General features: G+C 43.9%; 1 protein-coding gene across 1 annotated transcript; it reads left to right on the forward strand.

Annotated features, from left to right (window-relative positions):
* Positions 1–4,256: 4,256 nt before the first annotated feature.
* LOC133351260 (mucin-like protein) lies at positions 4,257–60,421 on the forward strand. The gene is made up of 21 exons (XM_061566364.1): positions 4,257–4,272; positions 5,002–5,271; positions 6,318–6,455; positions 10,648–10,770; positions 11,167–11,292; positions 24,483–24,596; positions 25,210–25,335; positions 25,846–25,979; positions 28,254–28,415; positions 28,850–29,015; positions 49,942–50,058; positions 50,576–50,781; positions 51,107–51,173; positions 51,773–51,937; positions 52,179–52,295; positions 54,490–54,753; positions 54,861–55,007; positions 56,273–56,460; positions 58,080–58,260; positions 59,606–59,731; positions 60,147–60,421. The coding sequence occupies exons 1-21, from the start codon at positions 4,257–4,259 to the stop codon at positions 60,302–60,304; spliced, it is 3,111 nt and encodes a 1,036-aa protein (XP_061422348.1). The 3' UTR covers positions 60,305–60,421.
* The last annotated feature ends 527 nt before the right edge of the window (positions 60,422–60,948 follow it).

A 60,948-nucleotide genomic window follows, 5' to 3' on the forward strand; every position in this document is an offset into this window, starting at 1 on the left:
AACCGCACCTGCAACATCCACTTCAGAATTGACAACTACCACTCAGCAGGCAACCACAACAAAGCAAGTCACCACCCTATCAATTCAACAGCACAATCCACACAACTGCACCTACAACAGCACTACAGAATTGACATCTAGCACTCCGCAGGCAACCACAACAAAGGAAGTCACCACCCTATCAACTTCAACAGCACAATCCACCACAACTGCACCTACAACAGCCACTACAGAATTGACAAATCTACCACTCCGCAGGCAACCACAACAAGAAAGTCACCACCTATCGACTTCAACAGCACAATCCACCACAACTGCACCTATAACAGCCACTTCAGAATTGACAACTACAACTCCACAGGCAACTACAACAAGGAAGTCACCACCCTATCAACTTCAACAGCACAATCCACCACAACTGCACCTACACACAGCCACTACAGAATGACAACTACCACTCCGCAGGCAACTACAACAAAGGAAGTCACCACCCTATCGACTTCAACAGAACAATCTACCAGAATCACAGAAGCAATCACCCAAGCCCCTACCACAACTTCACAATCCACCGCAAATACACCGACAACAACAGAGACAACCACTGTAAAATTAACAACAACCACACCGCAAACTACCACGCCAACCACAACAAAAGAAACTCTCACCCAATCAACTTCACAAACAACCACAAATACACCGACAACAGACACAACCACCGTACATTTGACAACAACCACACCGCAGACAACCACAACACATCAAGCCACCACACTATCGACTTCATCAGAACAATCTACCAGAATCACAGAAGCAATCACCCAAGCCCCTACCACAACTTCACAAGCCACCACAAAAACGCCAACAACAACGGAGGCAACCACTGTACATTTGACAACAACCACACTGCAGACAACCACACCCACCACAACACTGCAAACTTCCACCCAATCAACTTCACAATCCACCACAAATATACCGACAACAGAGACAACCACTGTAAATTTGACAACAACCACACCGCAGAAAACCACACCAACTACAACATTGGATACTACCACCCAATCAACTTCACAATCCACCACAAATACACCGACAATAATCACAACAATATCTCCAACCACAATAGTGTCACAAACAACATATACCCCAACTACAACCACTTTTCCAACAACAGCTTCAACAATATCTTCAACAACATCTTCAACATCGCCAACCACAACAGCATCGCCATCTACAACATCTCCAGGTTAGTTATGTAAACATGACTTGGCCTCAGTCTGTCTGAGGCAAGGACCTATGTCTGACTATTCCACTAGCAGTGTTAAGATCTCGATTTAAAATGTGGATATCCACCTTTGTTAAACCAGGTTCTGAAATGTACAGGAGTCGGTTGATGGTCTCAATGTGAACACCAATTATTGTGCTGCATAAATTATCGTGTGAATTGTATATTATTGCATAATAACATTAATATCCCATAGGTATTCATATTCTTAGGTTTTTCGGTAAAGTCACGTAGGTAAAACATTAAAATTAATAAAAGTAAAATAAAATAAAAAATCACGACGTTTCGGAGGCAACACAAGCTTCTGTCTTCAGGTGGAACCGTCACAGCCACGACAGCTGTATCAAGTAAATGAGAGATTGCAGGAGCTACCACTCCGTTTATATAATGGTTGGAGAAGGGGGGGGTAAGGGCCACGTGCAGCACACTTTTTATTCATATGGTAAGGTGAGGCTTAAGAGGGTGAGCCTTTGTTATGGAGAGGTACGGTTTGTGACTCAAACTGTGACAAGGAGACAACCACTAAACATGGTAAACCTGTAATAGTTGTCTGTCAAATAAGATTGGCAAATAACTGTAGTTACTTGATACAGCTGTCGTGGCTGTGACGGTTCCACCTGAAGACGGAAGCTTGTGTTGCCTCCGAAACGTCGTGATTTTTATTTTATTTTACTTTTATTAATTTTAATGTTTTACCTACGTGACTTTACAGAAAAACCTAAGAATATGAATCCTTGCAGTCACGAAAGCTTCAATTTTAGAATCCCATAGGTAATTTTAAATGTGGCTAACCCTCTAGAGATAATGTGAGAGCTCGCCTATATCTACGTTCATTCCACAAGTTTATGATAAGACAATTGGGAAATTCATTGGCGATATGAAATATATATTAAGTGCTTAAAATGTATATATTACGTCATATATCCATGCAACTTCTACAATGAACAATACAGCACCATCTAAGATGGTTACCCATAATGTATGTTGTTTATTTACATGCAACTTTTCAGTACCAGGTTTGCCAAGAAATCTAACTCTTGCCAGTGGAGGAGTAACAAACACATCTCTGCAAGTCATTTGGCTGAGTGCTCTGGGAGATGTTGAACGATACACAGCATTAATCTCTCCTGGAGATTCACCCTCCATTGCTGTTAGCCCGAATGGTTCACTCAATGCCAAGTTTGCTGGGCTGAGACCCGGAGTCCTATACATCATCACTGTGAAAGCCATTGGGAAAGGAAATCTCTCTGGTGAAGGAGTGTCTGTGACTGCGAGGACAGGTATTTACACTCCAACTACATCGAAGCCATTTTAGCCGATTTGAGGGACATTTATTTAATGTCAATATTGTACACAAACAATATGTATTATGTTGAACTTCTGTGCTAATCAGAGGTGCGGGGAAGGGACAATAAACTAAATACAAAAAGCAGTTCCAAGGAAATTAGTTTTCAATCTAGATTAAAAAGTGCACAGCTGCAGTGGCTTCCTAATATCGCAAGAGCATTCCAGTCGGCCGCAGAAGTGCATCTGAAAGCGCGCAATGCAGTGATCGTCTTTGTTCGATGGTTAGAATATATAACTATTGTATAGTATGATACATAACTATTGTATAGTATTTGCAAAAAAAATGTATGCTCGAAGAATACGTATTTGAAAAATCAACGTAATGTGTATGATTTTTTTTTTTACTGTAGATCACAGTAGATCACTTACATGATGATCATCCTTCATATATAATACCATAAATGTTATATACTGTATTTCAATCATGAATTGTACAATGTTGCTTCTCAAGGCTATGAAAGAATTATATTCTTTACATAGCACCTAAGATATGTTTGTGAACGTGCTTAATAAAGGAAGTACTTCCTGTATTAACGATATTAGATGTTCTAACATAGGCATTATAAATACCAATGAAAATTACAAGAAACTTTCACTTGCAGAATGCCACAAGTTATACTCATAACAAACGTCAGGAAAACTCACATATACGTGTCCAAAACAAAATACAATTATTGGAGAGACAATTTAAAAGCAAATTTGTAAATTACTCGTCATTTACAGAGTTGAATTTATTGTTTTCTATGAGGTAATCGTATGGGTATCCCCAGAGTGTATAAGTGGGGACTGAATAGCCAACGAATGTGAGCTTTCCAGAAGTAGGCCTGCCAGCAATGAGCATTAATTAGGTTACTGTGTAATATTCTTCTGAGTCAATAATGACAAACTTGGTCTACCATTCTCTGTCTGTTGATTAGACAAATTAGCTCAACTTAATGCAAGATGGCCACATTGCAGTTCTTCAGGAACTGGCGGGTTTGCATAATGCTTAAGGCCCGAAGACATTTTGTATGCACAGTGCACGTTTTTGTGTTGTTTTGTGTTGTATATATCCAGGGTAATCATTACAAGTGGATCAGGATTAAAACGATGAATGAAAGACATCAGAATAGAGCAATTCTTGTGAATTTTAACTTGATAAATGGAGATATAGATGTATAACAAAAAAAAAGCGTTCCATGTGTTGCTGCTATCTTTGATGTATGGACGGGTAAGCATAGGGATATGTTCACAGACTGAAACCGTCACGGGAGGGCACATTTGGATGAGGGAACAAACACAAACCCGTTTAATACGTACACTTTCGCGACCAATATTATACATAAAACAAGTGTTTTGTGTTAGATCACGTAAATATCAATGGGGTTTACTCTCCAACACACCGATGTGCTGAAGTAGTAACTAATTGCCACGTTTTGTTTACGTGACAAACCTTACTAAATGGCTGTGTCGGGTGGTGTCGGTTAAACGACACATTTATATTTACGCGATCTAACCCAAAAAACACCTCCTAAAGGAAAACACAGCAGATTAACTGAAGATACACTCCTTTAAAAACTTATTTTTAAACAACGCTTTTATTAACAACTTCGTTTAACTCACGGTCGAGAAGTACAATACGTCAATGGCGCCTGCGTTTTGTGCGAGTAGATTCCACAGTTTAGGGACCGCGGCGTTTTTTTGACCTTCACAAAAATATATAATTAATTTGCCGTCCATACAAAAATTGTTATTGCTTGAAAGGAGACAATTCGTTGATGAATTCATGCCGATTTTCACATAGGCGTGCATTGTCACCGGAGCTGAGTACGTGTGCAAAATTTGGAATTGATTGGACAGCAGGAAGTAGACTAACTTTTGTTTACAAAATTTGACCACAACAAACACAAGTGAAGTTAAATAAAACCGTTGAATAAAGTGAGCATGCATGGCCGATTCACAAAACTAGTGACGGAGCGCCAGCCAAAAGAGAGCAATGCACACCACAAGGAAAAAACAGTGGAGATGGAGTGATGAAATCATTTCATGAACACGAGTGCTTATTCATTTACTGTATAAGGGTATATCATCTATTGTGATATTTCCCCCCTGTTGGAGTTAGTACAATTTAACACGTGTTGGTGCGTGTTAAAAACAACCACAACACGCAACAGCAACAAATTGAGGCAGTGACATTCCAGTTTTTAATGTATAGCTTCTACCAACGTGCACAACCGATTAACATGGTTGGCTACGTAGGGTGCGAAAGAAGTTCAACACACATCGGGACGTGTGTCTTATTATCAAACCGGATGCTGGTTTGAAGGGCACAAATGTTTGAATTTCCTGTCCATAGTTAACGCCATACTAAATCGTTTTGTACTCATCAGTTCCAGGGAATGCAAGGAATTTGACCTTCACCAGTCAAGGAGTGACCAACAAGTCCTTGGAAATTGTCTGGACGAGCGCTCAGGGCGACGTGGCACAATATGCGGTGCTCATCTCTCCGGCAAACGTTTCTGCCCTTTCCATCAGTCCAAATGGGTTACTCATCGCCAAGTTTGATAATTTGAGAGCAGGTGTCCTCTATGTCATCAACGTGAAAACCATCGATCATGGGAATAACTCCAATGATGGGGTATCTGTGACGCAAAGAACAGGTAACTTATCTCTGTAGCCTTTTAGTAGTAACTGAGGTTGCTTTCACAATGCTTACAGCAATTCGTTTGCACATATACAGCACAGCAGAAATCCAATAATTCGTGTTGATTTGAGAGGCTATGTCATAAATCATGTAATCAGCAGCACACCGCGCAGGTTTGACCAAACAATCCGTGCAATGTGTTCTTTTGCGCCCACGCGGTTTTGTGATGCAGATAAAAGGATGAAATATTCCATTAATCCGTGAAAAATGTGCTCATGACAGGGGAACAGTGCCTAAATTCATCCGCGAGTGGTTTCGTTTCTTCTCAAACCCAAATTGTGCAAATCCGTTATCAACGCGTATCGTTTTGTTACTCAACAAACCTCGACAGAGCAGTCCCCACGTTCGCCCCACCTGCTTGCACGGATTGTGATTTCCATTTTCGTGAAGCATTTTGAATCCACCGCGGTTTGCCGTGGAATTACCGGAGGGCATCGCGAACCAACAATTATAATTATCCACGAATTACAAGGATTCGTAGAATATTACATTTGGAATTATTGGTGTTCTGCTGCACTTGTTGATCATTTATACCCAAAAATGCCGTCAGTACACACACTTCTGTAGATTTACACTGTTTCATTAACATTTAGCGTGTCCTGTTATCAACATTACAGTCACGTATATGGAGTCAGATATCATCAGTTGGGTATCTATAAATGGATGACTGTGTTAATTAAAGTATAATTCGTATGATCTGTAACCCGATTATCCACGACTCTTATTATCCACAAGCTGTAGGATTTGTGGAAACCTATTATCCATGGCCCTATGGTTTCCTATTGTAAAATGTATACGTTAAGTAAATGTGTGGTTAATCGCAACCACAAAATTCAATCTCCCCAACAACATCACTGCAGATAAGAGGATATACTGTGTGCAGCTGTTTATATTTTTAGATATCCAGCGTGTGCCGAGATAGTTATATTTTTATGTATATACAATTGCGTTAATTTGTCCTTTTCAGCATCGTCTTAATTTCGCTTCTCGTTCACTTTATAGACGTTGACGAGTGCAGTGATGGGAACAACAAATGCGCTCAGGTATGCAATGAGCTGAACCTCTTTGAGAACAGCCAGGGCTACAACTGCAGCTGCTTCGGTGGCTTCAAGATGCAGCAAGATGGCATAAGTTGTCAGCGTGAGTAACGACACATAATTTTTTCTGCGGATAATGTGTCCAGGTTGTTTCACAGTGCACTTGATTGAGACACGCATCTTCTGGTGTAATCGGGACCCTATTTTCCATTGCCGTGGGTATTTTTACTGTATTTATTCTTGTTGGTGCTACCACAATGAGTACACTATACGATATGTTAAACATTTAGTACGCACATCAAACTGTAATGTTTAACATTTCTGTAGGATTGTGTTGCCTGTAACTTGCAAATCGCATAAAAGCAAAGCTAAATATTCTACGTGACAGTATTAAACATTTTAATGTAGTCTTCTTCCGCTCCAATAAATGTTAACGTAGAAAAATACAGTAAAGGGAAACATTTACATGTTTTGGAAGTAAAAGTAATGATGGTGTGTGTATACATGTAGTGCTGAACTCGACATGACAGCTTCTTGCATTTCTTCCTCACTTTATTCCGCTAATACCGATCAACATTCCTTCAGCGCGTTCTCCGCTCGCTCGCCGCCGCGTTCCGCCGGTCTCGCTCGCTCCGCGTCTCTCATTCTGTCGACTCTCCTCTCCACTCTCTCAGTCACAGTTCAGCCGCTCTTTATCAGCTTCGCCGTCACACTGCTACCCTATACTTTTCCACTGCTACCCTATACTTCTCCACTGCTACCCTATACTTCTCCACTGCTACCCTATACTTCTCCACTGCTACCCTATACTTCTCCACTGCTACCCTATACTTCTCCACTGCTTCTGGCTCCGCTGTTTCCGCTCCAACATTCTTCTTCTGCTCCCAGGCACGAACTCCCGTCTCCTTCAAAACCCGCTCTCTTTATGCCCAAGCCAATTATTCTCTAATTAATCAGGTGGCGTCCCCCGCGACGCCCCTCACCCCCAGCCCCCGCTGGCACCCGCCACGTGTTCCAGACAACGCGGCGCCACTTAGCGACGACAACAACCTCCCGGCCAATCAGCGCCCTGCATCCTTAATCGCCCTCTACCACCTGTTACTGTCCTCAGACAGCGTGGCGTCGCATTTAGACAATAACAAATCCCAGCCAATCAGCGTCCTGTGTCTTTAATTGCCCCCTACCCGTCTCTGGCCTCCTCCTTGCATCGAGACGACAAAAACAACCTCGACCTCGTATGCTCCCACTGTACTCTGCGCACACGTGCCCCCGACTCCCGCGCGTGGCGCATATTTCAGGCACTACATACATACAATGTGTAGAGTGGTGATTGGTTGCAATAGTGGCAAATGTCGATTTAAATTCCTGGCAATGCACGTCGACGGCTGGCGATATCCAAATTTGACCCAGGCCTCCCCAAAGTCAACGTAGCCTTTAAAATAAATATTTGTATAAAAATTAGTAGAGCCGGTCCAGCCCCTGTCCCCTCTCCTCCTGTACTCAATCGCCCAATAACGATCAGAAGAAACACCCCCCCCCCCCCCCCGCGTCGAAATATCGCAGTTCAATTTCTCATCACGAAATTCGCCCAAATCTCAATTGTGACAATAGCCGATGATATCTAGGAACATTTAACATACAAACATCTGCCCGAAACATTAATAATGTCCCTCATAAACGTCCGAGTTCATCATAATACTTACACGTTTCGTTTAACATCGAATTCTATGAACAACGTCAATGAGATAAATCATATCTAACTGACAAAACATCAAAATCAGTTATTGTTTCTCATATTAATCTCACCGCTGCCATAGCGCATGTTCTGCTCAGCCCCATTAGCTCGCTCAATGTTGAAACCAAGCTCTGATCAGCCATCGTGCGCCTTTCCAATGTACAGCTCTACATCGCAACAACACCACTACCACCAAGTGTTTGCAATTGCAAAAACGAATTCCGTTTTTCAAAACCAAAACGCACTCATCATCTTCCAACTCCGTTATAGCTATTGATTCGAGTTGTATTGCTCAAAGTAAACACGTTTATTAACACTCGTAATACTGATTAAATAACTCGCCGCGAAGCCGATTTTCCGCGCAAATACTAAGTGGTGGAAGGGGAGGAGTGGAGGAGATGGCTGACTGATGCTGCCCCCACGTGTGGTGGTTGTCAGTACTGCTTGCCGCTTGCTTGCTGCTGATGCTGCGGCACTTCGAGGCATCAAAGCCACTCAACTTTGCCTCTCGACTCGCGATCAGCTCCGCAAGGCGCGCTCCGTCTGCGTCGCGTCCCAAACGCGCTCGTTATTTCCATTCATAGTGCGCGCATGTACAACAAAAATAAGCGCTCGTTATTTCCATCATAATGCGCGCATGTACAACAAAAATAAGCGCTCGTTATTTCCATTCATAGTGCGCGCATGTACAACAAAAATAAGCGCTCGTTATTTCCATTCATAGTGCGCGCATGTACAACATAAATAAGCGCTCGTTATTTCCATTCATAGTGCGCGCATGTACAACAAAAATAAGCGCTCGTTATTTCCATTCATAGTGCGCGCATGTACAAAAAAAATAAGCGCTCGTTATTTCCATTCATAGTGCGCGCATGTACAAAAAAAATAAGCGCTCGTTATTTCCATTCATAGTGCGCGCATGTGCAACAAAAATAAGTGCTCGTTATTTCCATTCATAGTGCGCGCATGTACAAAAAAAATAAGCGCTCGTTATTTCCATTCATAGTGCGCGCATGTGCAACAAAAATAAGTGCGAGTTAATCGAACGCGCCATTTCAACCCCGCGTTACGTAAAACGCGAGGCGACTCCACCGAGCGCCTGTCAGTCGATTGACGCAAATTGAACAGTTAGACATTATTTCTAGATTTGAAGCTTTCGTGACTGCAATAATTTAGCATGTGCACCTCTAGCATGTGCACTTGTTGTTCTCTTTTAGCCCCGCCCCCCCAATACGTTCCATTCATTGGCTACCACACTCAGATAAGCCCCTCCCCCCTCCTCCCCCCTTAAATTGTATTTAAGAACTTATATCTTGGAATTTTTTGCCTCACTTGATACAGTAAATCTAGCTGTGACGGTCCTACCTGATGACGGAGACTTGTGTTGCTTCCGAAATGTCGTGATTTATTATTAATTTTATTAATTTTAATTTTATTATTTTTTACCTACGTGACTTTACCGAAAAAACCTAAGAGTAGTTAGACATTATTATTATTATTGGAGCTAATGTAACAACACACGGCTGAAAGGGCACTTAATCCACCCAAATCTAAACTGTGCACTTCGGGGGCTAGGGTCCCAATCCTTGATCACCACTGCATTAACTTAAACAATAATTTTAAAAACGCAACTGGTTACCCGTAGATATTAGCAGAGTGCTCAAATTATACGTGTCATACGTGTGATTAATCACAGGTGAGCACACACCAGCATCAGGGAGACAACGCTGGTGAGGTGTGATGCTGGCCACACTTCCTGTGTCCTAGACTGGTTCTTAATAAGTGTTTGCTGTGTGTTTAATTCAGATTTAATTTAATATAGAAATATTAACAAATACAAGAACGGCAATATATATTAATTCTGTACCTCAGAGATGCGAATACAAATGCTGCCATATATGCTGTGACTGACCCAAAGTCTTACATATAGCTCATATTTTCAACCTTTATGAGATTTAAAGTACATATTTGAATCGTAAATCTAGGCAATGGTCAGCAGTGCATAAGCAATTTGACCAATTGGATGCAACTGGGAGTGAAGTATTATATCATGGACAGAGCCAAATTGAAGAAGGCCATGATCGCCAAAGTCTTTGAGAAAGGACACGGCTCATACAGAATAGGAATTGGAAATGATAACTAAATATTTAGAAAATGACTTCACTGTATCATTTTAATCGTGTGAATAAAGGAAATCAATGTCATTATTTAGAGTACAATATAGTATTGCCCTGCATCAAAAATGTAATCTAAACATTAAATTTCACATTCATCTATTTTGGCCATCTCGTTACACCCAAACATCACATGTTAGCTGTTTAATACGTTTACTGAATGTATAAGCACGTACATACAAACATATATTATTTTTTTACAACATACTAAATATATTTACAGTCAAATATAAAAAAACATTAAATTTGCTTGTAAAAATATTGAGTCATTGTGTATGCATTTCTGTACTGTTTCATTACACACGTTACGATTTGAATTGTGAACAATTACACTGCAATACCGTATGGAGGTTAATGCGCTATATATGTTGTATGTTATTTTTCAGCTATTGTGAGCTGCACACTGGCCTGTACCAATGGAAGGTGCTTTATTGATCCCAACACAAAGAGACCAACCTGCTCCTGTAACATTGGTTACGTCCTTGATAAAAGCAAGCAAAACTGCTTAGGTAAAACTGGATTTGCACGATCAATCTGTTGTATTTTTATGCTTTCTCCCACCTAGTATCCATTCGTTAGAGGAGATGTCAGTAATACTGTGTTTATTTAAAGCATTTAAGATTAAACATTGTTTTAAAATATTATGTTTCTAATCTGTACGTACCCTCAAACATACCTCTAGACCTGCTGCTTAGCTAGTTATATAAGAATTATTATGATACATTGCCAATACTGTGTTGTTTAAGCTCAATTGCCTGATAACTACATGCAATGCTACTGAATGATACATATTTAAATGAATAGCTGTTAGTTGCAAGCAATGCAATAATTGTCATGATACATTGCCAATACTGTGTTAAGCTCAATTGCCTGATGACTGCATGCGGTGCTCTTGAACGATACAGATTTGAATGAATGTGAAGAACAGCCTAAACCGTGTGAGCAAGAATGCTCTAACACCATCGGAAGCTACAAGTGCTCCTGTTCTCCTGGGTTCACGCAGGATCTTGTTGTTGCTAACAGATGCATTGGTACGTGAAAACCGTCACTATGGAGATTTTTCCCAGTTCCACAGCCCTTGTGTTTTTTCTTTAAACAAACAAAGCATGATCGAGGGAAGAGTGATTGGGCTCACTGTCCCCCTACTCACGTAGGGGCAACGATCAGGAATTTTTACGGGAGCGAAAGAAGAGGGAAAGGAGGGGTGTACTCAAACAGAACCGCACAATAAAATAACATAGACACGAAATGAGTGAACTTGACGTTGTTAATTCCCCACATCATCTTGGTCATAGGTTTTTGTTTTACCATACTTCGTTAGTGCGGTTTGGGGGATGTGTTGTTAAGGATATTAATTGCATTGGTACAGCAAAATTGAGTTGAAAGAAATAAGTTGGACTGAGCCATTACATTTTACATGATACACATGTGTACCATTTTACTATTAATAATCGTAACATACCTGTTACAACTTAATGCTGGGCGATGGTTGCTTTGCACACCTGTAATCCAGGATGGTGGAGGTGAGAGTTGGTGGTACGCACAAATATTTTGAAGCTCCCTTCCCGTGGGCATTAAGGTGCCATACCCTAGGCTCGCCAGGAGAAGGAAGAACACCGAGTCCAATAATAGCTATCATACGTTTTGATTCCTTTCGGGGATAAGAGTCTTGCCCCCTTTACACGTGCGCTTTATCGCTGGGTGCTACAGTGGTTTGTTCTCCTACTTGTATAGACACTCAGTAATTGCCTGAAAACATCAGTTTTAAAAAAATCCCAATGGAGAACCTTCGTGGAAAAAAAGAGTTCTTAGGGGGGTTGGGGGGGGGCCTCGTGGATGAACGAGTAAATCATTATTAGAATGAGCTGTGTGCTACTCAAAGGCTTTACTTCATTTTTATGTTTTCTTTTGTTCCCCACAGATGTTGATGAGTGCCAGAGTAATCCTTGCACAAATTCTGGCACCTGTCAAAACATGGTAAATAAATTCTCCTGCCATTGTACCAGTGGGTGGACCGGTGTCTACTGTGATGAAGGTGAGTGGAACATTTTAATTACATCAATGTTTGTGGGATAAATGCTTCTGAGCATGTGGATGTAGTTTATGAACTTATAATGGAAACACCATACTTATAGAGGCAACAATAAGCTTGGTGATATTACTACTACATATTCAACGTGATGTCAGTTTGGGGAAAAACATGCTTACATGTACGCTATGTTAATTTAGTATAACACCATTTAGCAGAAATGTCTTAATCAAAATGTATTTTTGTAAAAAAAAGTTAACCGGACGTTTTACATCGATGGGTACATTTTCATGACCTTTCGTGTTTGTGTGTTTTTTGCAGATGTAAATGAATGTGCCTCTAGACCATGCTCCCATGGAGGAACCTGTGTCAACACACCGGGCTCCTTCTCTTGCAGATGTGCACCCGGTTGGAGTGGGACCCTCTGTACACTGCGTAAGCTGATACACATCCGTTGTCTAGTTTTGATAAATTACTCGCAAAATCACTGAATTGGGAATAACCAGATAGCAACGTTGGCCCCTACTGGCAGATGAAAGCCCACATGCAGGCCAGTGTTGCGTGCGCTGAGTGCCGCACAGGGACAGCTGCCACTGGGGAGAATCCTTAGCCAAACTGCAGCAGGGTATCAAAATGGTTGAGATGAGATACGATGGAGAGCACTTTGAGTGCCCTATAAATGCAAATACTTAAACGCATTCAAAAGTCCATGAATACTAACAAACATTTCTCTTTTTATTATTATTACACGCTTTTATTTAACTCACTCCGTCTGTTGTCGTAACCTCAAAAAATATTCTAACTCAATTTTACCCACTTCCCAATGTGATATCGACTGCAAACTTGGTATGCTTATGTCATACTGATGACAAGACTATATTCTATCATTAAAATTTTAAAATATATATTTTTTAACATTTTACACGCTTTTTTATTTAACTCACTCTGTCTGTTGTATCCTCAAATTTTGTAACTCAATTTCAACCGTCTTCCCAATGTCGTATCGACTGCAAACTTGGTATAGGTATGTCATACGGATGACAATAATATATTCTATCATTGAAATTTTAAAATATATATTTTAAACAATCTTTTTTACGGCTCTAATTGTCCACGCTCAACTCACGTTGCCTGTAAATCACCACAGTCCCTTACGTCACGGCAAGCCTCGGGGAGCCACGCCGAGGGGCGGGGGATGTGGAAGGAGGGGAGGGGCGATGGGGGCAGGGGAGGGGCAGCTCGGACAGTGCATTTTATTAAAGCGTGTTTTTTTAAAAAGTATTTTTAAATATTGTATTTCTTTGTGTACTCGGTTCACGATAGCAAAAACACATTTTCTATATGGGAAATGTAGATGTAGCACCAATGTCTGCACATTGATGCTTTAACACCTATAAACTTCACAAATAAAACGTATATATTAAACTAGCGGAAGTACCCGGCGTTGCCCGGGTGAAAAATATATTTCTTAAAAACTTTACATATATACACAGATACTAAGGTATTGTCAAAGCCCGGTGGGCTTTGACAATACTCACCACTCACGCTCACCACTCATCCTCACCACTCACCCTCACCACCACCACTCACCCTCACCATTCACGCTCACCACTCACGCTCACCACTCACCCTCTCCACTCACCATCACCACTTACCCTCACCACTCACCCTCACCACTCACCATCACCACAAACCCTAACCACTCACCCTCACCACTAACCCTCACCACTCACCCTTACCACTCACCCTCACCACTAACCCTCACCCTCACCACTCACCCTTACCACTCACCACTCAACCTCACCACTCGTCCTCACCACTCACCCTCACCACTCACCCTTACCACTCACCACTCACCCCTCACCACTCACCATCACCACTCACCCTCACCACTCACCCTCACCATTCACCACTCATGCTCACCACTCACCCTCACCACTCACCCTCACCACTCACCCTCACCACCACCACCACTCACCCTCACCACTCACCCCTCACCACTAACCCTCACCACTCACCCTCACCATTCACCACTCACGCTCACCACTCACCCCTCACCCTCACTAACCACCACCACCACTCACCCTCACCACTAACCCTCACCCCTGACCACTCACCCTCCCCACTCACCACTCACCCTCACCACTCACCATTCCTACTCACCACTCAACCTCATCATTGACCACTCACCACTCACCCTTACCCTCACCACTCACCCTCACCACTCACCCTCACTACTCACCCCTAACCACTCACCCTCACTACTCACCATCACCCCTTATGCTCACCACGCACCCTCACCACTAACCCTCACCACTCACCCTCAACATCAACACTCACCGTCACCACTCACCCTCACCACTCACCATCACCACAAATCCTAACCACTCACCCTCACCACTCACTCTCACCACACCCACAGCACTCACCCTCCCCACTCACCATCACCACACACCCTCACCACTCACGCTCACCACTCAACCTCACCACTCACCCGCACCACCCTCACCACTCACCCGCACCATCCTCACCACTCACCCTCACCACTAACCCTCACCCTCACCACTCACCCTTACTATTCACCACTCAACCTAACCACTCATCTTCACCACTCACCCTCACCACTCACCTTCAACACCAACACTCACCACTAACCACTCACTGGTGATGGTGGGACCTGCTATAACAGCAGTGCATGCCGACTGTGGTGGTACCTGCTATGACTACAGCAGTGCATATTGTGGTGGTACCTGGTATGATTACAGCAGTGCATATTGCTGTGGTGGTACCTGCAATGATAACAGCAGTGCATACTGACTGATGGTACCTGCTATAATGACAGAAGTGCATACCGACTGAGGTGGTACCTGCTATCACTACAACAGTGCATACTGACTGGTGGTACCTGCTATGATTACAGCAGTGCATACTGCTGTGTTGGTACCTGCTATGATTACAGCAGTGCATACTGCTGTGTTGGTACCTGTTATGATGACAGCAGTGCATATTGTGGTGGAACCTGCTATGATTACAGCAGTGCATACTGCTGTGGTGGTCAGTTTAACACGTAGGCTTTCGCGACCAATGTTATTCATAATCAACGATTTTTGGGTTTAGATCGCGTTTATTTATAAATGTGTCGTAACCCTCCACCACCCGACACGGCCAATCAGTAAAAATGTGTCACGTTGACAAAGACAAATAGTTCACTGCTTTGGGCTAAAGCAGTGAACTATTTGTCTTTGTCAACGTGACACATTTTTACTGATTGGCCGTGTCGGGTGGTGGAGGGTTACGACACATTTATAAATAAACGCGATCTAAACCCAAAAATCGTTGATTATGCTGTGGTGGTATCTGCTATGATGAGAGGAGTACATATTGTGGTGGTGGTACCTGGTATGAAAACAGCAGAACATACCGAGTGTGGTGGCACCTGCTATGACGACAGCAGTACATTCTGTGGTGGTACCTGCTATGATGACAGCAGTACATACTGTGGTGGTGGTGGTACCTTCTCTAATGAGAGCAGTACATATTGTGGTGGTGGTACCTGCTATGATTACAGCAGTGCATATTGACTGTACTCATCATTCACCCACACCATTCACCACTCACAACTCACCCTCACCACTCATCCTCACCACTCACCACTCTCACTCACTACTCACCCTCACCATTCACCCTCACAACTCACCACTCACCAATCTCCCTCACCAATCTCCCTCACCCTCACCAATCACACCCTCACCAATCACCACTTACCCTCACTGCTCACCAATCACCACACACCCTCACCACTCACTCTCACCACTAACCCTCACCACTCTCCCTCACCACTCTCCCTCACCACTCTCCCTCACCACTCACTCTCACCATTCACCCTCACCATTCAGCCTCACCACTCACCCTCACCACTCACCACTCACCGTCACAACCACCACTCACCCTCACCACTCACCCTCACCACTCACTCTCACCATTCACCCTCACCATTCAGCCTCACCACTCACCCTCACCACTCACCGTCACAACCACCACTCACCCTCCCCACTCACCCTCACCACTCAACCTTACCCTCACTACTCACCATTCATCCTGGCCAATCACCACTGACCAATCACCACTCACCACTCTCCACTAACCCTCACCACTCAACCTCACCACTCACCCTCACCACTCACTCTCAAAACTAACCGCTCTCTCACCACTCACCCTTACCACTCACCCTCACCACTCAGCACTCACCACTCACCCACACCACTCACCCTCACCACTCACGCTCACCACTCACCACTCACCCCTCACCGCTCACCACTCACCCATCACCACTGACAACCGCCACTCACCCTCACCACTCACCTTCACAACAACCACTAACCCTCACCGCTCACCACTCACCCTCACCACTCACCCTCACCACTCATCCTCACCAATCACACCCTCACCAATCACCACTTACCCTCACTGCTCACCCTCACCACTCACCACTCACGCTCACCCTCACCATTCACACCTCACTAACCACCACTCACAACTGCCACTGACCCTCACCACTCACCCTCACCACTCACCCTCACCACTCATCCTCACCACTCACCACTGACCTTCTCCCTCACCACTCACCCTCACTACTCCCCACTCTCCCTCACCACTCACTCTCACCATTCACCATTCAGCCTCACCACTCACCCTCACCACTCACCCTCACCACTCAACCTCACCCTCACTACTCACCACTCATCCTCACCAATCACTACTGACCAATCACCACTCACCACTCACCCTCACCACTCTCCACTAACTCTCACCACTCACCCTCACCACTCACCCTAACCACTAACCACTCTCTCACCACTCACCCTCACCACTCACCAGAGGTGGGACAAAGTCATTGTTATGCAAGTCCAAGTCGAGTCTGAAGTCATCAAATTCATGACTCGAGTCTGACTCGAGTCCAAGTCACATGACTCGAGTCCACACCTCTGCCACTCACCCTCACCACTCAGCACTCACCCTCACCACTCACCCTCACCACTCACGCTCACCACTCACCCCTCACCGCTCACCACTCACCCATCACCACTCACAACCGCCACTCACCCTCACCACTCACCCTCACCACTCATCCTCACAACAAACACTCACCCTCACCGCTCACCAATCACCCTCACCACTCACCCTGACCACTCACTACTCATCCTTACCAATCACACCCTCACCAATCACCACTCACCCTCACTGCTCACCGCTCACCACTCACCCTCACCACTCACCCTCACCACTCACCACTCACGCGCACCCTCACCACTCACCCCTCACTAATCACCACTCACAACCGAGGGAGAGTGGTGAGGGTGAGTAGTGAGAGTGAGTAGTGAGGGTGAGTTGGGAGGGTAAGTGGTGAGCGAGATTGGTGAGGGCGAGTGGTGCGCAAGAGTGGTGAGTGGTGAGGGTGAATGGTGAGGGTGAGTTGTGAGGAAGAGTGGTGAGGGTGAGTGGTGAGGGTGAGTGGTGAGGGTGAGTGGTGAGGCAGAGTGGTGAGTAGTGAGGATGATTGGTGAGGGTGAGTAGTGAGGGTCAGTGGTGAGCGTGAGTGGTCAGGGAGAGGGGTGAGTGGTGAGGGAGAGGGGTGAGCGTGAGTGGTGAGAGTGAGTGGGGAGTGGTGAGGGTGAGTGGTGAGGGTGAGTCGTGAGTAGTGAGGATGATTGGTGAGGGAGAGTGGTGAGGGTGAGTGGTGAGCGTGAGTGGTGAGGAAGAGTGGTGAGTAGTGAGGATGATTGGTGAGGGTGAGTGAGTGTGAGTGGTGATGGCGAGTGGCGGTTGTGAGTGGTGTTTAGTGAGGGGTGAGTGGTGACGGTGAGCGTGAGTGATGAGTGGTGAGGGTGAGTGGTGATGGTGAGTGGTGAGCGGTGAGGGTGAGCAGTGAGGGTGAGTGGTGATTGGTGAGGGTGAGTGGTGAGGGCGAGTGGCGGTTGTGAGTGGTGATTAGTGAGGGATGAGTGGTGAGGGTGAGCATGAGTGGTGAGTGGTGAAGGTGAGTGGTGAGGGTGAGTGGTGAGGTTGAGTGGTGAGTAGTGAGGATGATTGGTGAGGGTGAGTGGTGAGCGTGAGTGGTGAGGGAGAGGGGTGAGTGGTTAGGGTGATTGGTGAGGGAGAGGAGTGAGTGGTTAGGGTGAGTTGTGAGGGAGAAGGGTGAGTGGTGAGGGTGAGTGGTAAGGGTGAGTGGTGAGGGTGAATGATGAGCGGTGAGGGTGATTGGTGAGGGTGAGTGGTGAGGGTGAGTGGTGAGGGAGAGGGGTGAGTGGTGAGGGTGAGTGGTGAGGGGTGAGTGGTGAGTGGTGAGAGTGAGCGTGAGTGCTGAGGTTGAGTGGTGGTGGTGAGGGTGAGTGGTGAGGATGATTGGTGAGGGTGATTGGTGAGGGAGAGTGGTGAGGGTGATTGGTGAGGGTGAGTGGTGAGGGTGAGTGGTGAGGGTGAGTGGTGAGGGTGAGTGGTGACGGAGAGGGGTGAGGTTGAGTGGTGAGCGTGAGTGGTGAGAGTGAGTGGTGACTGTTGAGGGTGAGTGGTGAGGGTGAGTGTTGTGTAGTGAGGATGATTGGTGAGGGTGAGTGGTGAGGGTGAGTGGTGAGCGTGAGTGGTTAGGGAGAGGGGTGAGTGGTGATGGTGAGTGGTGAGGGAGAGGGGTGAGTGGTGAGGGTGAGTGGTGAGCGTGAGTGGTGAGGGAGAGGGGTGAGTGGTGAGGGAGAGGGGTGAGTGGTGAGGGTGAGTGGTGAGGGAGAGGGGTGAGTGGTGAGGGTGAGTGGTGAGCGTGAGTGGTGAGGGTGAGTGGTGAGTAGTGAGGGTGAGTGGTGAGGGAGAGGGGTGAGTGGTGAGGTGGTGAGTGTGAGTGGTGAGTGTGAGTGGTGAGGGTGAGTGGTGAGGGTGAGTGGTGAGGGTGAGTAGGAGGGTGAGAGTGAGTGGTGAGGGTGAGTGATGGTGAGTGGTGTGAGTGGTGAGGGAGAGTGGTGAGGGTGTATATATTTTTACCTATGATGACAGCAGTACATGCTGGCGTTTTGTATGTTAAATGTAAAAGCTAAAGTGTGAATGTGTGTGTCTGTTGGAAATGTCAAGCAAACTTGGCGACACGCAGATTTTAAAACAGGAATAGGACGATTTTAAAGTAATCTACCACCTTCGATGAGTCCTTGGCGCGATTCAAAGAATCGATTCCTGGCGTGTTGGGGGTTTACATTTTGAATGACAGAGTTTTATTTTCATTGGTATGTTATGTTTTAATCTTTTCAGGAGTTTTTAATTATATTTTTGCCCCGGTCAACGCCGGATATTTCCCGTTCGTAGCAATTCATATCGACTATAACCAACTTATAGTAAATGGGAATCGGCCGATTCTAAATGAGTCTACAACCTTCGATTCCTTTGCGCGATTCAGAGAATCGATTCTTGGCTCGGTCGGGTTTAAAATTTTAATTACACATTTGTATTTTCATTGGTATGTTATGTTTTAAAATTTTCAGAAGATTTTAAATGTATTTTTCCCCCGAGCAACGCTGGGTATATCGAGTTTATAGCACAAAGTCCTCGCCTGACAAGTGTGGGGTGTCGAGGCCTAGTAACGTGCAGAGCCTCCGGCCTCGCCGAGATTGCCCACCTGGGCGAGGCTGGAGGCTGGGCCGCTACCCCCCACCCCCCCGCGCTACAAAAATACTGTCTAATCGCTATAATTTTATTATCTATCGACCCTATAATAGTAAGTGCACACATTGGGGTGGGGGGGACGTGAAACTTTGATGAATTTATCTCAGCGTCGCGTGTTAATGCGTGTGCATATTTTTAACGGGAATTAAAAATGGCGTCCACCCCGCAGCGACGGCGTTGCTGCCCGTTGCCAGGGGCAACTGCCCTGGTCGGCATCTCGCGCATGCGCAACGGTGTGCTTCGTCACGTGCCGGCCAGCAATAGTAAATAAATAAATAAAGAGGCATTGCACTAAATCGATAAGCGAACCGATTTAAAGGCGACTGACGAAAAATCGGAAATGCCTATGTTCACCGCGGGGCACGGGACGTGCCTCCTGCCAAATCCCTCGCAAGCGAGCGTACGCAGACAGACAGATGGACAGACAGACAGACGGACAGACAGACAAAAAGTGACGTTTATAGGTAAGATACAATTCTACAACCTCACACTGCCTATTTAGATCTTTTCTTTTCAGCAGACATGAAACGGTGGTTAATACGAATGACATTTTGCGTCTCATTGTTGTTTATCTGGAGTGTGCAATGTGGCCCTGTGCCATCGTGTAGACTGCACAAGTTGTGTGTTCACACTGCCATTTGCTTCCCTTAGTTGTGGATGAATGTGCTTCCAACCCGTGCATCCACGGCACCTGTGTGGATCAGGTCAACGCCTTCTTCTGCAGATGTGACGAGGGGTGGTCGGGCAACACATGCACTACGAGTGAGTCCTGATCAAAGCTCGTCTTCACTGAAAAACTTTTAGATCGATCACATCTCAGATTCCCTCATATACATATGGAGCATAACAAAAAAAGTGTCTCGATTTAAAGCTTTCGTGACTGCAGGGATTCATCTTCTTGGTTCTTTCGGTAAAGTCATGTAGAAGGGAAGTAATAAAATAATATAAAAAAACATAATAAAATAATTCTCACGACGTTTCGGCCACAATGCAAGCAGCCGTCCTCAGGTGAAGAATGAAACACCACCAAGCTTGGAGCGTATATTTAAGCTGGGTTGGAGGGGGGGAGGTGGGCAGAAGAGCGCCTTGACAAAAGAATTTGCATATCAAGAGGAATTTAGCATATTTGTAATAAAAGACTCGGACGCTTCTCTCTGTCCTGTGTCCTTTATTTGGGTTCGATCTCTTTTCCCTCACGGCACTCCCCCTTACTCTTCGCTCTGCAGCCCCAGGCTGCTGTCGCTCACGTAGCCCACTTCCCTCCTTGCAGACCCGCTGCTGTCTCGTCATGCAGACCCCCGCTGCCCAACTCCACCCTTGCAGACCCGCTGCTCTCTCTGCAGTCTCCTCGCTGCTCCTCCAGCCCCGGGGTCGGTCACCGTTGGCCGACGGTGCCGATCCTCGGGGTCTGTGTGTGTGGCGATCTCGCCACTCTCTCTCTTCCCCACTCCGCCCTGCGTGGCCTCACACTTTCCCAGTCTCCGATCACTCCCCTACTGCTTCCGGTTTCTCCCCTTATAGACCTGAACCCTCTCCCCCACGTGACGTAACTCCTCCCCCCATGACGTCACCTCCGGAAGGTCGTCCACGCCCGCATTACATATTTATGGGAAATGCGTAGGAGGTGTGTGGGGGGTTTCAAAGTCATATTATGCCCGTGCATTATGCAGGATTAGCAGCATCAAAGGAAGGACGTAATAAACCATTTCGGAGCTTAACTGATTGTGTTCACGTTTACGGTGACTTTCAGACCACAGTCCACTCACTGGCATTGACTATATATCTTGTATTCTCCACATGGAATGGATTCTTTGCTCCGCTGCAAGTCTCCTTCCATCACTCTCCTGATGATGCTATGTAGTTTATACTTTAGTTTTTTACGTGGTTGTTAAGTAACTGCAGCTACATACTATTAACATTACTTCCCTTTGTTAATGCTACCCCCATCCCCCTCCCTTTGATGCTGCTAATCCTGCATAATGCACGGGCATAATATGACTTTGAAACCCCCCGCCCACCTCCTACGCATTTCCTATTGATATGCAAATTCTTTTGTCAAGGCGCTCTTCTGCCCACCTCCCCCCCTCCAACCCAGCTTAAATATACGCTCCAAGCTTGGTGGTGTTTCATTCTTCACCTGAGGACGGCTGCTTGCATTGTGGCCGAAACGTCGTGAGAATTATTTTATTATGTTTTTTTATATTATTTTATTACTTCCCTTCTACATGACTTTACCGAAAGAACCAAGAAGAAGAAAAAAAGTGTCTTTAGCTCAGTACGTGTGCTTCGTTCATAACAAGCTCCCAAACACCGTCCTGTGGTGTGAGCAGGCAGATGCACTACTACGATAACTGAATGGCAACCCAGGAATAGGTAGTTTACTTCTACCCCTTACTATTGATTGTCGTGCCACTTGAATGCCTTTAAGCTGAAGTTTAACGGGCACATTTTCAGCTTTGAAGCTTTCGTGACTGCAAGGATTCATATTCTTAGGTTTTTTCGGTAAAGTCACGTAGGTAAAAAATTGAAATTAATAAAAGTAAAATAAAATAAAAATAAAAATCACGACGTTTCGGAGGCAACACAAGTCTCCGTCATCAGGTGGGACCGTCACAGCCAGATTTGCTGCATCAAGTGAGGCAAAGATTCAAGATGTAATCCCTTAAAAGCAAGTTGAGGGGGGAGGAGAGGGGGGGGAGCTCATCAGAATGTGGTAGCCAATGAATGGAACGTATCGGGAGGGAGGGGGGCGGGGCTCAAAGACGGCACGAAGTGCCACGTAGAACGCATCGGGAGGGGGAGGGGGCGGGGCCAAAAGGATGGACGACGCGGCACACGAGAGTCGGCGGCGTGGACGTGGTTGTGCGCACGCCGCCGACTCTCGTGTGCCGCGTCGTCCATCCTTATACATGAACGTGAAGAGTGTGTTTTTGTGCATATGTGTTCAGATAATAAACATGATGAAGCACTTCAAAACGCATATTACATAATGTACTGTACTATATTTTCAAATGAGACACATGTGCAAAATAGTAGAGCGCATATATAAACTGAACTCAACTGATAAATACGTCATGGCATTGAGAGAGAAGTAAATATGTCTAAAGGTATGTTAAGTGAATGTTGTGTGTGAATTTGCGTATGAAAGTGGTTCTAACTAAATAATCGTTTGCTTCGCAATGCATTTAAAAAGTGTATTAACCTTTTGTGTGTATAACCGCTGCCTTGTGATATTGTTTAGACATCGACGACTGCGTGAATGCACAGTGCCAAAATGGTGCAACCTGCATTGACATTCTGAAGGGATACAACTGTTCCTGTGTGCTGGGATACAAAGGGCAATACTGCCAATACAGTAAGGCTCATTTCCCACATTCTTTTGTATTAAGTCAAATGTAAGAGTTTTCAACTCAGATGAGCATTAGGCTTTGTTTATATCATACTATTTCATAGCTTTTGTGATTGTGCGGTATACCTCTGTTGTATTTTCCAGTTGTACTTTGTGTTGCTTGGCATGATGTCCAACGTGTATTCAGTTCTCTTAAGAAGCTGCTAGCATGTATAGCGAAACATCGGACACATCATGCCATGGTGAAGAACATGCAGTGCCAACCAAGAAGACACTCCGTAGAATTGTGCGATCTCTTTTGGTTACGCTGAGCCAGTGGTAGAATTTCCACATTCATATGAAGGAGCCCATGTTTAGGTTGACCGCTGTTGTTGAGGAAGGTCGAGAAAAGACGATCCCTGACTGCTCCAAATTAAGATTGGGATTAGAACTCATAAGTATTTGAATGTATTGTAAATTATTACGTTTGAGTGACTTTAGTTTAAGGGGTAGAATTCTGTACTAAAAATCCTCACGCATGGGTATGATTTCCAATTAAAATGAATGCCAATGAAAATAATCTTGTAACATTGATCTGATTTCTCATTCCAAAATCAATGTGGGTTATTTGGAAGTTGACCATAGTTGTCATCCTACAAAATACAATGTGGGCCATTTCTAGTTTTTTTAATTGATTTCTATGAGTATCAAATGTGTCAGCAAGAGTGTGAATTTGAGTGAATCACATACTCCTTTTCGTGACTATGTCTGCTAGGCTTTCTTAGCATTGTATTCCAAACCTATTCTTCTTTCGTAAGGCAGGAGGAAACATCAACAGTTTTGAAACATGTGAAAGTTGAATGCTAAGTTCTTTTAACAAATACAGGGAGGCGGTAGACACTGTATGGATTGCAGTGACACCGCTCGGGTGTGCATGCATGGTGCATTCGTCGGTGATGTGATTCTAAACTTAGCAAGTCACTTACCCTATCCTGCCATGAAATCTGTATTATGTTCTGCGTGAGTCCGTATGTAATACTTTTTTGTCCCTCTCAACGTCTTGTGTTTCATTTGCAATGTATGATTAATGTAGCTGTCAATAGTGTAAATCTTGGACTGTTAAAGTGACATTTACATGAATGATGTTTGTGATTTCTCCATAGATATCGATGACTGCATTGGAAACGAGTGTCAGCACAATAGCGCATGTCTGGATGATGTCAATAGTTACTTGTGCCTTTGTCCGAGTGGATGGACTGGTCTTCGCTGTGCAACTGGTAAACATACATATACCATGCTACTTATCTATAACTACTTATAATACTTATAAAATATACTTATAACAATTGAACATCGCCCATTTACTCGTTAAGCCATACATGGTACTGCATACATAGTTTGAACCGGTGGTCCAGTGGTTGGGGCACTGCACTATGAACCCCGTGACCTGAATTTTATATCTGAACCAGTCTTGGGCCTCGCCTTCATCAGATTGTAAATTGCTGTGTGGTGAAGTATGGTCAAACTACCCCCATTACTAACACAGTGTGGGGAGGCCTTCATCCTGTCCATGGATTGAAGAAAAGGCTGTAAATGTGTATATATTTTTTACCACATATCTAACTTTTTTTTAAACTAAACCTGCGTCTTTTGGGAGGCTCTTCTACCAGCAGTGTTGTAAGCAAGCAACTACAGAGCTGCACCTTTCAAATCTCTTAACATTATTTCGGTTTTAGTTGTTATGGTGAAGTTTGAGTAATGTTTGTGTCATGCCGAGAATAACATCAAATGTTTATGTTTTAAGCTTGCTGAGCTTCATGAAAATATAGTCTAAAATGTGATCTTCATATATGTAACTGTGGCCGTGTGCACATTGTATGTTTTGTTCAGACATTGATGAGTGCAATGTTGGACCTTTTCCCTGCCACGGAACGCTTGGGCTCTGTACCAACACGCCTGGCTCATACGCTTGCTCGTGCAAGCCTGGCTATGAGGGAGATGGCATTCAGTGCTTCGGTATGCAAACTCTGCTTTTGAGAAGAATAAAACACACGATAATTCAATTTCAATAAAGTTGTCACGTGGGTAATTATGCTAATTGTTTTGGTTTGACAGCAAACTGATATCTTAATAAGCAAGCATATTTTTGACAATTGTATATTGACGTTTCGCTGAAGATTACATCCAGCATCAGCAGGTGTAAACATATACATATAATACACATTTAATTTCCATTGAATATTTACTAATTCAATATCATGTATAAGTCAAATAATTCAATATAGAGATACTCATCTGATACTGATTGGATAAATACCTGACAATGCTGACTTCTGCAACCACGTATCGTGACCTTTCCAAATCATGAACTAGGGTTTAATGGTATCTGAAAAATATGATCACTTTCCATTGACACCTTCATCTAAGCAAGAACTTTTCTATTACCCAAAAGTCAGTTTTAATGTGTAACGATTATATTCACTGTGAGAGTCTTTCTTTAATAGTGTAATTGATTTATTTTAACAGAGAAGAGGCTCTTCGATTATGGGAGAAATGTGTACGACCAAAGTCCGTATATTTGGGACACAGACTACGTGTCTCCGTTCTTCTCACCACCGTACGGATTTCCATTCGGAACCAGGTTCTACCAACAGTTGTATGTAAGTAATTTCAACTGATGCTGTTAGAAGATATTGTACAATACATATGTCAACGTCTGAAAATGGAATATCATCTTTTAAGAGTTTCATTATTGCTAAAGACGTCATATTGACCAGAATATGTTGAAGTTATTGAATTAATTTTCGATTTAAAGCTTTTGTGACTGCAGGGATTCATCTTCTTGGTTCTTTCGGTAAAGTCACGTGACTTTACCGAAAGAACCAAGAAGAGGTTATTGAAATACTTTTGTGCTGTTTTGTTGCCCCAGCATTGAGAAAATAATTATTAACACTCGCATATGTAAACAAATTAATTAAATGAGGGTGCAACTCCTAAATAAATAAATGCATATCTGAAAATGGCTTTTCCCCTTTTATGTGGCAACAAAATAGGTGTTAAGATGTTAAAACATCAAACTGAAACCTTTTACAAGGAATCACAACACCGTTTTGAGACTAGGCTCAAAAGGAAGCTGTCTCTGGTGTGGACCAATCAGTTTCAAAGACAATGCATATATTTTCAGTGTGTTTTTTGTTTGCATTCTGACCACAAGTATTGTGGTTAATGCAGTCATGATTCCTTGTAAAAGGTTTCAGTTTGGTGGTTTAACATCTTATCACCTGTTTTGTTGCCAGAAAAAAGTGGAAAACCTATTCTCATATCTTGGTACATATCTCTTACAGATTTGTACCTAGGCTGTGTGTATCGGGCTGTCCAACACAAGTTTTATCAGTGTGAAAACACTTCTACCAGAGCTTTCTCTAACCATGCGATTGCAATGTGACTGCCAAACATTTAAATAAAAATGTCAGAATGTAGTTGCATTTGTATGAAAACGTCTAATACAGCAAGAGCTAGGTGCTCGCAGCCAATATGATTCGTAATATAATTTAGGGTTAAGCATTGCAAATGTTGTGGATTCACTCTTCAACACACCGGTGGGCTAAAAAGTAGTGAACTATTTGTCTTTTGCCAATGTGACACATTTTTTACTGATTGGCCGTGTCAGATGGTGGAGGGTTTGCTACACATTTGTAAATAATGCGATCTAACCCAAACATATTTATTATGAATAATACTGGTCACAAAAGCCTACGTGTTCAACTCACATTATGATCTGACTAAATCTGTGTCGATAAACCCTCATTACCTGACATAACCACACTACTTACATTGTCATGTGTACAAGTATTATTATTGTTTCAGGTCAACCGGTAAGTTGAAAAACAATTCTCAAAGACCAAATTTAGCAATTAGATACACAACGTTTCGCTTGAAACTGCGTGAAACACCTTCAGGAAAATCCAGGAAATCGGGGAATCTGATTAGCTAAATTTGGTTGTGAGTTCCGTTCTTTTTAGCACGTTTGTTTGGCTATATTGGGCGGTGGAGGGTCTGTTGATACGATTTTCGTCAGATAATGATGTGGCCTTGCAGAAAAATCTGTTGTCCATACAACTTTATTGATGTATGTATGGTGAACTTCTTTCACACCGTATGTAGCCAACCGTGCTAATCGGAGGTGCGGGGGAAGGACAACAAACTAAAGACAAAAGCAGTTTTTAACATAGTTGATACAAGTATATCAAATTTACAGCATTCACACTTTAGTGATGACACTGTAATATCCGACAATACACTTTTAAATTGTATTTTATATTAAAAATTATGTTGTTGGACCGTCCAGTTAGATATCATATAGAGGTTAGCTATGTAGCCGTGAAGTAATATGGGCTTTGAATTTTAATAATTTCATGGATACGTTTCATACACTTTAAAGATGTGGGAAATCATTTGTATAATAATTAAGGAGCTTTTAATTGGGCATGGTACGTCCACCATTTAGAATGAAAAATCAATCATTCGTCCAATTATCTTGATGAAGGAGAAATTCTCATGAAGCATCACGGTGTTGGATGTACACACATACAGGAACTGATTTTAAAACTGATTTTAATCCATGCTAAAATGGCGATGGTGCATGCAGTTTCACATAAACCAAAAAACCGTTGACTTGTTCAATAAATAAAACAACTTTTATGAAGCTATAGATAATTGTCTTCAATATTACACTCACTATGTCGAAGTAGTTTTTTATTTTAATTGTGAGGTTGCCTAATTTGTGCAATTATTCATATTGCCTAATTTGTGTAATGGTCAGTTCTTTGTTGTCTTATTTGAATTGTGCAAAAGTGGCACTCGTGCATTTGTTTTCTGTCATTTAAGATGCTCAGATATTTTAATTGATGCACGTTTGTGCGTGTGGTATCCAGTTCACAGACAACGGGTTGATTGTGTTCAAAGAAAACGAAGACCAATCAAAGTTTGCTTATCCCAATCCAACGAGAAATTCATGGTGGTACTATACTCCCATGATTGCAGTTTTCTGGGACGATTGTGACTTCTCATCCGGCATTGGAAAAATATATTACCAGGTATGTGTGCTGTACGCTGAAGAGTGTAAAAGCCATCGACACCTTTGTATCCAGTTGCTGTTATTGTTGTTAGCCTGTAACTACCCACTCCTGGGCAAAGGTCTGCCCCATTTTCTTTCATTCCTTCCTTTCCTCGGTTGTTAAGTAGTGAGCCTCCAAACTCTTTTATTTCGTCTCGCCATCTCTTTCACCATCTTTCTTTTTTTTCGATTGCCTTCTCTTCAGTATGCACTATGTAGTTAATTTCCTCTATCACTCATCAATTGTTGTCATGATGTGTCCTGCCCATTTCCACTTGATTTATTTTTCCGTGCATTAAATATATATAGCTTTCACGTGAATGCACACATTTGCAAACCTAACATAAATGTATTGCTGGAGTAAATGTTGGGCTTCGTCTCTCCACCTCAAACAACATTGCTTCCATTTTGCAGGAGTATGACTTTACTGTGGGCAACCCGAGCCAAGATGCAAAACAGCTCCGTGACAAGGTGCAGGCCCAGGTCCGAGCCAACTTCAGCTCTATGTCGGATATACAAAACTATGTGCCCACCTGGATGTTAAAGATCACCTGGGAGGAAGCTCCTGCTGTGCCAGCAAGCAACAATGGCAGATATGTAAGAATATTTAGCTAATCAATTCCAGGTCATACTTTAATGTCACTTCATAATTTTTTTACATTTTTATTGCATTTTTCAATAAATGGTTTGTGTGTGTGCATGTGTAGGTATTAAGTATACAAAACAAATCTCGCAAATAATGATTTTATTTCATCAAATGTTGCTTGATTTTTGGGGCATCAAAAAAATATATCTCATCTAATAACAATACGTATTTGATATATGTTAGTCAATCATAACTGTATTGAACTTTAATGGGATTTGATCATCACAAAAAAAAATCACAGTTACGTAATTATTTTATTTTATTTTATTTGTTTTGGTTTCGCACATTATCTTGTCCCGGCAATATGTTACTGCAGCAGACATAAAGTAAACTTGAAATGTCCAAGTGACCTGGACCCGAGTGGGTTCCGGGTCTATCGGGTGTGAGGCACGATCCATCACATACTCAGGCACATGCCGTCACACCATACTAAGCCATGAATGCCACGCAAGGCCTCCCCACACCTCGTCAGTTATGGGAGTTGTTAAGACCATGCTTCACCATGCTGGTCGGTTTGAGTTTGTGAGGTTGGTGGTGGAGGGGGGGACAAGACTGGTTCAGATATCTCTCGTAACTGTTGTTAGCCATGGGTGGGGATTTAATGCACTTTGCCAGGTCTTGAGTGAAGCACACTCACCAACGTCTATCCCCTTACCGTGGTGAAGCATTGCATAGTTATTTGAAACAAAATGTATTTTAAAAGAAAATTGTATTTCTGGAAATGGAAATTGAAAAAGAATATTCGTAAAAGTGCCACTTATGCATAGGTTATAAATAGATGTCACGAGATGTTTACGGTCAGCTCATATTTCAGATCCCGTTGAGTTATTTTTTTCTGGATAGGGTTGCATGGCACTGCAATGGTGTTTAGCAATTTTTTGTTTGGACTCGGATTACAATGCAACACTGCTGCATTCCAGATAATTATTTGTCCCCGCTGAGGCCCATACACGAGTCAAATTATTTTAACTTGACTTCATAACTCTCAGACCTTCCTGTCCATGCCTCATGTGGGGTGCAACTTGGCATACACCTGCAGGATTGACACATTTTATCTGACTATGCCATGGAAATTACTTGACTGTACTTCACTACATTCTTCAATCAGTACCTTCCAAAAAACTTTGAAACTAAAGTGAGTTTTTATATCTTCTCTCACGAAGTCCTAAATAGTATAAGCATTTACATGTTTATCTTCAATATTTGTTACTGTAAAATTGTATCCAACCACAATCACATGTGTACTCTAAGCAAATTGAATGTCAATATACATCTCTCAGTCGTACTGCATGTTGTTTGGAATCATATCCATTTGATATCCATTCCGCATGGATTTATATTTGTTTACTTTTCAGACAAACACATTCCAAGCCATCTTGAGCACAGATGGCATATTTTCATTCTGCCTACAAATATTTAAGGATGGAGGCATGCAATGGAGAACTGAAGTTAGGGATGTCAACAATGTTGTTATGGGCTTCATGAGGTAGGTCAAACATCACCGATATAGATGGTAGTTTTCGATTTAAAGCTTTCGTGACTGCAGGGATTCATCTTCTTGGTTCTTTCAGTAAAGTTACGTAGAAGGGAAGTAATAAAATAATAAAAATAAATCATAATAAAATAACTCTCACAACGTTTCGGCCACAACGCAAGCAGCCGTCCTCAGGTGAAAACCAGGTCTGTCGAGGCGACAGCGTCTGAACGAAACAGCACACGTGCTTGGAGCATATATATAAGCTGGGTTGTAAGGGGGGGAGAGGGCGCCTTGACAAAAGAATATGCATATCAAGAGGAATTTAGCATATTTATGGAAATGCAGGTATGTGATTAGTACTACTTATGCCCGTGCATTATGCAGGATTAGCAGCATCAAAGGGAGGGGATATGGGAAATGCAGGTATGTGATTAGTACTACTTATGCCCGTGCATTATGCAGGATTAGCAGCATCAAAGGGAGGGGATATAGGTAGCATTAAGAAAGGGAAGGAGTGTTCATAGTGTAATAAAAGACTCGGACGCTTCTCTCTGACTCCGTGTCCTTTATTTGGGTTCGCGTTCTCTTTCCCTCACGGCACTCCTCCTGAGACTCTCTGCCTGGCAGCTCCGCAGCTGCCTTCGCTCCCGTAGCCTTCCGCGCTCCTGCAGCTCCGCTGCAGGCTCTTGGTGCAGCCCTCTGGCTGCTCTCACAGCAGCTCCACCGCTGCTCCCTGTTCCTCCGTGCTCGGTCACCGCTGGCCGGCGGTGCCGAGTCTTACCGTGTGTGGCGATCTCGCCACTCCCCAACCTCAGCCCTCCGTGGCCTCTGTGGCTATCTCGCCATCTCCAACCTCAGCCCTGCGTGGCCTCTGTGGCTATCTCGCCACTCTCTGCTCTATCCCCAACTCTCTTCCACCCCGCTGGCTGGCGCCGTCATGAGCCCCTCAGCCACCAGGCTGAGGCACGGCGACCACCCAACGTGTTCACCACCCTTCACTCCCCCGACTGACCCAGATGGCTTCCTGTCTCCCCGCTATAACTTCTCCCCCACGTGACCCTGACTCCTCCCTCTCGGATCGTCATATCCGCCCCGCCCATTTACGCCCGCATTACACCACCCTCCCCCGTAGAGAAAATTCCAGCCGTCCTCAGCTGAAACAGAACAAAATAATGCGGGCGAAGGCATCACAATCAGGAGTCCCCCAGACACAACGGAGATTATAAGAACAACAACACAAGTAACGAAAGGGGAGGTATCAGGAACTGGAACAGAACACCGGCCTGTCCTCCGCGCAACAACAACAAGAATAAGAATGGCACAATGCACAACAACGGCAACTGACACGCAAGAACGGCCGACGCGCACAACCCAGGAATGTGATGTTTTAGTGCGTGTCCATGTTGCAGTTCCATCCGCTCGGCCCAAGTCCAACGTCAAAGAGCAAGTGGTAGAGCAGGAATGACGAACGGGCGCTCAATCGCTCCTTCAAGTCCTCATCCAGTTAGCACACCAGGTAACACCCAGTGTGGCAGGCACTGAAGATCTGTGACGAGAAGGAGAATCCAATCCCCTGAGGCACAGCACAACAACGCACATCCACATGTCGTACACGACAGCCACCCGGCCCCAGGGTAGTGGAGATGATGTAAATCCGGCCCGCTTAAGAAAACCCCCATAAATACCCAAATAGACGCAATGGATGCCCCAGTATTTACATTTTAACAACAATATTATTTACACGTGACAACAACAACACAACAAAATTTCCAGCTCTTGCCCACCAGCAGTCCTCCCTTGAGGACCAGCACAGACATCACACGTACACAGCATGTACCCATGGTCACTCTCAACAAAACCCCTAGTCGCACACCCTCGCGTGGAGAGAGCCACGCACCCCAGCGGTAACGTTTAACTTGAGCTAACCCTCACCGTGGTCGTCAAACCACAGCAACATCCACTGACCATACTCTCGGCTAGTGCAATTTCGGGGATGAGCAGCAACTCGGCCATGCTCCTCCCTTACTATCCCATCAGAGATGGACACACACCAGCCTCGTATAGCCTGATGCTTTATAGCCCAGGGAAGGTTCATCCCCCGGCAATGCCAGACCCCATGGACTCCCCCCATGGGGCAATGTTCTCTTATAGAGACAATAACACCCTAACCCAGATCCCGTGAGCCCCCGGCACACCAGGTTCAGTCTGCCACCGCACAACTGAACCATGACTCCCCGAGCCATATGAGCACATGGCCCATTAGTTTAAGACATACCACGGAGGATTCGCCTCCGGGCTGTCAGGTCAGCCATCAGCCATAGGCCGATGTGACCACAACTCGTGCATCACCCAATCAACAATGGCAGGCATAACAGATGGAATATTTGCCCCACCGCGGTTTTTCCCGCGCGCTCAAAATGGCGGCCCCCTTCGCCAAGCGCGTTCTCGCAATAACTCGCGCGCACTCAAAATGGCGGCCCTTTGCGCAAAGCGTATCGTCGCCATACCCCGCGTGCGCGCAAAATGGCGGCCCAACGTGCGAACACGTGGCCAGTTTTCTCCGTGCGTGCACCCCAGCTGCCCTTTGCTGGGGGTCACAAGACGCATCCCCCGTCACGTTATAACAACCCCACCAACGATAGACGCACAGCCCCAGCTTGCTGCGCACAGCAGTCATATCGGGGAATTTTTAACCAATATTTTACCAAAACACATTGGTTACACACACCAACCCGCAAGCAACTCCTGGCTGCATGCAATCAACCGAATGAGCGACGCCATTTGGCGCCAATTTACGGTCCCATCACCCTTAACATCTGAGCCACCCACAACGGCGTCATCGCGCACCCTCATTTTCAAAAAGCTCAATTACCCCTATTATATACACGCAATCTCGTGTGCACAACACCCATACAACCAAATTTTTGGGTCCCCCTCTATAATATACACGCAATCTCGTGTGCACAACACCCATACAACCAAATTTTAGGGTCCCCCTCTATAATATACACGCAATCTCGTGTGCACAACAACCATACAACCAAATTTTTGGGTCCCCCTCGAATTTGTTACCAATTTCCAAACAGGTACGCACAAATAATAACAATCTCAACCCCAATAGTCAACCACTGCATCGCACCCCATAACCGTACAGAACGGTGTAACAGCACATGCAGTCAGCATATCGCGATCACACGCGTACATTTAAGCACAATAGCAAGCAGATCTGCAGGCAACCAACACACCATTAATCCTATCGTAACTTTGCAGCAACAACACAAATATTCTCTCTCTTGCAACAACCGCATCGCACACAGCACCTCGCAGCACAATACACCAAAAAAAATATTTTTCAATTAAGCCCGTCGCACACGGTAACCCACGAGATGGTACAGCGCAGGATACCCGACGCTCCCGAGTTAATAATTAACTTGACCATCAAGATAACAACTCCACGCCGCAGCGCACACACACTATTTGACACTCAGCAAGCACAGCAGACTCTCCTTCCATCCTCAACACACACTCATACACACTAATTGACACCGAGCAACAAGCAAATAACGCGTTCATCCAGAAAACACACACACACAGCCCGAACCACGCTCCACACGGCGGAGACATGCAAAAATCGCCCCGCCAGCACGCTAGATGGGTGAGGTGTGTGTTAAGGCCGGGTGCGTATCGTTACGACTCGCCCGGGGCTGCAGCAAGCAGAGGACGCAGGGTGGTAACTTGAGACGCCTCGCAGAACTCGTCCGGCGACTTGACTGCTCCGTCGTCTCGCACCCGAGCCAGGACGGGAGAGCTCCCGTCCCAGCAGCTGCAGCGTCGGCGTCCTCTCCTCGCAGCTCCTCCTCGAAAACAGCAGCTCACAGCAGGCTGCTCACCCCGCGGCACCTCCAGATGGCAGCGCAAGGCTGCCTCTCCGCCGCGATGTTGAAGATGGCGGCGTCTTCCCGCCGCGGTGAAGACAAGATGGCGGCTTCCCGCCGTTTCTCCCCTGCCACGCCCAAGATGGCGTCTTCGTGCTACGTGGCAGATGGCGCTGGCAGCGCAGGAAAGGCGGAGGCCTGCGGATCACCACCGGGCCTCCCCGACGCCGTCCTCGGCGTGGTGAACTCACACAGTTGCGCCAGCACGATTTTCAAGGTCTCCATCTGCGCCGCCATCTGTCTCCATCGTAAGTTGGCGTCCTCCGGCACAGACAGGTCCACCGACGCGGCGACACCTTGCTCACCCGGACCCGTACTCGTTCCAGCACGGATCTCCTCTTCCATCGCAGGCAGGTCCACCGTCTGAGGAAGGTCGTCGTCGTCTGATGATGTAGCAGATGATGGCGCAGGAATATTCTTTTTTTTCTTTCTCTCAGTTGTTTTGAGATGCCGTTTCACTTCTGACACCAGTGTAATAAAAGACTCGGACGCTTCTCTCTGACTCCGTGTCCTTTATTTGGGTTCGCGTTCTCTTTCCCTCACGGCACTCCTCCTGAGACTCTCTGCCTGGCAGCTCCGCAGCTGCCTTCGCTCCCGTAGCCTTCCGCGCTCCTGCAGCTCCGCTGCAGGCTCTTGGTGCAGCCCTCTGGCTGCTCTCACAGCAGCTCCACCGCTGCTCCCTGTTCCTCCGTGCTCGGTCACCGCTGGCCGGCGGTGCCGAGTCTTACCGTGTGTGGCGATCTCGCCACTCCCCAACCTCAGCCCTCCGTGGCCTCTGTGGCTATCTCGCCATCTCCAACCTCAGCCCTGCGTGGCCTCTGTGGCTATCTCGCCACTCTCTGCTCTATCCCCAACTCTCTTCCACCCCGCTGGCTGGCGCCGTCATGAGCTCCTCAGCCACCAGGCTGAGGCACGGCGACCACCCAACGTGTTCACCACCCTTCACTCCCCCGACTGACCCAGATGGCTTCCTGTCTCCCCGCTATAACTTCTCCCCCACGTGACCCTGACTCCTCCCTCTCGGATCGTCATATCCGCCCCGCCCATTTACGCCCGCATTACACCACCCTCCCCCGTAGAGAAAATTCCAGCCGTCCTCGGCTGAAACAGAACAAAATAATGCGGGCGAAGGCATCACAATCAGGAGTCCCCCAGACACAACGGAGATTATAAGAACAACAACACAAGTAACGAAAGGGGAGGTATCAGGAACTGGAACAGAACACCGGCCTGTCCTCCGCGCAACAACAACAAGAATAAGAATGGCACAATGCACAACAACGGCAACTGACACGCAAGAACGGCCGACGCGCACAACCCAGGAATGTGATGTTTTAGTGCGTGTCCATGTTGCAGTTCCATCCGCTCGGCCCAAGTCCAACGTCAAAGAGCAAGTGGTAGAGCAGGAATGACGAACGGGCGCTCAATCGCTCCTTCAAGTCCTCATCCAGTTAGCACACCAGGTAACACCCAGTGTGGCAGGCACTGAAGATCTGTGACGAGAAGGAGAATCCAATCCCCTGAGGCACAGCACAACAACGCACATCCACATGTCGTACACGACAGCCACCCGGCCCCAGGGTAGTGGAGATGATGTAAATCCGGCCCGCTTAAGAAAACCCCCATAAATACCCAAATAGACGCAATGGATGCCCCAGTATTTACATTTTAACAACAATATTATTTACACGTGACAACAACAACACAACAAAATTTCCAGCTCTTGCCCACCAGCAGTCCTCCCTTGAGGACCAGCACAGACATCACACGTACACAGCATGTACCCATGGTCACTCTCAACAAAACCCCTAGTCGCACACCCTCGCGTGGAGAGAGCCACGCACCCCAGCTGGTAACGTTTAACTCGAGCTAACCCTCACCGTGGTCGTCAAACCACAGCAACATCCACTGACCATACTCTCGGCTAGTGCAATTTCGGGGATGAGCAGCAACTCGGCCATGCTCCTCCCTTACTATCCCATCAGAGATGGACACACACCAGCCTCGTATAGCCTCATGCTTTATAGCCCAGGGAAGGTTCATCCCCCGGCAATGCCAGACCCCATGGACTCCCCCCATGGGGCAATGTTCTCTTATAGAGACAATAACACCCTAACCCAGATCCCGTGAGCCCCCAGCACACCAGGTTCAGTCTGCCACCGCACAACTGAACCATGACTCCCCGAGCCATATGAGCACATGGCCCATTAGTTTAAGACATACCACGGAGGATTCGCCTCCGGGCTGTCAGGTCAGCCATCAGCCATAGGCCGATGTGACCACAACTCGTGCATCACCCAATCAACAATGGCAGGCATAACAGATGGAATATTTGCCCCACCGCGGTTTTTCCCGCGCGCTCAAAATGGCGGCCCCCTTCGCCAAGCGCGTTCTCGCAATAACTCGCGCGCACTCAAAATGGCGGCCCTTTGCGCAAAGCGTATCGTCGCCATACCCCGCGTGCGCGCAAAATGGCGGCCCAATGTGCGAACACGTGGCCAGTTTTCTCCGTGCGTGCACCCCAGCTGCCCTTTGCTGGGGGTCACAAGACGCATCCCCCGTCACGTTATAACAACCCCACCAACGATAGACGCACAGCCCCAGCTTGCTGCGCACAGCAGTCATATCGGGGAATTTTTAACCAATATTTTACCAAAACAAATTGGTTACACACACCAACCCGCAAGCAACTCCTGGCTGCATGCAATCAACCGAATGAGCGACGCCATTTGGCGCCAATTTACGGTCCCATCACCCTTAACATCTGAGCCACCCACAACGGCGTCATCGCGCACCCTCATTTTCAAAAAGCTCAATTACTCCTATTATATACACGCAATCTCGTGTGCACAACACCCATACAACCAAATTTTTGGGTCCCCCTCTATAATATACACGCAATCTCGTGTGCACAACACCCATACAACCAAATTTTAGGGTCCCCCTCTATAATATACACGCAATCTCGTGTGCACAACAACCATACAACCAAATTTTTGGGTCCCCCTCGAATTTGTTACCAATTTCCAAACAGGTACGCACAAATAATAACAATCTCAACCCCAATAGTCAACCACTGCATCGCACCCCATAACCGTACAGAACGGTGTAACAGCACATGCAGTCAGCATATCGCGATCACACGCGTACATTTAAGCACAATAGCAAGCAGATCTGCAGGCAACCAACACACCATTAATCCTATTGTAACTTTGCAGCAACAACACAAATATTCTCTCTCTTGCAACAACCGCATCGCACACAGCACCTCGCAGCACAATACACCAAAAAAAATATTTTTCAATTAAGCCCGTCGCACACGGTAACCCACGAGATGGTACAGCGCAGGATACCCGACGCTCCCGAGTTAATAATTAACTTGACCATCAAGATAACAACTCCACGCCGCAGCGCACACACACTATTTGACACTCAGCAAGCACAGCAGACTCTCCTTCCATCCTCAACACACACTCATACACACTAATTGACACCGAGCAACAAGCAAATAACGCGTTCATCCAGAAAACACACACACACAGCCCGAACCATGCTCCACACGGCGGAGACATGCAAAAATCGCCCCGCCAGCACACGCTAGATGGGTGAGGTGTGTGTTAAGGCCGGGTGCGTATCGTTACGACTCGCCCGGGGCTGCAGCAAGCAGAGGACGCAGGGTGGTAACTTGAGACGCCTCGCAGAACTCGTCCGGCGACTTGACTGCTCCGTCGTCTCGCACCCGAGCCAGGACGGGAGAGCTCCCGTCCCAGCAGCTGCAGCGTCGGCGTCCTCTCCTCGCAGCTCCTCCTCGAAAACAGCAGCTCACAGCAGGTTGCTCACCCCGCGGCACCTCCAGATGGCAGCGCAAGGCTGCCTCTCCGCCGCGATGTTGAAGATGGCGGCGTCTTCCCGCCGCGGTGAAGACAAGATGGCGGCTTCCCGCCGTTTCTCCCCTGCCACGCCCAAGATGGCGTCTTCGTGCTACGTGGCAGATGGCGCTGGCAGCGCAGGAAAGGCGGAGGCCTGCGGATCACCATCGGGCCTCCCCGACGCCGTCCTCGGCGTGGTGAACTCACACAGTTGCGCCAGCACGATTTTCAAGGTCTCCATCTGCGCCGCCATCTGTCTCCATCGTAAGTTGGCGTCCTCTGGCACAGACAGGTCCACCGACGCGGCGACACCTTGCTCACCCGGACCCGTACTCGTTCCAGCACGGATCTCCTCTTCCATCGCAGGCAGGTCCACCGTCTGAGGAAGGTCGTCGTCTGATGATGTAGCAGATGATGGCGCAGGAATATTCTTTTTTTTCTTTCTCTCAGTTGTTTTGAGATGCCGTTTCACTTCTGACACCAGTGTAATAAAAGACTCGGACGCTTCTCTCTGACTCCGTGTCCTTTATTTGGGTTCGCGTTCTCTTTCCCTCACGGCACTCCTCCTGAGACTCTCTGCCTGGCAGCTCCGCAGCTGCCTTCGCTCCCGTAGCCTTCCGCGCTCCTGCAGCTCCGCTGCAGGCTCTTGGTGCAGCCCTCTGGCTGCTCTCACAGCAGCTCCACCGCTGCTCCCTGTTCCTCCGTGCTCGGTCACCGCTGGCCGGCGGTGCCGAGTCTTACCGTGTGTGGCGATCTCGCCACTCCCCAACCTCAGCCCTCCGTGGCCTCTGTGGCTATCTCGCCATCTCCAACCTCAGCCCTGCGTGGCCTCTGTGGCTATCTCGCCACTCTCTGCTCTATCCCCAACTCTCTTCCACCCCGCTGGCTGGCGCCGTCATGAGCCCCTCAGCCACCAGGCTGAGGCACGGCGACCACCCAACGTGTTCACCACCCTTCACTCCCCCGACTGACCCAGATGGCTTCCTGTCTCCCCGCTATAACTTCTCCCCCACGTGACCCTGACTCCTCCCTCTCGGATCGTCATATCCGCCCCGCCCATTTACGCCCGCATTACAATAGTATGTAGCTGCAGTAACTAAAACCACCACGTAAACAACTAAAGTATAAACTACATAGTATCATCAGTATACAATATATACTCTACAATAAGCTGAATTACTAACAGTAAGTAATAAATTACAATTCTACGTCGTAAAAAATATAACATGCTTCCATCTAAACTTTATTCTCTTACATCACACGAGTCTACACCGTACTATATACTGCCATAGACAAACCCAACTTTAAATTATATACTGTATTGTTATGAACCACCCTATATCTTATACATTATAATATTACACTATGTATTATTGTACCCACCCTAATTTATATCACACTGCTGTATATTCACTATACAATTACGATACTATATATTACTTTGTACATTGTATTAAGCATTACAATTTTATACTATTTATTATTATACAATCCGCTATACACTGTACCATTGACCGTCGTGTGAAAGATACTAAGAGGAAGCAACGAAATATGTCAATGGGAGAGTAGTGTTAGGAAACTTGCAGCGGAGCAAAGAATCCATTCCCTGCGGAGAAGACAATGCCAGTGAGTGGAACGCGGTCTGAAAGCCACCGTAAACGTGAACACAATCAGTTAAGATCCGAAATGGTTTATTACATCCTTCCTATGATTGCTAAGCCAGAATCCATCTTCTCGGTTGAAATTGTCTCTGTGTTTGTATATGTGGATCGCCTCATGAACGAATCTCTCATGGTAGCCAGATGGCTTGCAGAGAACCTCTGTCTTGGAGAAGTCAATATCATGTGAGCCCACTGAATTGTAACAGTGATATGCCACGGCTGAGGTGTTTGTCCTACCGTGTTTCAATTCTGCTTTATGTTCACGGATGCGGTCCGAGACATATCGTTTGGTTTCTCCAATGTAACTGCTACCACAGAGGTAACTTAGTTTGTAGACGCCAGGGTACTGTATGTCTGGAACCACATCTTTTACAGATGGGACCAGATCACGGATTTTTTGTACCGTTTTGAATCGGACCTGGATCTTGTGTTTTATCAGGATTTTGGAGATCTTTTTTGTGACCCCAGCAATGTAGGGTAAGGTGATGGTTTTGAAAGGCTCCTCAACAGGATCCTTCTTGATGGTTGGAGTGATGGCTTTGCGGATTGTGTAGTCGGAGTAACCATTAGCCTTAAGAGCTTGGCGTACGTGTTTGAGTTCACTGGCAATGTGTTCCTGGTCGGATATGCATTGGGCTCTATGGTATATGGTCTTGATGAGGGAATTCTTCTGGGATGGATGGTGTTGGGAATCCGGTTTTAGGTAAGCATCCGTATGGGTGGCTTTCCTGTCGACAGAGTGGCTCATTGAACCATCAGGTCTCCTTTTAATTAGGACATCCAAAAAGGGTAGCTTGCCATCTTTTTCGACTTCCATGGTGAATCTGATGGCTGGGTGTATGGAATTGATGTGGTCGAGAAATTGGTCTAGAGCAGGCCGGCCATGTGGCCAGATGACAAAAGTGTCATCTACGTACCTCTTCCATAAGGTTGGGCGTAGAGTGGCAGTCTGGATGGCGTCAGTCTCAAATTTCTCCATGAAAACGTTGGCTACAACCGGAGATGGGGGGGGGGGGCCCATTGTGGTACCCTCAGTTTCATACACCCAGCCATCAGATTCACCATGGAAGTCGAAAAAGATGGCAAGCTACCCTTTTTGGATGTCCTAATTAAAAGGAGACCTGATGGTTCAATGAGCCACTCTGTCTACAGGAAAGCCACCCATACGGATGCTTACCTAAAACCGGATTCCCACCACCATCCATCCCAGAAGAATTCCCTCATCAGGACTCTATACCATAGAGCCCAATGCATATCCGACCAGGAACACATTGCCAGTGAACTCAAACACGTACGCCAAGCTCTTAAGGCTAATGGTTACTCTGACTACACAATCCGCAAAGCCATCACTCCAACCATCAAGAAGGATCCTGTTGAGGAGCATTTCAAGACCATCACCTTATCCTACATTGCTGGGGTCACAAAAAAGATCTCCAAAATCCTGATAAAACACAAGATCCAGGTCCGATTCAACACAGTACATAAAATCCGTGATCTGGTCCCATCTGTAAAAGATGTGGTTCCAGACATACAGTACCCTGGCGTCTACAAACTAAGTTGCCTCTGTGGTAGCAGTTACATTGGAGAAACCAAACGACATGTCTCGGACCGCATCCGTGAACATAAAGCAGATTTGAAACACGGTAGGACAAACACCTCAGCCGTGGCAGATCACTGTTACAATTCAGTGGGCTCACATGATATTGACTTCTCCAAGACAGAGCTTCTCTGCAAGCCATCTGGCTACCATGAGAGATTCGTTCATGAGGCAATCCACATATACAAACACAGAGACAATTTCAACCGAGAAGATGGATTCTGGCTTATCAATCATTGGAAGGACGTAATAAACCATTTCGGATCTTAACTGATTGTGTTCACGTTTACGGTGACTTTCAGACCGCGTTCCACTCACTGGCATTGTTTTCTCCGCACGGAATGGAGTCTTTGCTCCGCTACAAGTTTCCCTTCGCTACTCTCCCATTGCCATATTTCGTTGCTTCCTCTTAGTATCTTTCACACGACGGTCAATGGTACAGTGTATAATAACAAATAGTATAAAATTGATATGCTTAATACAATGTACAAAGTAATATATAGTATCGTAATTGTATAGTGAATATACAGCAGTGTGATATACATTAGTGTGGGTAGAATAATACATAGTGTAATATTACAATGTATGAGGTATAGGGTGGTTTACAACAATACAGTATATAATTTAATGTTGGGTTTGTCTATGGCAGTATATAGTACGGTGTAGACTCGTGTGATGTAAGAGAATAAAGTTTAGATGGAAGCATATTATATATGTTTTACGACGTAGAATTGTAATGTATTACTTACTGTTAGTAACTCAGCTTATTGTAGAGTATATTTAGTATACTGATGATACGATGTAGTTTATACTTTAGTTGTTTACGTGGTGGTTTTAGTTACTGCAGCTACATACTATTAACACTCCTTCCCTTTATTAATGCTACCCCTATCCCCTCCCTTTGATGCTGCTAATCCTGCATAATGCACGGGCATAAGTAGTACTAATCACATACCTGCATTTCCCATATCCCCTCCCTTTGATGCTGCTAATCCTGCATAATGCACGGGCATAAGTAGTACTAATCACATACCTGCATTTCCCATATCCCCTCCCTTTGATGCTGCTAATCCTGCATAATGCACGGGCATAAGTAGTACTAATCACATACCTGCATTTCCCACAAATGTGCTAAATTCCTCTTGATATGCAAATTCTTTTGTCAAGGCGCCCTTTCCCCCCCTTCCAGCCCAGCTTATATATATGCTCCAAGCACGTGTGCTGTTTCATTCAGATGCTGTCGCCTCGACAGACCTGGTTTTCACCTGAGGACAGCTGCTTGCGTTGTGGCCGAAACGTCATGAGAATTACTTTATGTTTTATTTTTATTATTTTATTACTTCCCTTCTACGTGACTTTACCGAAAGAACCAAGAAGATAAATGGTAACTGTTTTGGTGAGTTTGAAAATGTAATAATTCATTGAAAAATCATCTTTTTTTAAGAGTTTTATACCGGATGATCAATTTATAACATTGCGCCATGGTGGTGAGATGTTAACTACCTTGCTTGGTATACAGGAGGTTGTGGGTTCGATCCCGATGTCTGTATATTTAGATTTTGCATGTTTTCCCAGTGGTAGCATGGTTTTTTTCTCCATGTCCGCTGTTGTTTCCCTCCACATTTAGAATCTACATGCGTTTAGAGTATTTGGCTGCTATAAATTTCTATGCGATAGGCCACTTCTTTGAGCTATCATTTGTAGCCAGGTCGCTTCTGAAAGGAGCTATATAGCTCAGTGGGCCTTGGTCAAATAAAAAATAGTTAATCGTTGAAATAGTTTATTGATTTCTAACGACCTTTTGGTGTACTGCAGAACAGGTGATTGAATATTGTATAAACAATGGCACTATATCTTATCGAGGAGAGCATTAAACGATCTAATATGTAGTATTGAGTTTGGTTAGAGACTTGTAGAGGCTTTGAAATACAATTGTTTCTTTCTCTATTGATTTCTCCTTATCATTGTAATGGGGGTGTCTAAAAATGGATCAACCTGTATTTCCATAACTTGATGCTACTACTATTTGGTTCTTTCGGTAAAGTCACGTATAAAGATAAAATAATAAATTAAATAATAGCATACTACGACGTTTCGATTGCAACACAAGCAATCATCATCAGGTATAAAAGAAATAGCAACAAAAATCTAACCAGAAAACTATAGAGAGACATATACGCAGACAGATATCACAAAGATACATAGAGAGAGAACACACATCGGCACACAGAGAGAGAACGTCTCTGTGACGAGGCCTTAAATAGAGAGAGGGGGCGGGGGCGGAGAGAGGGAGGGGTTAGAGAAAAATTAGCATGCCAATGAGTAGGACGACGCGTGGCACGGCACGCAAGATTGAAAAATTAGGAGAACGGGAGAAAGACACACTAAATTAAATAACCTAGCAAAATATCGAAATGTAATGTAATGAAACACAGAGAGTCGGTCAACACACAATTAACGGATAGCCTGGTTGATTACGTATTTCAAAGATTGCTAAGTTAGAATTTAATTGTGAAAATTCCAAAGAGAGGACACAGGCAGAGAGAGAAAACAAAAAACCCAGAGAGAGAGAAAAAGATAAACTTAAAACTTCCCCGTAGAAGTGGTTCAATCTTAATTTGGAGCTTTTGTGACTGCAGGAATTACTATTTGGTTCTTTCGGTAAAGTCACGTATAAAGATAAAATAATAAATTAAATAATAGCATACTACGACGTTTCGATTGCAACACAAGCAATCATCATCAGGTATAAAAGGAATAGCAACAAAAACCTAACCAGAAAACTATAGACAGACATATAAGCAGACAGATATCACAAAGATACATAGAGAGAGGGAACGTCTCTGTGACGAGGCCTTAAATAGAGAGAGGGGGCGGGAGCGGAGAGAGGGAGGGGTTAGAGAAAAATTAGCATGCCACGCGTCGTCCTACTCATTGGCATGCTAATTTTTCTCTAACCCCTCCCCCTCTCCGCCCCCGCCCCCTCTCTATTTAAGGCCTCAGCACAGAGACGTTCTCTGTGTGCCGATGTGTGTTCTCTCTCTATGTATCTTTGTGATATCTGTCTGCTTATATGTCTGTCTATAGTTTTCCAGTTAGATTTTTGTTGATATTTCTTTTATACTTGATGATGATTGCTTGTGTTGCAATCGAAACGTCGTAGTATGCTATTATTTAATTTATTATTTTATCTTCATACGTGACTTTACCGAAAGAACCAAATAGTAATTCCTGCAGTCACGAAAGCTCCAAATTAAGATTGATGCTGCTACATTCGTTGTATCGAATACATCAGTATTTTAATAAGATTAACTTTGTGTTACTTTAACACACTTTGTTTTAGATGTTAGAATACCTATGGTAACAGTGTATGATTTCTGCAAAGTATGTTGTTACTTTGTTGGATATTTGTTTAAAAATCCACCTTGAATGATTAAGCGATTTGAAAACATACGGAATCAGAATTTGACCATAAATGTGTTTTTGTTGATTAGATTTGCGTATTTTTATTAAATTTCAAAGTAATAATTGTATTGTACACATTACATTGAAAACTAAAAATGTACTATTTAGGCAAACGAAAGTAGTATTAAAGAAGACAGTATATCTTGATTTTTTTTTATGTTTGATTTTGTTGATGACAATTGGATACATTTAAATTGCAATTGAAAGTCTAAATAATAACGTATCATTATTTATTTGAATTATATTGTTGAATCGTCATTCTTTAAAATCCTCTCAAGATGTTTGAGTCGTCCAACATTTATGCATGAATGAGTTGTGTGTTAATTTCTCTAATCTCTTACATGAGTGTTTGGATGATGTTTTTTTTTTCTTCCCATCATTCCTTCCCTTATCAGTGGATACGGAAATAGCCTTTACATTGAACCAATCTCACTGTCGCCAAATGTCACCATACGATATCGTCCAGACCAGGCTGTTGGAACAAATACAGGTATTCATATGAATTTGTAGTGATCAAATGTGACTGTATACATGTTATAGAATTGTTTGCAAGAGTGGATATTGTAGGTTTGTGTTCTTGGTCGTGTGAATTTACATGCCCATTAACTCTATACGAAGAAAATGTTATTAATCAAATAACAAATTCGTTATACAGTTGAGAAATATTAATAGGAACAAATAGAGAAACGCAATTGTAAAAGTGCAATGCACAACATGGAATTGTAAATGTACGCACACTGCGCACTTTACAATTGCATTCCTTTATGCATTCGTACACATTTTCCGCATCCAACGAACTTAAGAGCTGCATTCTCTCCTGTGATGAATCAATTAAACCGTTTAAACATTTTAAGATGAAGATACTGCAGCATGACAGCAAGGTGGATAGTCTTCAGACTTGCTGTGCGTCAATGTTGTCATGCAACACGTAGCAGCACAATGTATGGTATATTGCAAACCGGTATTTTTTCGGTTTCTGTAAAAAAAAAGATACGCCTCTGTTGAAATACCCTGTCCTTTGCACGTGAATGAAAACACCTGCACACTACTGTCGTAGATCCTATCTTGGTGTCAAAATGCATCTTGACATTGGGATGTTGGCGTGACTTTGTCAGAAGCCAGCACACTTTGCAATTCCATTGAGATTGTCTTAGAAAAGTTAAAAAAAAATATTTTACCACACAGTGTCTAAGTAGGGAGTATTATAACCATGGCTTTTGTATAAAATTGACCATATTTTGAAGGTTGGCATTTCCCAGGCAATTGGTTTTCAATTAACCACTCGCAAAAAATGTACAACCCTTCCATGCGGTGGTGAATAAACTTGAAAAGAAGAACATATGGATGTCTGTCTGTTAGTAAATTACGATATTTTTTGTGATTCTCATTGTGTGGCATGCTGCTGAACTATTTTAGTGACGATGCCACGTAATGGAAGATGCACAAGTCACACCACGTGTTGAGAAAACCCCCAAATTTATTAAATATCACTCGGTTCTTTTTGGGACCACATTATCCGACCCAGATTTAATTAGGATACTCGTCTGGAGTTATGGTGTCCTTATTCTTAGACTATATTGAATGTATTCACCATATTTCATACAGTTTTGCAACTTTAGCAAGTTCATTAGACAGTTTGTAAAGTGTTTGTAAACTCATTAATATATTGACTGTATTTCAAATGAATACTACATTTTTGTTGCTATGTATATTCAATCAATACAATTTGAATTGGTTTGGTGCCATTCACAATAATTTGTCGCAAGATGCTTGACAAATACAGATACACGGTAATAAACAATTAAAAACAATAATAAATTATGCATCAATGTAAACAATTCAAATTATTCAATACAGAGATAAATTAAAATGCAATCTAAACTCTTATAGTACAGAAGATTAATTCACTTCTGGATAAAAGGCTCTCTTATGACTTTCGGTCATGGGGATTGTTTGACCCATGCTTCAATAAGCTGGCCATAGTGTGCAACGATTAGTGCACTGCGCTACGAACCCGGCGAGTTTGATTCTAGCTAATAACACCAGTGACGATTATCTGAACTAGATCTGGGCCTCCCCTAGGTCGACTCAGCCTCAAATGGTGAGTAGTGTAAGCATCATCACTGGGGAGACAAAGACGTCCGGGCGTGGTATTAACCACCCACCCCCTCATGTGCCATGGTGGCCTTCATAGGTGCTCACTTACAGCACTTGCCCTCACAGTCTGTTAAAGGCTATATGGGATATCTTTATCTCTGCTGGTCAATGTGGGTTGGTGAAGGTTGGGTGCCCAGGACTGATTAGGTGTAACTTACCACTGATGTTAGCCATGATCAGGAATCAAACTCAGGCGCTAACCATTGCTGGCCACCTGGGTTTGATTCCTAGCCACGGTGAACATCATTGTTCTGGCACGCTAGGCACTGCACTTTCACCAATCCATACTGACCAGTGTCGTGAGGTGCGACCAAACAACCTTTTTGATCTAAAGGGCTTTATCCAGCAGTGGATTGGTAAAGGGCAATGCTGGTATGTTAAAAAGATAAGGCATTGTGTGTTCAACGAAAAATCTTGACAGCAATCACGAAACATTCCTGACACATTCGTCATGAGCACTGGAACTCGTACTTGCAGATATGAACTGCTTTCGTCGCACTTTGTTTATGCTCAGTGTTCTTTTGTGTTAACATTACAATGCAACATGTCTGAGGAAAATGCTGCTTCATTCAATACAAGGTCAAACACTTACCCTTAAAAATATTGTTTTTATGTTCATGTAACTCATTGCGAAATATTACCTGCTTTTCGACAAGTATGAGAAATTTTACAACGCTACCTTCACAATTAACTCCAAAGCGTTGTTTTCCAGTTGTCAGGGCCATGATATAGCTGGTTGCAACTGCCCAAAGCATGTAATTATTGTAATGTGTTGCATACATGTCAAAGTGTGTCATATATGGCCACATTAAAGAAGACACTTGGTTTCCCATATTTTCCAAAACAGCAATAAAGACAATGCACTTAAAATGTGTTTTCTGAATGCTTCAGAGAGTCCAGGGGATTAATTGTTTCATGATCAGCATGGAAAGCAAACATCAAGTAATTCCCGTAGGGTAAAACAGTTGTATTCACGTAGAGAACTGAGTGTATTACAGCACCAGTGTGCATACATTTCAAATTCTCTCATCATCATCTGGCTTGGTCTGTCCACTGCTGGTTGAAGTCCATCCAATTTAAGATGCGTATTTCGCTAGTTAACACCTTTTGTGGAGATCAACCCTATGCTCTACATTATTAGGGAGTCATGAAAAGAGGATGCTCTATCTTGGTGTATATTTCACCTTCTCACTAAGGTATATGCTTAAACAAAACAATTAAAATACATAGACATATATAGCAGTGCTCTTAAATACATGTTTTATATGATAAAATTATTTGACTCCATTGCAGGCTTGAAGGGGAGATCAACACTCAGGTTGGATCTTAACTCATTGAATACCAAAAATCCAAAACGCGAATGCCTAAATTGGTATCAAAGTGAGGGATACGCCCCCTACTTCAGTCCCTTCACTACCTGCCCTTGCTTCTACTGGCAAGGGTATTTTGACATGTCCTACGTTGACGGGAACATCATACAAATGTATGGCTACAATCCTCCCTACGTCTCAGGTACGTTTGTAATATTTGCTGTTTTATGTCTGATTTGGTTCGCGATAACGGTGCTCATGGTGGTGATGTGATTTTTTGTTTACATTTTCTTGTCGGAAACAAGATCATGTGTCGATATTTATTGCATAAATTAATCTGTACCTTGAATTATATTACTGGAGCTGTTCTGAAGCAATTTAATATGCAATTTATTTCTCCTCATGTACTTATATTCTGCATATAATTGATTTCTGTAATGTTCACAATTGAGAACTTTTGTAACTATCTTGCAAAAAATTTGAATTCGCATTTGTTAAACCACGGAAGCAACTAATGCCATGCTACCTTTCACTCTGTCCAAACACATTCTCACACCTGCATCCTCTCAAAAAACAAATACTGGACTGGCAACGTGTGCAATTTAGGAGCATCTCGGAGTCTGCAGAGCCTTTGGCCAGACTACAATCGTGGAGGGGTGAGATGCCACTATAGCTGGTCGGGCTCTCTGCTGTCTGGTGGGTACGAGAGGTATCTGCCCACTCCTTGGAACTATTGGTCGTGGTGGTGGTGGGGTGGGGCGTATTATATGCAACAACAAAGACAAGAATATCAACGTAAGTTACTTAAACGATACGCTATTTCACTAAAAATAAAGTGGTGCTATTGTAGAAGTCATGTGATGTCATGGGCATATTTGAAACATATCGAACTAAATGTTTCAGACTTTGTAATCGTTTTGCACGATACGATACTTACAATTCAGCAATTTGATGATAAAGACGTTGGCAGATGCAATTGTATTTCACACCCGTATCATCTCGTTGTTGTCCTCTGATGTCCTTCAAGTACGAATGTAGATTGTTTAAAGGTTATTCACCTGCAGTACACTCAATCATAAGCCTGCCATTAGTCTTGTAAGCATTGTGACTCTACAATCTGTCATGCTTATAATGCACACGTGGTCAGTTTCTCAAGAAAAGTATTCAATATTTACATGGACAGCGAAAATCATGATCCAATTACATTTTGTCTTTGTATTGTATTTGTTTGATATAGTGTAGTATCGCAATATCGCAGAACCCTACCCATAGTTGTATCTTCGTTAGTCGAATACATGTTTCAGTTGCTTAATGAAGTCTCAAAACAATACTTTACAATGAGTGATTGACTAACATTTTATTACGTCTTCATTGTTTTGCTCAAATTAGAAAAGGAAGCGGATCCCTACCGATACTGCTGTCAGTCTGGAGATAGTCGGCTGTGTCGCCTGTACCAAGAGAAACGCCCTCGCAACCAATGCTCCTTCTACAGGCCTCCCTTCTTCGGTGAGTCTCACAGTCTCTTCGCTAAATAGCATATTTATATTACATGTATGTTCAGAAACGCAACATGCGTGATCCCGTCAGGATTGTGCTTGCATAGTGCTTCGATGAACACTCTGCAAGGATTTTGTGGTTGGCAGTACAGCAAAATGGATAGTTTTACTGCACTTCTATGCTGCCCCCCCCCACCCCTTTTGTGTATGCTTGGCAAATTCACCAACCTGTATGGACTAGCATAGTGGTGAAGCATTGTCACGTGATCACTTGCGAATTGATGGAGGGGCAATTGTATTATTAAGACAGAGCCAACATATAAATTACATCCTATCCACATAAAACATTTAGAATTGAGTAAAATATCTTTCCGAAAAATGTGACTGCAATTATAGAATATGTAATTGCTTACCTGCCAGCACAGTTCTACAAACACTTGCATGCACATTTATGCATGCAGATGTGTTTTACTGTGTTAACTCTTGAACGTGCACAACCTGCTGTCATATTTTTCTTGCATTGGCAGCGTTTCTCCTTGGCGACCCTCACATCACGACGCTGGACAACGTCTCGTACACCTTTAATGGCCTGGGAGAGTACACGGTCTTGGAGGTGTCTACCGATCAAAACGATTTCACCATGCAAGCCCGGACGGCGATCGCAGGGTCCAATGGGACCTCAAAAGCCACGTCGTTTGTGGCCATCGTGGCCCAAGAAAATGGCAGCAGCAAGGTGGGTAGGGAAATGGCTTTAGCGCTCAGCTTACCCCCTAACCCTTCGTCGTTTTGTTAACGTTTGTGGACAGGTGCACTTATGACAAAGTTGGCACAGTAGGGGGGGCACAGGTGGTGCATCGGCCAGTCATTTGAGTGAGTCAGCCCATGGCACCTGGGTCTGTCCCATGACCTGCTGCCAGTGGGCGTTTGACACTTCACGTGGCCCTAACGTGCACATAGCCTGGCACAAGTGCCACGGTGATGTCACCGCCACTTTGTGGCAAATGGCAGTTGTTGTTGTGAAGACGAAGTGCACCTGTAACGAGCTTTTGTGTTCACAGGTTGAATGGATTCTCAAAGACAACATCACTGTCGTGCTATTAGATAGTCAAGTTACTCAAGTCTCAGGTACCCCCTTTGCATTGAGGTGCACATACACTTAATATATAGTCATTGAACAATGCTGTGTGTGATTCTTTTTTGTGACATATGCAATGCATCACGTTTTTTTACGTATGATTTGATGTTTCATCATAATATACCAAAAAGTTCAGTCGCAGTCAGTACATACATTGAATGTTTCCTATTGCTTACAGAAAAACAAACCCCAGTAAGGATATTTTGTAAATTAGACCTTCGTAAAACCATCCTTGATAACTAAGTTAATGCGTTCCTGGATAAGAAATGATAATTTTGCTGTTCTCAAATGTGGTTTGTGGCTGTAAACGTTTTGCTCGGCACGAAATCCCACGTTTGCCTCCGTGGGATATCAAGCTGGAAGCTTGTTTGGAGAGTTCCTGAGAGGCTCCTGAAGAAGGTTCTTGTACGTGGAGCAAAACGTTGGACATCATGCTGAACAATACCTGATGCAACCAGAAAACACTTTGGAGACACACAGTACAGCGTGACGGCGAAAACGTACACATTAGTATTGCATGTGTGATCTTCGCTGTAGCTTATATATATTAAACATTTGTAATTTTTTTCATTTCAACGTGCTTTGTTAGAAAACAAAACGTTTTTCAACCAGACGTCAGTCGAGCTTTCGTATGGGTCAGTCATCGCGTCGTTCCCATCGGGTATCTCCGTGAATGTGACGGCTTCTTACGGGGCGCTCAACTTCATCACCCTGCTACCCCAAAAATTCGTCAATCAAACGCAAGGCTTGCTGGGTGAGATGTCCATCCATCCCACTCACCGCCACCACCACACCAAATGCTCATCTACCTCTGTCGGTCTGTGGGTTGTCTCCTTACGAAATGTTTTTTACTTGTGTCTCCAATAAATAACAGCTGACACATATAAATCATCTCAAAAATACAAACGCAGTATTTAAATATATTTTGTGATGCATGTAATTTGTGTGAGTGTTTTAAAAAAAAAAATTAAGTGTATTCCATATTTTACTGGCAGGTGTTTTCAACGGTGATCCTAAAGATGATTTTAAATCTAAGAATGGCACTGTGCTGCCCTTTGATGGAACAAATATCCCTCCAGAGAACCAGCTATACTATGATTTTGGAGTCACATGTGAGTAGTTTATACATTTTCTCAAATTGTGTCGGCTGTGTGGGTTGTTTGACCATACTTCACCATGCTTATCAGTGCAGATTAGTAAAATTGTGTGACAAGGGGGGAGCAGGAGCAATTCAGATGTCATTCGGCAAGAATTTGACATACAGCCTCCTGACTAACTTTGGTTATTGAACCAATTTTCTCCAATTTCCCTTCACATGTGTAGTAAGAGAAGCTAGCAGAGAAACACGTGCATTTTCATGGCAATATGCGTTTATATATGAGCATTTATATTGATACAGCTGAACAATTCTTAATACAGTAGAACTCCTTTTAATGATAGAAATTGGTTCCATTGAACAGGTCGTTACGTGATTTAGTCATTAAGCGAATATAGGAAATATATGTTAAAAGCTAAATTCGTTCCCATAGCATCGAAAGTTGCCCTTTTTTGACCCACAAAACACATACTTTATAATATTTAAACAATGGATATTAATACATAAACATACTAACAACATTGGAAACACATAATATTAAAAGAAACATGGTTAATCAATGCATTACATTAATATTTGCTGTACCTACAACAGCCCATCGTTAACAGGAGAATGGCGGGTAAGCGAACACATTGGGCTCTTTGGAGGCACTACACTACTATACACTACGCTAATATGCACTACGCTACTATACACTACACTACTATACACTACGCTAATATACACTACACCATATACTACACATTGGGCTCTATGAAGGTCCCGTCGTTAAGCGATTCGTCATTAACAGGGGTGGTCGTTAAGAGGAGTTCTACTGTAAACGCCATTGCAATTAAAAAAATTTGAGTCTTGCTATTGTAGGGGTGTTACGGAGGGGCTGTTATACAATGGGATCAGATGGGAAAGAAACACAGTGGGCGTGGCTATGTCGGTGCACGGGAAGGTGCTCCCAGCGACGTCCGCATCGGGCAGCCTGGGGGGCTGACTCGGACCTGGGATCCCCCGGGGCCCCACCCCTCAGCGGGGGTTTTGGTATAAAAGGGGATGAGCCGGAGGGCTCAGGGAGAGATGTTGAAGCTAACCAGTGAAGACTGAAGATCGTCATAATAGAGCCCTGGACTCCCCTGGATCGCCGCCCTTATGAGGGCCGAACAGGATCGAGCCAGTGGCGTGGTCCCGAGAGCCAGAGCCGGTGCTCTTGTAAGAGCTGGTCTGGGACTCCGGGTACCGTGAGCCCGACTTACCAGTGTCTGGCTAGCTAGCCTCCCCTAGCCCGTTAGTGGAGGACCCAGAGGTAGGCTAGGCGTAGCTAGAGAGTGTATCCCCAGTTAGACGGGTGAGGGGGCCGATACCCCCTCCAGTGTTGTATGTCAGTGTTGTGCTGTACCGACACATAATACGTGTGCCTCCAACCCCGGCGTCCAAGTCTCCTGGAACACTATTACACTATGTTCATGCAATCAGCACAATTTACATATGTTGTCGCGTGGCTTAAAAAAAAACACCTGAAAGAGTGGCCAAATAAAATTAAACAAGGAAGGTATTTCAGACGACTCGTATAGAACTGCACGTGAGCATTCAAATTCTTTTTTACATTTCATGTCACAACAACGTTTGATCTTGTTGTCATCGATCTCAAAACATATATTCAGTTTGTGAATGCTTTCTGAGGAATCACGCATTGCCGGCGTACGTCCTTGTTTAAGGTTCACTGCTTTTTGAGTGGAGTGTTATGGGTAAATTTTGGCTTAGAGACTAGAAATCAGTCAATTTATTTCCATACCAGGTATCTAAGAATACAAATTTTGTACGTGTTTTATTGAATTAAACTGATTTGGTAAGTAACCATCATTTAGTAAATGTTAACATCTAATTGATTAGCGTTAACTATGATGATGATCAAATATTAGCGAGTATTAAGATTAAAACTATTTAAAAAGGAATACATTATACATATAACTGTGGCTCTTGCAACTGATTTGGTAAGTAACCATCATTTAGTAAATGTTAACATCTAATTGATTAGCGTTAACTATGATGATGATCAAATATTAGCGAGTATTAAGATTAAAACTATTTAAAAAGGAATACATTATACATGTAACTGTGGCTCTTGCAACAGAATGACCTACGATTAAAATGCCTAGTACAACGTTGCAGGTGCATACATTCTTGTTATATTCACCGTTTTAAAAATTGTATATTTACAGGGCAAATCGCTATAAACACGAGCTTGTTTTCCTACAACACCAGTGCTGGGGAGAGCTGGCACACCTACAACAACAACAGCTTTGTGCCGATGTTTTATGAAGAACTCCTGAATCGGACATCAGCCGAAAAGCTGGCCAACGTCAGCGCTTCCTGCGGAGGGCAAAAGGACTGCATTTTTGATGTGCTCAGCACTGACGACCCCAATTTTGGAATGGCCACGAAGAACAGCGCTGGAGAATTTGGATCGCAGGGCCAAACACTGCGTGGGTTTTATTCGTATTTTTTCTACGAACAAGTGTTTATGTTATTAAATGATGAGTAAAAAAAGGTGAAAACTACTAAAAAAGCTTTGAATATTTTTTCGTTGCAGAAAACTTCCCTCCCAACATTACAAGCAGCGGACAGCTCTCGACCAAAGTGAATTCCACGGTGTGGGCCAGAGTAATTGCAGAGGACCCCAATAACGACACCATTGTCTTCACCCTTACGACAAACTCATCAGGCCTCACGATTACAAGTGGGTTATTAATGTCTATAAGGTGACCTTATTAGAAATTTCTATTACTTGAAAATTTACATCGCTGTCCGATGTACATTCAGAGTGCAGCGCCCGTTGTTCGGTGTGATGTCTGATGTTTCTTTCTACGTGCTGGAAAATTAAGTTCCTTAGGAGCTTCAGAAACTGAAGCTCCTAAGGAACTGAATTTTCTGAAGCTCCTAGGAAGACATCGGAGAGCTGTACAAAACACAACCGCGTACATCCATGCTGTAGTAAAATAAGCATTCGCCAAGATGAGACTCCAGGCCAAGGGCTCACCATGCTCATATGACTTTCTCTGTTGGTTGCCCAAAGCCAGTGGTGAAAATTCCACATTTTGCCATGTCGGGGTTATTCTTTCCATATGATGGTCACTCTTACATTTCAAAATGATTTAACATAATACCTATATTATAAAGTATATATTACAAAGGGAGAATTTATATAATACTTTTTTTCCACTGGCATATCCAAGCCAAGCTAATGAGTGCATGGCCCTCCCGATACGGGTGGTTTTCCACTGGCTAATTGCCGTGCCGAGCCAGAGCCAAACAGTGATACGCTTGCTTCACAAGCCATCTGAATATGGCGGGTTTAACTTAATCAACCATTTCACCATTGCATCTGCGACCGGTCTCCAAGCAAGTGAGAGCATAGTTCGAGGGATATGGCTGTCACTTTTTGGACACATTGCCCCGTCTTGATGCACAAACTCCAGAAATTGGTGCACTTCAGTTGGCGGCTGGCATTCTAAGTGGACTGCGACCCTCAAAGGAATGCCCACCACCGTTGTGGTACCCCCCCCACCCCCCGTGATACACGGGTCAAACAAATCACTCGAAACACTGGTATGGCAGCAAGAGCAGTTTATGCTAATGCTGTCGCAAGAGGTCACACGTTTGGCACAATCGTTATTCCTTCGCTATGTCCGATGAATGAATGGCCAAATATGGCTGAGGGGGGCTAATTACACGTTCATTGCATGTAACGTCAATAAATAAACTGTGACAACAGCGTCACTACACGCCTCGACTTTCTCACTGTGTGCGAAGTCAGCGGCACGACTCAGCTTCTGCATTGAAAAATGTACGTGGTGTCTCCTGAGCTGTGCCAGCCTTGCACGGCATGGCCCCAGCGCGGCCTGTTTGTCCAATGGAAAAAGAGGTTTAATTGGCACGGAGACTAAAATAAGGACACAGAATCAGCAATCTGAAAAGTTTTTTTTTTGGTGCGGGTTGTTGCAGGCGATGGGAATTTGACGTGGAGTCCCAGAAGCTCGGAGCCAGCGTTTGGCGTGGTGAGCGCCAGCGACGGCAAGGCCTCCTCTGCGCTGCTGCTCAACCTCACTCTGTGCAACTGTAGCGCGAACTCCATGTGCCTCTCCAACCAGACCACCCTAAGCATCAATGGCAGCGACGGATCCACTTTTAAGGTCTGCCAAACAATCTGCCCGCTTGTACCCTTCTTATAAGAAAGCGTATTTATGGCTCTGATTTATCGTTGCTGTATTGTAGCAGTTTCACCATGGCACTCTTCGTGCATGCTGCTGCAGGGAGTATGACCGACTTATTATTTCTTCTTGATTTGAAGCTTTCGTGACTGCAGGAATCAATACTCTTTGGTTCTTTCAGTAAAGTCACGTAGGTAGAAAATGAATAGATCACGACTTTTCGATCGCAACACAAGCAACCGTCATCAGGTGAAACAAACACAGCAGGAGAACTTCATGTCTTACCAATTGGCCTGCTCTTGTATATTATATCACGTGTCCTTTAATGTATGTATTTCAATAGACCACACACTTTGATAATGACTCAAATATTTAAAGCATTTAGAATTAAAAAGTTTGCATGTGAAATCATCCAGAGAAACTAAGCTGTGCTCATGTACCACAGAATGACAATAGCACAAACAAATGTTTTATGGTTAGCAGTTTTTCAGTATTACAAAGCAGCCAGGATACTTGTTACAATCCATACATTAATTGGATCAGATTTTTAATGTTTCACTCAAGATGTAAGCATTGATTTGTTGTGGTAAGAATGTATTATTTAGGTCCATGTGCTTATTGTGTTTAGTTTGTTGTCATTCCCCGCACCTCTAATAAGCATGGTTGCCTTCGTATGGTGCGAAAGAAGTTCAACATATATACTTACATATAATTTCTGTGATTAGGTTTATGTTAATCCACCAGCCACTGCAGATTCTACTTACATTACAATATTAACTAACAATGTTTTTGTTAATCAAATTGTGAGGAGGCAAAGAGTTAAATGCCCTGGTATTAAGGGTTATTGTAATAGCACCTTTTCTTTTCTATATTAAGAAAATTAACCAATGCATATTCACTCTTAAACAAAACAATATCCTTTGTTCTGCGTTTAAAGTTAGCGTGCATCGTGAAGTTACGTCCGGACGACGAGGAAACAATCTGCGACAAAGCATCAGCACTTTTTTGTAACAAAAGCCTTTATTTCCTTTTATTGTTTTAACAAAATAATGACCAAAACATATATTTGGCATACTTTTCTGTCATCAGTGTGGACACTGTTGCTGACAAGTTAATCTTAATATTTCAGGGAATGTAAACATTCTGGGGTTCCTATGACAACGGAGTGTGCGGCTTTTTGTATCGGACGCGTCGTATGTTTTACGGTCACATATGCTGCTGTTATTTATGACGTGCCAGTTGCTGTATTTCACTGTGGTCACGATGAGTCAACGTTAATAAATACCAGAAAATGTATAATTGCATATGAAACCGAATGTTATACAATGGTCACTGATATTACTTAATTGCTTTAAAAAAATATTAATAACAAGTGCAAGTTTTTAAAACATATTTCTAAATATATATCTGTAATGCTCTAACAATTGATATTTTAATGGTGTTATTTTTGTCAGAAGGAAAACACAAGCCGTGACTTGTATATTGCAGCACTATTTAGCATTTAATTGAGTTTCGGGAAACGTCTGCCAAAAGTTGGATAATTTATTTACGTTTTAATTTTGATCATTCCCTTTTTGTTAAATGTCTGCGATTGCCTGAAGGTTTCCGGCTGTCTGTGTGATCCTGGCTACGCGGGAGCGTACTGCACGGACGACTACAATGCCTGTGTAGACAGCCCTTGCCATCCTGGAGTGAACTGCACGGATGATCCTGCACCCTCCCTAGGCTTTTCGTGTGGGCCCTGTCCCGTTGGGCTCACAGGCAACGGGAGCAAGTGTTTCGGTGCGTACAGTTTGCTTAATTTGCTTTTCTCATTTCATGTTCTCACGTGTAAATTGTAATTTCATGAAATATTTATTATATGAGTATGCTCTGTAGCAGTGGCGGCTCCTGCAAAATCTCTCAGGGGGGGCAAATGTCTGGATGATTGATAAGGATAAGGTCCACCCATGCAATGGATAAATTAACAGCTTAAGCATGTAAAGGCAACTTCACTTCTTTAATATTAATGAAAAATAAAGTGACTCTTACAATACATCTTGTTTGTTTCTATACTCACTATTATTACAATCCACTCAGTTTATTTTATTAAAGATTCCACTAGGTGGCGACAAATAATATTTTTGACTGAAACGTGCTTACGTATGATGACGTAAGCACGTTAGTGCGAGCCCTCCCGGAAGCCATAGAGAATGCATTGCAGCGCCCGCCGTTCGAAAAAAAACATCTCTGAATGTAAGTCTATGGGAACACTCTGGGCGATTCTCAGCCAGAGTGAAATCGCCCAAAAAGAGGCGGTACTCCACAGAACGTGACATGACGCTGATTGGACTATATCCAGAGGCACAGTAACGGCTAGCGTAACTCTGTGGTTGAATGACATTGGTGGTGCGTCGCCCAATCGCCCTAATGAAGAAACCGCCCCTGCTCTGTAGACTATATGAGACCTCCTTTACCAGTGGCAAAATATAGTAATAGGTTTTTACCCTTTCAACTGGTACAAAAACTGACACCTTTATACAAGGGATCATGTTTGCAGTAACCACAACACAAGCAGTCAAAATGCAAACAAAAAGAAACAACTCTGATAATGATATGCACTGTCCTTGAAGTTGATTGGTCCACACCCGAGACAGCTTTTACTTAGAGCCTAGTTTCCATTGGTGTTGGACCAGATGACGCCAAAAGGCTAGGCTCTAAGAAAAGCTGTCTCGGGTGTGGACCAATCAACTTAAATGACAGTGCATATCATCAATATTGTTTCTTTTTGTTTGCATTTTGACTGCTTGTGTTGTGATTATTGCAAACATCATCCCTTGTATAAAGGTGTGAGTTTTTGTACCAGTTGAAAGGGTAAAAACCTATTACTATATGCTCTGTAGGTTAGTATTAATGCTGTCTATATTATGTATGGCTTATAAGTTATGATTGTTACTTGGTGGTGATGGTGTGGTGATGTTCATGATGGTGGTGATAACCCTGGTTGCTCTTGACGCTCTTGCTTGCAAATTGAGAATGCAACAGGGTTTTGGGGTTATTAAGAGAGAATGCAGAAAGGTAAAATATATATTTTTGGAAACGATTCAACTACATTGTATTTTCTTTGCTTGATCTCTGCCTTTTGTAGATGTGGACGAGTGCGTGTTACAGCTGTCTACGTGTAATCAAACGTGCACGAATATATTTAATGGCTACACGTGCAGCTGCAATGAGGGCTACCGTAATGTCACCATGAACAGCGACAGATGTGAAGGTATTTTGAGGCTTTGGTATATTTGTCAATTATGTAGCACAAGTAATGTAAAAAAGTATTCTCGTCGGAAAAAAACCCCACTTAAACATGGCTTCCTTGTATGTTTTGCACTTTTGTTATTTTTTTAAGTCTAAATATACTTCCCATAGTCTACAAGTTTTGCATGAAGCAAAGCATAGAAGCTGTGAAGCTACTCATGGTTTGTTGAAATAATAAAATGTGGTCAAACAGCATTCCCCTGCCCGGCTTTTTCATATTAAAACATGCATTTTACTTACATTTGAATGTATGTTGACATGTTAAGGCAGCACATTGTTTTCAAATGTTTGTATCCGAGATTTGACCTGGAACTAAAAATGTGAACCCCATTCAACTGTGAGCCATTCCTTACGTGTTTTTGTGTTGTTTTGAACAGACATTGATGAGTGTGCCCTGAATTCATCTCTTTGTGTCAACAATGCCCATTGTGTAAACACACCTGGACACTATGACTGCAGATGCATTGCTGGCTTCAGAGGAGATGGATTTATGGTTTGTCAAGGTAAAACAATCGCTGCATCCGTGCATGTTTAGGTCTGATTGTCTTTGTGATACCAGTAACTTAACCCAATACTTTTAGTGGGGGCATCTCTCATAATTTGAATGAGGTTTATTCATCTACCAAACGGTGCTTTCTTGAAAGTCTCGAAAGTTTTGTCTCCTGCTAGTCACTGAATAGAAGCTGTTCAAAGTATTTTATTTGCAGTTCGCGGGCCAGATTCACTTCTCAGAAGAAAAAAAACAGCCAAGACATATTTGTGATTGTCTGCACTCTTGGCAATGCTGAAAGTTTTTTTTTTACTAAAACCTTTGAAACGTAAAATTCAACAACATGTGAATTGGAAGCAAAGTCCATTAACGCTGCCTGATACACTTTTTTTTGCATTAAAGTACTGCAGTATGCTTGTTTAAACATTCAATGTCACAAACTTTTCACCTATAAATCCACCGTGTGTGCAAATATCATGTCCTGAATTGGTCATGTGTTTAGTGTGTTGAAATTCATTATATCAGAGTGAAGGCAGTTCGCAGTCTGAATATCAGCTGCAACTGCTGTAAAATAAAAACGGTTTATATTGTATATGCTTGTTCACATTATCTGTGTTTTGGTGATGGGTAATAGTTAATGTTTAATATTCTAAAATACACCCCTTGAGAAGTATACGCATACAGTGTTG

This window comes from Lethenteron reissneri, chromosome 36 (genome assembly GCF_015708825.2).
Source record: "Lethenteron reissneri isolate LAM-NWPU_2019-01 chromosome 36, ASM1570882v1, whole genome shotgun sequence".
In the NCBI taxonomy this organism is placed as follows: Eukaryota; Metazoa; Chordata; class Hyperoartia; order Petromyzontiformes; family Petromyzontidae; genus Lethenteron; species Lethenteron reissneri.

Excerpts from the sequence above, each read along its gene's own strand:
- LOC133351260 (XM_061566364.1), top strand. Across the intron at positions 5,272-6,317 it reads ATCTGTGACGCAAAGAACAG|ACGTTGACGAGTGCAGTGAT; the intron begins GTAACTTATCTC and ends TTCACTTTATAG. Across the intron at positions 11,293-24,482 it reads TGTTGCTAACAGATGCATTG|ATATCGATGACTGCATTGGA; the intron begins GTACGTGAAAAC and ends ATTTCTCCATAG.